The 72089-nt window shown below is 41.0% G+C and overlaps 2 protein-coding genes and 1 long non-coding RNA gene across 7 annotated transcripts; all 3 read left to right on the top strand.

The window, feature by feature from the left end:
* Window positions 1-10956: 10956 nt before the first annotated feature.
* On the top strand, window positions 10957-15102 carry LOC100473431 (cyclin-dependent kinase 4 inhibitor B). Its single transcript, XM_002916889.4, has 2 exons — window positions 10957-11450; window positions 13954-15102. Exons 1-2 carry the CDS (start codon window positions 11295-11297, stop codon window positions 14212-14214), a joined length of 417 nt encoding a protein of 138 aa, XP_002916935.1. The 5' UTR covers window positions 10957-11294; the 3' UTR covers window positions 14215-15102.
* Window positions 15103-24093: 8991 nt separating this feature from the next.
* Window positions 24094-51192, top strand: LOC100472171 (cyclin-dependent kinase inhibitor 2A). 5 transcript variants are annotated; one of them, XR_004626479.1, is made up of 3 exons: window positions 24094-24360; window positions 48432-48720; window positions 50991-51192. XR_004626479.1 is itself a non-coding variant. In XM_034663980.1 (3 exons), exons 2-3 carry the CDS (start codon window positions 48435-48437, stop codon window positions 51014-51016), a joined length of 330 nt encoding a protein of 109 aa, XP_034519871.1. In that variant the 5' UTR covers window positions 24130-24261; window positions 48432-48434; the 3' UTR covers window positions 51017-51192. The 5 variants fall into 5 exon arrangements, 4 of the variants coding, with proteins under 4 accessions (XP_034519871.1, XP_019652700.1, XP_034519870.1 ...); XM_034663980.1 differs by having other exon boundaries at window positions 24130-24261; window positions 48432-48738; XM_019797141.2 differs by having other exon boundaries at window positions 24227-24360; window positions 48432-48738.
* Window positions 51193-55458: 4266 nt separating this feature from the next.
* Window positions 55459-56984, top strand: LOC109489247. Its single transcript, XR_002142193.2, has 3 exons — window positions 55459-55707; window positions 56448-56544; window positions 56943-56984. It is a non-coding gene; the product is annotated as an uncharacterized LOC109489247 (long non-coding RNA).
* Window positions 56985-72089: the final 15105 nt, after the last annotated feature.

Genomic DNA, 72089 nt, shown 5'->3' with positions numbered 1-72089 from the left:
TATTATGTTAGTCACCATACAGTACATCCCTGGTTTCCAACACAAAGTTCGATGATTTCATTAGTTGCGTATAACACCCAGTGCACCATGCAATACGTGCCCTCCTTACTACCCATCACCAGTCTATCCCATTCCCCCACCCCCTCCCCTCTGAAGCCCTCAGTCTGTTTCTCAGAGTCCAGTCTCTCATGCTTCATCCCCCTTCTGATCACCCCCCCTTTCTTTATCCCCTTCCTCCCCTACCAATCTTCCTAGTTCTTATGTTCCATAGATGAGAGAAATCATATGATAATTGTCTTTCTCTGCTTGACTTATTTCACTTAGCATTCTCTCTATTTCTTGAAACTTTTATTTTAATTCTGCCAAGGTTTCTTGGAGATGAGCAATCACTTTGCAATCAGTTTATGATTACAGAGGAAATGGTTTCACTATTAATTCATTCATGTAAAAAATTATTTTAGAAGTCTTCTTGTAATGTGGGTATTGATTTCTCATAAGCCAGACCTTGTATGTATGATCATGTAATATAGAAATACGGAGCACTCTTTTAAGTGCTATGCCTGTAATGTGATGGACTTAGCAACAGACATTGCAGTCCCTGCTGAAATATAAGAGCCATGAAGAGAGGCATTGTTTATTGTTGTGTCACTGATGTATCTTAAGGGTCTAGAAGAGTGCCTGACACATAACAGATGCTCAACAAATATTTGTTGAATAGCTCCTAGATAAATGGAATAGTAACACAGCTTGTACATAGAAAAGAACAACCATGAAAAAATTCTTCATTCAGAAAGGGTGTTATTTTTAGGTGATTTTCTAATAAGACTGTTTTGCTCATTTTTCTCTCATTTGGTAAAAATGAATATAGTGAGAGAAATTTTAGAAGAAACTCTTATCAGGAACATTATGTAGTAAATGCTTTCTCGTCTTTTTTTTTTTCATTTAGTTCTCTGAATTTTTTTCAGCAGATTATTCCAAGTTTGAATTTGACTTATATTAATGTCTTGGGAACTGGTCCTCATATATGACTAATCAAAGAAAATGTCGAATGTGCAATTTTTAAAATAAAACAGGATTAACAATGTAAAGGATTATGAAAAATGTCTTCAGAATGAGCAAATTGAGAGACAGAAGCGGTGGTATCAACGTATAGTATCAAATTTTTTTTGTAGAATATGTTCAGAATTAATTGAAAAGTAAACTAATCTTTTATGCTAAAATTTGTGCCAGAAATTTTCATTTTTCATTTATTAGTATAAATTAGTCCATATCAGGAATATGCACTCCTCTCTGAAGTACAGACCCATCTTTCTAACATTAAGCATTTCCACCTGGATTTATTACCGTGTCTCAAGTTCAAGCTCCCCGGACCTGAACCCATGATCTTCACCTCACACTGCATTCTCATCCAGTGTTCCCTATTTTGGAGACCCTAATTACTAACCTCTCCAGTTGTACAAACCTACCTACACCTTCTTCCTCATCTGTTATCTCAAGTTTATTGCTAAACTCTCTTGAAATTATTTCTTAAATATATCTTAAAGGATTTTCTTTCTTTCCATCTTAGGTGCAAACACTTTAGTCCAAACTACCATAATCTCTCCTCTGAACGACTGGTCCACCAGTATCCATTCTAGCTTCTCCTCCAAACCATTCTCCAAAGTGCATGTAAAGTGATCTTTTTTTAATGTAACTGAAAATCTGATCATATCACTTCTCTGCTCAAACCCATCAATGGCTTCTCTTTTTTTTTTAAGGTCTATTTATTTATTTGCGTGAGAGAGAGAGAGCACACATGAGTGCACGCACACATGCGAGTGCGGGAAGGGCAAAGGGAGAGGAAGAGAGAGAATCCTCAAGCAGGCCCCCCACTGAGCATGGAGCCAGATGAGGGACTCGATCCCAGGACCCCAAGATCATGACCTGAACTGAAAACAAGAGTTGGCCGCCTAACTGACTTAGCCACCCTGGTGCCCCAGGCTTCTTTTTGTAAGATAAAGATAAAAATGCTTCAAATGGCCTATACAGCCCTGCAAGATTTTGCAGTGCTTATGTCTCCAACTATAGCCAGCCATATTCTCCTCCTCCATCCCTATGCTCCAACCATAATTCCTTCAGTATGCTCATGCTTTGTCCCACTTCAGGGGTTGCCACGTGCAGTTCCTTCAACCTGGAATGTTCCTCCTTGCAACTACTGCCCCAAACCTTTGATTAGTTAATACAAATATAATCCTGCAGATCTCAACACCCTGGATCTCTTTGAACCAGACCCTCATTACACATTCAAGTAGCATCGAGAACGTCTATTTCATGGCAGTTTCCATCTTTTGTAATTAATAGTTTCTGGCTTGCTCATAACTTGTACCTAGCAGATAGTATCTGATATTTAGTAAGGGTTCCGTATCCAATTTTTTAACGGATAAATTAATATTTTACTAGCTAATAATTCAAGACTTTATTTTAGCATTTTTACTGAAAACATGGATGAACAAATGTAGATAAGAATATATTTTTTAGGAGGATGTAAACATGTTGGTATTATTTACATCACATACATGGCATATGCAATCAGTAATATATGAGAGGATGGCTTCACCAGAAGCAAGAAAGTTAAGAAGAGCAAGAAAAAAAAGGTTGATCAGGATCCAAAGCTGCACAGAAGAAGCTGCAAGAGATGAAGGCTGAGATCACTGGATCTAGCAGCAAGAAAGCCATTGGTTACCTTGGCCATTAGTTACTCGATTTTGTGTGAAATTGGTTACCAATTCTGTGTGAAAGCCAGATTACAAAAGGTTGAGGAGTGAATGGAAATAGAGATAACATTCTTCTTCCAAGGAGCTTAACATCTGATTATGCAGTTTCTTGGGCCATGCAGAAGTTAATTATTTGATTCCGTCTGTGCTGTGTGATTGGATCTATACAAAAGCAACAATTTCAGATGAGAACAAAATTCAGGTTCCAATTCACAATGACTCATAAAGATGAAAACTTCAATGCGGGAGTGGACCCACAGCATATCAGATTACCATTCTTCAAGCCAATTGATTCTGCTGAGATATGTGTATAAGTGTTTATGCGTGTGGACATGCCTTTTTTTTTTAACATAGAAGCCTCCTAAAATTAATAAAAGTTCCCAAAAATCACTACATTTTATAGAATGGGTTTTATGCAAGAGCCCTGGAAAGAAGATATACTTTATCAGAAATGTATCAATTGGGGCTCCTAGGTGGCTCAGTCATTAAGCATCTGCCTTTGGCTCAGGGCGTGATCCCAGGGTCCTGGGATCGAGCCCTGCATCAGGCTCCCTGCTCTGCTGTGAGCCTGCTTATTCCTCTCCCACTCCCCCTGCTTGTGTTCCCTTTCTCACTGGCTGTCTCTCTCTTTGTCAAATAAATAAATAAAATCTTAAAAAAAAAAAAAAGAAATGTATCAATTATCTCTAATAAAAGAGTACTCAGCATAGGGGCACCTGAGTGGGTCAGTCAGTTGAGCAGCTGACTCTTGATTTTAGTTCAGGTCATGATCTCAGGGTCCTGGGATCGAGCTCCACGTCTGGCTCTGTTCTCAGCAGGGAGCCTGCTTGAGGATTCTCTTTCTCCCGCTCCCTCTGCCAGCCCCCACTCACGTGCACAGGTATACTCTCTCTCTCTGAAATAAATAAATTTTTAAAAAAAGATTACTCAACATAGTTCAGGAGTAACACATTTCTGACGGAAAAAAAAAAGCAAATAAAATGTGTGATTTATGCTAAATAACAATCTTCAAAAGAAAATTAAGATAGAGTAAAATTCTCAATTTGTTGATATTTTCAACATATTTTCTTTAAGATTTTATTTATTTATTTATTTATTTATTTGACAGAGAGAGAGCATGAGTGGAGGGGAGGGGCAAAGGGAGAGGGAGAAGCAGATGCCCTGCTGAGCAGAGAGCCCCACACAGGCTGGATCCCAGGACCCCAGATCATGACCTAAGCCAAAGGCAGACACTTAGCTGACTGAACCACCCAGGCTCCCCTCAGCATATTTTCAAGAAATTAAGTTCCCAGAGTCTCTCTCTACTTTGAGAAATGTTTTCCACTAACTCAATCACTCACTCCCCCTCTCAATATTCCATTTACAATAGTAACAGTTGTGAGATGCACTTGATTCTAATATTAATGCTAGACCTCCAAAATAAGAAAGAGAGAGTCTGGATACACAACTTAGTTTCACAAATAATTACTGGACTCCTATATCACTGTGTTATTCAACATGTCTAGCTTTAGCATGAAGTCACTTCCGTAATGGCTAATGTTTGGATACGCGATGCCATCCCTCTTGGCTTGTGATGGCCTATTGAGTTCTCTTCAACTTGAGAGGACTCTTTCAACATGAAATTTCTGGCAAACAAGAACTGTACATTACTGGTATCATAAGATACACAAGCCAAAATTGGCCTAATGTTTTTAAGTGGGTTCTCTGCCATGATTAAACAATAAAGGATAATGTTATTCAAGAACAAGCTTCGATGAGAAGAAAAAATTTGATAAAATGTGGAAATAAACTATTTAATGCCTGAACTGAGTTCAGTATACCTCCATGTGTACACAGGAAGAACTCTGAGCTTGCCTAGCACACACAAAGTCTGGATTCAGTTAGGGGTGTCTGGAAGGGAGGTAAACAAATCATAAAGCAGAAGATTTCTGATTTTATAATTAAATCATCCCTTTGATCTCATCTCCCTCTATCCATGTGTCATTTAAATCAGTGATTTTTCTAAGGGAACCACTGTATGGGGTATTTTGGATATTTTTCCGTGGCATTCTTGGTTGTAATAAGGACTTGGGGGCCCTCTGGGCTCAAAGATAGGCCCAAAGGCCCACACTACTGAATTTTCAACAAACCCTTGGACGTTCATGTAGGTGAAAATATGTGTAAATATTGTGAACTAAGAAGCTAAATTTATGTTTTAGATGTAAACATAAAGGCCTTGAAATATAATGGTCTGGCTAGGTAGCAATAAGGCCCCCAGCACTGACAATGTACTTTTTAAATACCATTCTCAACTAAAAAGAATCAATGCTCCTTGGAGAAATGGTTGATGCTATATATAGTACATGAAATGTACAAGATAAAACTGGAATACGTTATCTACCAAAAATCAGGGATTCTGTCAGAGACTACTGGAGTCACATTAAAAAGACTCAGGAACCAACTTGCAGAGGCTCTCACTGGCCAAAGATAGGCCTTGAGCATCAATAGGAATGATAATTATAGTGGATGAAAACACATCAATTATGTTCAAATTCTCAAGTTTACAATAATTCAAAAATCATTAGTCACCTTTGAAAGAAGCTGGAAGTTCAAATCATTAGTTTTAAAACCTATAAATAAATTTGAAAATAAAGTACTTACCCTGTCTTTCTTATATATACCTGAGGGCAAACAAGTAGATAGCAAAGAAAGCTTTCTCCTTATGGAAGTATTTCAGCTAGTAAATAAAGAAGGGATGGTAGAATTAGAACGCCACCATTTTGTGATCCCTAAGGAAATAATAGATTTAAGAAATAATTGTCAATGGCTGCTATAATCATGAGAAGCAAACAGATTATGTGCCTTTCGGTAGAAGTTTATACAACTTATAAAGTATTTTTGCCAAAATATCAAACGTGAATCACATCCAGACTCTAGATCTAAATAATAAATTACAAGAAATACAGGTGACAGAGAAAAATGTTAAATGCCATCATGAGGAAGCACTCTGCAAAGTTCAGACTTCAGAAGGTTCCAGAACTAACAATCCCATTCCTGCAACAAATAAATTGAAAAGAAAAGAAAAAAAGAAAGAAAGAAAGACGGGAATCTATACATTAAAAGAGACACAAATTGGGGTGCTTGGCTGGCTCAGTCGTCAGTAGAGCATGTGAGTCTGGATCTCGCGGTTGTGAGTTTGAGCCCTACTTTGGGTGTAGAGATTACTTAAAAATAAAACCTTTAAAAAATAAATAAATAAAATATAAAAGAGACACAAGAGACTGGAATCAATATCAACCAATGTCAATGTGTTGATATTATTTTCATCCTTATCCAAATAAATAAATTATCAACAAAAATGTTATGTGTAAAAATTGGGAAAGACTCCATTATAGACTGAATTGTGTCTCCCCGAAATTCGAATGTTAAATCTTTAACCTTCAGTATCCCAGAATGTGACTATATTTGAAGATAGGGCATGTAGAGAAGTGATTAAGTTAAAATGAGGCTGTTGGAGTGAGTCCTAATGCAATCTGACTGGTGTCCTTATAAGAGGGAATTTGGACACACAAGAGATTACCAGGGGCTTACATGCACACAGGATAACTGTGTGAAGAAGCAGCAGGAATGTGACCACCTGCAAACCAAGGAGAGAGACCTCAGCAGAAACCAAACTGTGAGAAAATAAATTTCTGTTATTTAAGCCAAATAGTCTGTGGAATTGTTTTATGGCAACCTTAGAAAACTAATACAGATGCTAAAATGTTCTCCATTCAATTAAATTTAAATAAATATGGGAGGGGTGCCTGGGTGGCTCAGTTGGATGAGCATCTGCCTTCGGCTCAGGTCGTGATCTTGGGGTTCTGGGATCGAGCCCTCCCCGAGGAACTGCCTCTCCCTTTCCCACTGTCCCTCCCCCCTGCTTGTGCACTCTCAAATAAATAAATAGCTCTCTTTTTCTTAAGGAAAAAAAGAAATAAATATGGGAATATAGAAAAAGATATACTATGAATCCTGAAGCATAAATCTCAATTGACAAAATGGAGAGAATCAAGCCTCCTGATGGGAGGTGGGTCATATATAGTTTGAAAAAGCCCCCAAAATGATTTCTTTTTTTTTTTTTAAGATTTTATTGTTTGACAGAGAGACAGCCAGCAAGAGAGGGAACACAAGCAGGAGGAATGGGAGAGGAAGAAGCAGGCTCCCAGCTGAGGAGCTTGATGTGGGGCTTGATCCCAGAACGCCGGGATCACGCCCTGAGCCCAAGGCAGACACTTAACAACTGAGCCACCCAGGTGCCCCCCAAAATGATTTCTAATTGTCTTCTCTCCCCACTTAGAAATCTTGGACCCAACCATATGCAAAGTTATGTCACTATTTCTTTTGGTCACTCAACTGATTTGTATTCACACTTTCATAGTGAGTTCATATATAATTTCACCAACTAGGATATGAACATTATCACTGGAAATTTGCATTATTTATAATATTGAAACTGATTCTACTCATTCCCTTCTTTTCAAAAAAAAGATTGATTGATTGATTGATTTGTCAGAGAGAGAGAGGGAGAGAGAGCACAAACAGAGGGAGCAGCAGGCAGAGGGAGAAGCAGACTCCCCACTGAGCAAGGAGCCCAATGTGAGACTCAACCCTGGACCCTGGAATCATGAGCTGAGCTGAAGGCAGACACTTAATGGACTGAGCCACCCAACTATTCCTCTACTCATTCCCTTCTACTTACCTCCAAAATCCCCTGCCAATTTACCATTTACTTTCTCTCTCCTCACTTATAAATTATCAACCCTATTAAATGGCATAGCTGTGACAATGCTAAGTTTCAGCTGCCCTCTATGTTCCCATCCACTTCATCTCTTAAATGTGTTTAAAGCATTAACAATAGGTTGTGTTTCATCCTAGAGACAGCTGGGTTTCAGGGAGAGGTAAAATGTTTCATTATCTCACCCTATTGTTCAAGACAAATGTGCTATTGTATTACATGGAAATGTCATCTTTGAAGTCTATTAAGAGTGTGCTGTGAGGTGAACCATCTGGAAAACACAATGTAGGCTGGGAAATAATTATAAGCCAGTTCATTGCACTTTTTTTTTCCAGTTAAGCCTACCATGACAGCTGCTAAAAACACTATGTAGTGTTAGGGGTAAAGGCTCTGACACCACACAGGTTAGACTCTACCTCCAACAATGTTTAACTAGTATGCGAGTTACTTAATTTCTTTGATCCTTTTGTCTTGTCTGTAAAATTGAGAAACTGATACATTTTGCATAGGAGTGTTATGAGAGTTAAACGAAATAATACTTGTAAATAACTTGGAACAGGGTAGACATTAAGTGTATTTCTCCTCTCTTCTTTTAAATATAGAGAATATTTCATGTTCTTTACATAGAGAACATTAGATAATCCAGTGATATTTGGAAATCAGATTGAGCGGTCCATTGCAAAGATGTTTTGTAAAGAAGTCCATCAAGTTTCTATATGGTTCTTTGAATTTCAGGGGAGAAAAAGGATTGGAAGATCAAGTGTGAAGCTTTCCCAGGAATTCTCAGTCTGGAGTGGGTTAGGACCACCCAGACACGCTTACTAGGAAGGCGCTGTCCGTGGTGCTAGTAATCGCACGTATCGCTGGCAACATTTCCCCCGCTCAAAATTCTTTTCCACTCAACTTACTTAGTGAAGCTCACATATCTGCCTCGTGGAGGAGTCTCAATCATTCGGCTAATTGTTTTTTTCCTATCATTCCATTCTTTGTCTACGTCCCCTTCAACTAAAAACAATTTTCTTCCATTTCTGTCTACGTCCCCTTCAACTAAAAACAATTTTCTTCCATCCCCTTATCAACTCCAAATAGTTTTCATTTTTCAGACACTTTGGCCATGCTTACCATTTAAGAAGGTGGCTCAAAAACTGGCTCAAGCTATCTTTTTCTGACTTTTTGTTAAGTTTCAGAGAAATCCAAAGCTCAAATCTAGAACACAGGAAAAAATTTCTGATGCATTCTTTAGAGACCTTAATCTGGTAACTCCTCTAAGAAAGCCCCTGCATCTCCATCTCGATTTAAGTTCCCCTCTTCTTACTCCCAAAATATCCCATAGATACATCCTCAGTAAAGTTACAGCATTAAATTGAAACTCTCTATTTATTAATTTTGGGTGCTATCAGGGAGACTTTCTTAAAAGCTAGCGCCCATATCTTCTTCAATTGTGGACTCCTGGAACATATGACATACTGAGCTAAATTTTGTTGAACTAATTTAATTACTGGATCCATTAGAAGAAGGACCCCCAACAACACTCCTTTAAAAGGCAACCTGCCTTGTTACATTTGGCTGTGCACTAAATTTCAGGGTAGATAGGATGTTCTGATGAAATACTCTGGACTGAGTCCATTTACTACCACATCCACCAATATCAGTCTGATGATTCAGCCCCTCAGAGTGACTACCAAAGAAACAATGCCACCCATTTCAAAACTCTGGCTTCCCACTGTCCATATTTCCTCTTCCTTCTACCATTCTACCTACACATCTGTAATCCCCAATACACCGTGAGTGGGGACGGGCCCCAAAGACTGGTCAAAAACAGCTCATCTATGCTTTTCAACCAGAAATAGACTTCTATTCCTCTAGCCAGACCAAGGAATGGAGTCACTATCAACAAATAAAATGACTTTTCTTTTTCAGATAAGAATGGAGTTTCAAATTAGAGAGAAAAATAGAGAAATTAAGAAACTGAAAACTAAGAAATGAGGGTGGGGTAAGAGAGAGGGAAAAATGGTTATTAATGCTGCCTCCTTCCCTTCCCTCTCCAGGTGGATTTCAACTCTGTCTCAGTCAGTATATCTTCATCCCTAAGCACCACTTCCATGGGCTCCCCTGTCTTTGAAGAGCTCTTCCTTATTCTTCAATGGATTGGGGAGGGGGAGTCCAAGCTAAGGTATGCTAGAAGAAACATGTGAAACAAACTCTCCTTTGTGAGTAAGCAAGCAATTGCCCTTCCTTAGGCACTCTTTCACTGCACTCTGAACCAAAGTTAATCTTGTAAATAAGAACTGGTCCATGTTAGAAGAAGCTCAGTCTAATGTAGTTCCTCACCAAAGCTTTCAGGCAACAGATACATAACTTGTGGTTCTCTATTTTAACTGAACATCAGCTGTAATTTTTTAAATCTTTAATGCAATGCATATGTTAACTGACCTAGGAAGATTGGGAAGAAAAGCAATTGGCCTTTAAACTTCAGAAGAGGATTTAATGACAGGTTCAGCCTGTTTAATGACAGGCCCAGCACCACACCCCTATTTTATTATGCTTCATTATTACTGCATAAATTTCCTTTATTACTCATGATAAATAAAAATCAAGTACTTCGAAGTGGGTTTAAATAGGTAAGAGTGCAAACAAAAATACTATTCAAATATCATGAAACTGGAATCTCAGATTCTTAAAATATATATTAATATTTTTTAAATGTCTCACGTGTACCAGGTTGCCATTATCATTCTGAAACCAGGTTTGTTTTTTGGAGGTGTGTGTGTGTGTGTTGTATCCATTATTCAAAGATAAAAAGAATAAAAAGCACATTCAAAACAGGATTCTCAGGATTTTTCACCGTGACTGATTTTTGACTAATTCAACTAAGAAGACACACCCAAAAGAGAATTGCTAAGGTTGATGCAAGATGTGAAGCTAGCGAAGTTCAAGTACTCCCTGGGGATGAATTTAACCTGCATGACAGGTGCAAAGCTGTCACTTTCAGATATCTTAAGGGAGACAAAATTATTTTAAATGCTTTTCTCTTAGCCAGTCGTTCAATTGCACAAGGAAGGACTAACATCTCCAGAGTGAAACCAGCTGGCACAGGGCTGAAGGAATAGAAATCCTCTGCTCCGCCTGCTGGAGGGAGGAGATTAGGAGCTGAGTGCATTGATTCAACTTTTCCAAAACCTTAGCTAAGGCCTTGCAGGACACTGGGCAAGCAAGACAGCAGGCTCCGCGCCCGCTGTCTGGCGCATGCGTCCCAGCACCGTCCGGGCTGGCTCCCCCCCAATCACACACCCCCGCCCCTACCTCGTCGGCTGTAACGTCATCTGCGGGCCAGGCCTCCCCTCCAGCACAGTGGGAAGTGCCAGCACAGTGGGAAGTGCCAGCGCTGGCCGGCCGGACAGGGGGGCGGAGCCTAAGGGGGTGGGGAATGCCCTGCCCGGCCGCCCAGCTGGAAACGGATTCATTCCCTGCCGGCTCTCCACCTAGCCGGAGCAAGGCTTGGCAGTGAGAACGCTGCGACGCGCCCGCACTTGGCGGCCGGAGGCGCCCTGCGCTCGGCTGCGGCCGCGCGAGGCGCTTTTTCCCAGGAGCGAGCCGGGAAAAGCCCAGTTTAACCACGAGTGGCTCAGCCATTGCACGGGCCTCCAAGCAACAGAAGGACGACGAAAGAGGGCTGAAGCTGACCTGAACTTTCCCACGGAGGGGAGAGGGCGCCAGGGCGAGTGTGGCGAAGCTCACGGCCAGCGGTGGATTACCCCGGCCAGTCTGCGCCTGCGGGCTACGAAATGCGCGAGGAGGACAAGGGCATGCTCGGTGGTGGCGGCGACGACGCGGGCCTGGCCAACGCCTCGGCGCAGGGGCAAGTGGAGACCGTGCGGCAGCTCCTGGAAGCGGGTGCGGATCCCAACGGAGTCAACCGCTTCGGGAGGCGGCCGATCCAGGTAGCTGGGGCCCTGGGGCCTCGCCGGCAGGGGGCGCATGAACAAAGGGGAGCGGCCTCCTTGCGACGCGGCTGGGACCGAGATCTTCACCAACATACCTGTGTTTCTCTTTCTTGAGGTGTGGAGCCCAGGTGTAAAGCAGGTTCTCCCCACCAAGGACCCTAAAGAAAGGGATTGAAAAAAACCACTACTTCAGTTTGGTTTTCTTTTTGGTAGTGGAAAAAATGTCAATATCCTCTCTCCGGTCTCTTGATCACAGATGGCAAGGGATAGATTCAACTGGGTGAAAAGGAAAGGTTATTTGGAAGGAAAACTTTTGATTCGTCTTTCAATAAATATCGATCAACTTTCATTGATAGAGATAATTAAATGACAAATTACACAATCTGGATTAGATTTGAGGAATCATGCAGAATCATAGTGCCTGAAAAAAATTACCGTACACTTCTAGGCTGCTATATGAAATTCTTTGTATTCTTTTCTCATAGAGGCAAACTGAATACAAAGAGATAAGCCAGTATTCCTCCACCACAGTACTTAATTCCTTTTACATTAGCAGCGTCTCTTGAGTGTTACATAAGAAAAAATATGCTTCTATAGATTTTTGTTCAATTTTCATACAGAGAGATTAGATTACAAAAGCATGCTTGCAGCAACTGTTAGGTCCTTTTTAAATGGCAGACGGTCTACATAAGTAATTTGCCTCTTCATTGTTAAAATCCTTTATTCAATATGGTTATGCATCCCTTTAATTAGTACTAATATTTTTTAATTCCTTTAAAATCCAAGGTAATATATTGTGCTTTATTGTTGACTATAATGGTTAGTATTCATCTCAATGTCACATTCTAGAACCAAGCTGTTATTAAGGAATCTTATTAATTGTGTAGATTTTTAAAGAAAATATATGTGCATTCCTTTTACATTCTTAGAAAAGTGTTATAAGAAATGAGGGATAGCTTGGGGTGCCTGGGTGGTTCAGTCGGGTTAAGCATCTGCCTTCCCCTGGGGTCATGATCTTAGGGTCCTGAGGTCCAGCTCTGCTTCTGGCTCCCTGCTCAGCAGGGAGTCTGCTTCTCCCTCTCCTTCTGCCTCTCCGTCCTCCCCCGCTTGTGCATGTGAGCCCACGCGCACATGCTCGCTCTCCAATAAGTGGATAAAATCTTTAAAAAAAAAAATGAGGGATAGTTTAAAGCAGCAAAAAATATTATAAAGTAGTTCTTAAAGACTTCAAATGATATTAATAATTTTAAAAAGAGATTTTAATTATAGTTTTAATTCATCATTTTTTGAGATACTAAGAACCACTTTTTTTCCCTCTATATATGAAATATCTTACATACATCACTAGTGGAAATGATAACATATCATGGTTTTTAAGGGAGGAAATGGATGTTTCTAATATTCATGAAACAAAAAATACAATCTTTCAATTACATGGTACATTTTAAAATACATAAACTCACAAGAACAAATAACTCCATTTTGGATATTTGGTTATCAAAAACTGTTTTATTGTTAAAATAGGAAAGTAAATGCTTGTATAAAGTACATATACACAAGTGGATGCTACAGGCTTATGGCTCCAAAACATCTTTTTTCTAAATTATGCATTGCTCTGATTTGACTAACATCCGAGCTCTTTTTTACAGAGCAAATTATTTACTATCTAACATTATAAAATCCTATTACATTATAAAATCCTGTACAATGTAAATATAGTGTTTATGTTACATGTTTGTTACATTAAATATATTACCCTTTGAACTTTGTCCCTTACCTATAATGTAAACTTAAAATATTAAAAATGGTAAATCACCTGTTAAAAAAATAACTTGTTTTCATCATCTCATAAGACTAGACCTGACATTATTTACTTTTTCCCCTCTTGCTCCAAATTTGGCTCAAACTCATATTCAGTTTATAAGCACAGGCATATATGACAGTGAAATGTAAAAGCCTCCCACAGGGGATTTACGAGGCAAACTTAACAACTTAAAACATTATTTCTCCTCTAAAGCTTAATCTCTTAAAAATATCAGCTGACTGCCTAGTAAATAGTTTTAGATTCTGGCTGAGGCGGGGAGAGACATCAAGGGAAATAATCTAAGACTTTAAAAGCTTTTAAATTTAGCTCCGCCCATAAACCGTTTAACAAAATAGATTCCTACGTTTCAACGGAAATCAAAATTTTCTTTTTTGCACAACGACTATTAGCGCTTTATTATCAGCTCTTTCTTGTCTCCGCATGTTTGGAGAATAAAATGAAACTCAATTAGGGCTGAGTAGAGTTGTAACGGGTCGGGGGGAGCGGGGAGGGGGCTGTTGGGATTGCATCAGCAAACGAAGCTTAACCAGACTCCCGAGACTTGTAAGCGCCCCTGCCTTAGGTGGCTACTTCGTGAATAGGTATTTCTTCGAAATCGTTCTGCCTGTCCAGGCCCAGGCCTGCATCTCGCTGTCCTGACCACTGCCGCCCTGACCACTCTGCTCTCTCCGGCAGGTCATGATGATGGGCAGCACCCGTGTGGCCGAGCTGCTGCTGCTCCACGGCGCAGACCCCAACTGCGCCGACCCCACCACCCTCACCCGACCTGCGCACGACGCGGCCCGGGAGGGCTTCCTGGACACGCTCGTGGTGCTGCACCGCGCCGGGGCGCGTCTGGACGTGCGCGATGCCTGGGGCCGCCTGCCCGTGGACCTGGCTGAGGAGCGGGGCCACCGCGCTGTCGCCCGGTACCTGCGCGCAGCTGCAGGAGACTGATGGAGGGTACCCCCAGCCGCCCACAAGGACATTTCTTTTCTCCCCTGATCCCCACCCCCAACTTAGTACAAGGGAGGCTACAAATGTGGAGCGGCGGAAAGCCTGAAAGCCTTCCAGCCTTGACTCACCGTGGGGGAGGAGAAGCAGACCGTGAATACATTTTTTTCTTTCTTCTTTTCCCCTGGATCCCGCCCTCACACTCGCGGCGCAGCCAAACACAGAGGTGGTGCAAATGGATTTCCAGAGAGATTTAGGAGCTGAACGTGAAGCTCCCAGGTGTCCTTTACTTTTCAGGGTTTTCTGGCAAAAAGCGGCCTGTAAAATCCATAAGGACCCCCAGGTGTCTGCCGAACTTCACAGGAAAAACACTGGCAGCAAAGTGCGAGGCGGCGATGATTGGCATTTGAGGGGGAGGCAGATGACACGTTTGCCCCACTGACCTTGAAGGAGCCTCCTGGAAGCCCCTACTTTAGGTTTGAGGCTCTGGGGACTAGAAGGAAAACACTGAAGACTGAGGAGACGACAACGACGATGCCGAAGACGAGTTCGACAGCAGACATGGGCATCAGGAGCTGCCCAAGGCTTTACACGCTGTGTTGCCACGCAAGTCACCTGCGAAGCCCTGGGGACTTGCGCCGAGCTCCACCGGACAGTGACGGGAAAGGAGGATGCGAGAATCTGCCCACAAGTTCTAAGATCCCAGGGTCAAGAAGACGCAGAACAGCTCTCGGAGAGGGGCGGGTGCTTGCTGTTTGTTATTCAGTCCAGGGGAGATTCTTGGGGAGTTGCAGAAGTCAGAGTGCAGGACTACGTGGCGGATTGTAGGGAGAGCAAGAGTCCGATTAACTGTAACAATTTGCTTCATCTATATACAATAGGATAAAGAAGGTCCCCCCCCGTGAGATGAAAAGATTTTGTGATATTTTGTACTTTTGAGTCGTTCTTCAGTAACACTCTTACTGGGGAGGCTTTAAATGACAAAGTAACTTGATAAAGAGGTGAGGAAGAACTACAGCCTTTAAATGAAGCTCTGGTACAGTGCCAAAGCTTAGCCCATTCATCCTTAACCTATTTATTTCTTCGTTAAATTTTCTGACCCTTCCCTTTACTAGAGTGTCTCAGGGGGTCAAACTATGAAATATCCCAAATATCTTTTAGGAAACCGATGCACTTACCCAATAAATTATCTTGGGGTATTTCCCAAAGGGTTACTGAAAGAGAAAATTGAGTATAAAACTGTTGAAAATATACAATGGTGGCTCCCAGAATGTCTTCGTATCTGCTGAACAAACTAAAGGTGCAGCGCTTTGGGATTTAATGTCCAGTGTTGCTTGCTTCCTTACAGCACTGGAACAACTGACACTTCGGTGGTTTAATAAAGAAAAAACAATAGATTGGACTCCAAGATGTGGATATTTTGGTTTAAAAATGTATGATCACGGATTTACCACTAACTCCTGAGAAATGTTAAAGACTCAAAGAGGTTCACTTCTCTCACTCTTTGTAATAATTATTGATAAATGATGCCTACAACAATTTATAAAAACTGCTACACATACTAGAAAAAGATTTATGGAGTGGGTGTGTGTGTGTGAGACAGAGAGAGAGAGAAACAGAAAAAAAATAATTTGAGAGACCAAAAGAAGGGGTTTCTATAAATTGAATTTAAAAAATCTTTATTTCCCATCAATTCTTTATACCCAAATGAATACATTCCTGGGGAAAGTTAGCTGAGAATCAGAGCATCTCTTATTGGGAAAAACAGGTAAACAATTATTGACACATAACTTGCGCCAGGCAGACATTAAAATACATCTGTTCATTTAATACTTAAACCTGAGAGATAGGTATCATTTCCCAGATGAGAACAAGATAGAGAAATATTAGTTGATTATTTTTTATAATAGGGTATAATTTTTCCAATGTTCAAGACATGGTTCAAGATTCTATCAAAAGAAGAGCAAGCAGAATTAGTGATCTGGGAAAGCAATAAAGGTCATCTGAAGAAGCACTTCTGTGGACTGTCTTATGTAGAAAATGCAAAAGTCAATGTCACTTAAAATACAAGAGGTCTGGGGCACCTGACTGGCTCAGTTGGTAGAGCATGTGACTCTTGATCTTGGGATCGTGAGTTCAAACCCCACACTGGGTGCAGAGATAAAGAAGGAAAGGAAGGAAGGAAGGAAGGAAGGAAGGAAGGAAGGAAGGAAGGAAGGAAGGAAGGAAGGAAGGAAGGAAGGAAAAAGAGAAAGAAGTAAATTTTCAAAAATAAAATAAAAGGTCTGCTTTCATGTATATGTCAGCAGCTATTTATAACCAAATTCTGACATCCTAAGTTTTCATTATTAACAATCTATTGAGTCATTCTTTGAAAACTTGAATAATTTGGGGGTTGGTAAAATTTCACAATGTTCAATTAACTAAGCTACAAATAGATATGAACATAGAGATGATAGATGACAACATATGTAAGAAAATACAATTTTAATTTTAAAAATTAGTTGAAGGAGCAACAGTTGTGTCACAGTACTTTCCATGATCTTCTCCTGTGCTATGTATAATGCCAGGGAAGAAAGAGGAAAGGAAGGAAAGAGAAGTTAGGACCTGATTGGAAAATGGAAGACCTGGGTCCCAGTACTGGTTCTCCAACTACATGACCTGAGTCCTGTGACTTCAATTAGCCTCAATTTCCCTCATCTATAAAAGGTGGGAATTAGACTAGATTACTCCAAAGTTCCCTACCACCACCAAAGCTTTACCCCTTTATGAATTTGTGGAATATATGACTGTAGTGGGGTCTTATATTTTATCAGTAATAATTGTGCCATACTATGAGTCAAGTAAAGATACATAGATGAATAGAGAGGAAAGACATATTTTAAAATTCTGGAGCCCTGGGAGGGAAAAAAGTCTTTATTAAGCACCACCTCCACCAGTTATTTGAAAAATTACAGACAAATTTGCAAGAGCTAGGAGCAGAAAGGATGCTTTGCAAATTAATAGTTTAAAATGTTAAGGTCCTTCTCACTTTGTTTTACCTCTCATTTTCCCTGTTGCTTTTTGCATTTCTCTGAGAACACTCGAAGCCACTAGAGGAATTAGTTTCTTTTTTTCTTTTTTTTTCCCCATAGGCTTAAAATTCTTTATTATGACAGTCTGAGTTAGCTGATAGTTGCTCAAATAATCCAAATGGAATTAGTTTCTTAAAGTGAGATAAGCAAGTAGAACAAATAGATTTATAAAGTAATGCTGAAGTAGGCATTGCAAACTAACATAAATGATAGCAAGAAAAAGTGGTTTTATTTATTTTTTATTTTTTTAAAAGATTATATTTATTTATTTGACAGAGAGACAGCCAGCGAGAGAGGGAACTCAAGCAGGGGGGTGGGAGAGGAAGAAGCAGGCTTCCAGCAGAGGAGCCTGATGTGGGGCTCCATGCGCCACCCAGGCGCCCCAAGAAGATTTTAATATCATTCCATGCATAAGGAAAAGAATTACTTTACTTTTAGAAATGGTAACTTTGGTCTGTCATTTATATCTATCATTTATATTTAATTATATAATTAATATGTAATATTAATTTTGCCAAAAATTTGCTTTGAAGCCAGAGCTGCTAATGAAATGATATGTAACTAGCATGGATTACATATTAAGCACACTAACATAAATCAACACGAACATCAAAACTGAACATCCAACTCTGATTTACTAATTTGAAGTTGGAAATAAATAGAAACCAAAGATTTTGCTGGGGAAAAACCCCTGAGAGATGTGTGACGATGACATGCTGACTATCTCACAGCCATCTACCTTATAGTGGAAGTTTACAAAGGCACCCCAAACACCTATTAATCCCTTTCCCACTCAGAACCCCTGGCATTAGAGTTCCAGTACCTGTGGGTATGAGTTGCTGGGTTCTACCACCTCTCCTAGGGCACCGAAGAACCCTCTGTAGTTCCCTGTATCTCCTCCCAACATGCCACCTAGAGTTATAAACACTACCCTTGCCTAAAATATTCTGTCATCTTCTACTCTCTAATCTCTGGACTGCCTTTGATAGAGTCAGCACATACAGATGTATTCCAGGATTGCAGGAGCCTTTGATCTGCTGAAAGCTCACCATAAACAAAAAAATGTAATGTCATCCTCTCTCTAGAGAAAAATTAAATGACATTTCATTTTACATTCTCCTCACATATTTATTATGTCTTTACGAAGATAGTGCTGTCCCTGCCAGTCACTGGAGACCAACATATAGGGACATGGTTCTCAGTCTTGGCTCCATATTAGAATAATCTACAATGATTCTAAAATTTAGATGTATTGACCATCGGGACTACAGAATTAGAATCTCTAGGTTTGAGATGTCTGTGGTGGTTACTTTAAAATTCTTGTCCACGGTAAACTTTCAAACGGTACAAAAAAATAAACAAAATTAAGAAAAAATCTCCTAAAACCTTACTACCCATCCCCAGTCTCACTACTCAGGGGAAACCACTATTTTTAATTATTTTAAATTAACCTTCCAGAAATATAGGTACATATAATTGTAACAGCTCTGCCCCAGTGCACACATTTAGAAAACATAAATGGGATCAGACTATTCCATAACTTGTTTTCTTTGATTAGTAATAGATCTTTGACAACTTCCATTATCAGGACAGATAGATGCACTTCATTGTCTTATGGCTGTATAATTTTGTATTTTATGGATTAAACCCAGTTTAAAAAAGAAATCTATTGACAAACACATAAATTATCTACTTTTCCCCTTCTTACTTTTTTTCTTTGCTACTATATATGATGCTATAAAGAATCTTTTTTGCATCCTGACATGAACTATCTGCAGAAATTTATAGGAGAGAAACTGCAAGCATTAAGAATACATCTCTCTCTCTCTCTTAAAAAAAAAAAAAGAACATCTGTCTCTCACACACCCATGCACACAAAGTGTGTGTGCATATGTGTGTCTCTGTGTAAAATCGTTCTGTACTTATATGTGCATGTGTATATATCTTCAATATTACATATGAGTGTTTATATATGCACATATATATATAGTTTTCATTCTGGTATGAGTTATTGAGTGGAAATGCTGAGTTAAAGGGACATGTAGGGGCGCCTGGGTGGCACAGCGGTTGGGCGTCTGCCTTCGGCTCGGGGCGTGATCCTGGCGTTACAGGATCGAGCCCCGCATCAGGCTCCTCCGCTATGAGCCTGCTTCTTCCTCTCCCACTCTCCCTGCTTGTGTTCCCTCTCTATCTGGCTGTCTCTATCTCTGTCAAATAAATAAATAAAATCTTTAAAAAAAATAAATAAATAAAGGGACATGTATCTTTATATACATGTATGAACGTATCTGTATATATAAAAGCACAAATATCATAAATACAAATATATGCATGCATAACATATATCTCTTTCCATCCATATATATACACAGTACATATATGGTATGTATATTTCCAAGCATATATTTATGTATGTGTATCTTTGCATACTTACATTGAGTTATAGGAGAGGAATTGCTAAGTTAAAGGGACAAATAAGTATGTTCAATTTTTATAAATACTCTAAAGTTGCCTTCCAAAACAATCACACCAAGTTACAATAGTGTGTGTGATTGTTTCCTGATGACTTTACCAACATTATCACTCCTTTTTTTATTTTTGCCACACCCATAGATATGTCATTGTTTCTGTTACTTTTCTTTACTAATGAGTAAACTGAGTATCTTTTCATATATTGTTCTGACCATTTGTATATGCTCTATTATAAGCTACCCATTGTAGTCTTTGCTCATTTTTCAACTGGTTTACCTTTTTGTTCATACATGTATTTATTTATATATTATAAAGTTAATCTTTTGTCATATGTTCAAATGATAGTTTTAAAATCTTGCTTATGGTGATTTTTGTCTTATACCTTGGGGCTTTCAGTTTGAACATGTGCAATACTACAGAAGTTTCTCATAGAATTCTGATTATCAAGAGTTACCTGAGAGAAGAAACTAATACCCTGGACATTATGGGAGGTGGGGGGGCAGGTGGCAAAAACAAGTTATATTAAGTAAAATATCTTCTTCTATCTCTGCCTGTGGGGTGAGTTTGCTGATCCAAAATAGAAAATAATTTTCCTCCATTAAAAAATTAAGAGACATCTATGCCCTAAACTTATGAGTAAGAAAAAAACTGATAGAGCTGAGAAATCAGTTTTTTAGACCAAAGGAAAAGAGCAAAGAAAAGAAATCACATTCGGTGATTCCCTATCTGCACAAAGGACCCACGGACAGCTCACTCCCTATTGACCCCAGCCTTTAGTACAACAGAAAGAGCACAAGGCTTGTAGTCCAAAAACCTTCTTCTTCCCCCCCCAAAACACCTTCTTGATGATTCCAGCCCTAGCACTTGCTAGCCATAGACTGTCCAATATTTGAGCCCCTCTGGGCCTCAGTTTTCTCACCTCTAAAACAGAAGTAGTAATCCCAAATTCAAAGGGCCACTGTGAGGATACAATAAGTAATACAAGTAAAAGTGTGTCCACATACTGATGCTCAGTCTTTGATCCTACTTGTTTTGAAGAGCACACAGCCAAAAGTCATTTGGAATTCCAAAGTCTTTGTAATGCCGCAAATTGGTTGTTTTGCTAAAGATTCATCTTCATAATTGTATTTTGCTTAGTTAAGATTGCATAGAATTCCCCTGCATGCCCCAACTTACAAAACACAGGTGTTGGGCAGCAGGGGAAAACCAAGATGGAATTTAAGTTTAACTTTTAAAATTTATATTCATTGAACACAGGGCTTACTGTATAATGAATGACCTTACTTAATGCTCTTACTCAAATGGCATTCCGCTGAAGTGGGCAACTTCCCTTATCCCCAGAACAAGTCTAGGTGGAGGTGAAAGGGCTACAGGTTAAGCTATACAGGCCCAATCAATACAGACAGATTCCTGAATTTAAACTTGTCTGGAAACCTGAGGCTCAGCAGACCCGGCAGGCATAATGGGATGATAGGCTATTTAATATTAGGTGTCACCTTGGCTAGGTGACAGCACGAGCTGTTTTGTCAAACACCAGTCAAGATGTTGCTAGGAAGGTACTTTTTAGGTATAACTAACATTTCAATCCATAGACTTTGAATAAAGCTGATTACCCCCCATAATGTGTGCGGAACTCACCAAGGCCTTAAGTGAAAAGTCAGGTTTTCCAAAGAAGCAGCAATTCTTTCTCCAGGCTGCTTGACTCAAAACTGCAGCATCAAATTCTCCCTGGGTCTCCAGCCTCACCTACCTGTCCTGGAGATTTCAGACTTGCCAGCCCCTAGGATCAGGTAAGCTAGTTCCTTAGAATAAATCACACACACAGGCACACACACACCCAACCTATTGGTTCTGCTTCTCCGGAGAACACTAATAATTTCAAGAGATGTGCAACACAAGTCTTCTTCCATGGTTTACTGCCACAGCTACTCCCCTGCCTGTAAACCTTCACTCTTCCACTTCTCCAAGTTCCTTCAATAATAGCATGCTGGCATCATTTTTCCTCCAGGATGCTTTCTCCGAACTACCCACCCTCTCAGATGCCCCTCCTCTGTACCATAAAATAAACTCTCCTCCTGATAATTGTATATTTTTACTAATCCATCTCCTCTACGAAGTTTTTTTGGGGGGAGGGGATCGTCAGTGTAGTGCAAAGAGAGCAGGACCTGGCTCCCATGGAGTTTACAGACTACAGTTTACAGACTACAGACTAAGAGACAAATCACAAACAAGTAAACAATTACATAGGATAATTTCTGTTCACTAAATGCTATACAGGAAAAAAAAAAAAACACACCACCACCACAACAAAAATCATGGTGATAAGATGGGGCCTGAAAGAGGGAGAGTCTCTGAGCAGGAAAACTTGAGATCTGAAGAGATCTGATCAGGAGAAAGATCTAGCCTTATGAAGACCAAGAAAGGGGATTCAATCTGGACCGAGGAGTGGCAACTAGCCCCGGCAGGGAACACGGCGTTCTGGAAATTCCCAGTAAATCCTATAGGAGAGGGGAGAGGCGCGTTTGTGAAGATCTAGATACTCAGAGTAGCTGTTTAAGACTGCTACCTAAGTCTCAGTTCATCCAACCCGCTGGGTGGGCGGCTAAGTCATGCGATGAGGGAGGGATGCGGAACCGGAGGAAGCCTGCCGCCAGACCTGGCCTCTCGGTGATGTACGGTGGCTTGGGCAACGCAAACCTCACTTTCTCCACGTACCGCGGGGGTTGGCACCTGATCTACAAGGCCCTGTTCGCTCTCACGCTGTGGGTCCTCTTCTGCCGCTAAACCACCAGGCCCGGGCACAAGTAGAAGAAGCCACCGCGCGGCGGGCCACCTTTAAGGTTCCGCGAAGGCTGGGCCTAGCTAGTCCCACATCCTCTGTTGCACGCCCGGCCGGCCAGGCCGCGCCTGCAGCCAGCGAGGCTCTAGATCGATCGCGACTGGCTGCAGGCCCCGGACGTTGGGGCACCGGGTCAGCGCCGCCCGCCTGCAAGCGGCGTCCTGGGCTCGACTTCCCGCCTTGGTGGAGCCAGCGAGCCCGCGTCCGAGCTCCATCCAGCCCGGCAGCCGGGGACCTGCCAGGCTGCGCTCTGGAACTCGGCTCCTTGTCCTCAGGCCGCCTCTGTATCCTGGACTCACCCCTCCTTTATGCTGCTGCTTCCTTTCCTTCCCCCGCTTTTCCTGTGCCGAGTGGACCACGGCGGGGAAAGGCGAGGAGGAGGGAGGGCGACCGGCAATAAAGAATCAGTGGTGTGGAAGAAAAGAGGGGGCAGGGGGAGGAAGGGAGGCGCGGGGAGAGCGACCACGCTGAGGAGTCCGGCAGCGAAAGCGGAGGGTGTCGGAGCGCCGGGAGGGTGGAGAAGGAGGAGGGCTGCAGGCCGGGAATCAGTGACAGCGGGGAAACCGGGAAAAGCGGGGAGCAGCCGATGGGGGAGGGGACTGCCCGGGGCAGAGGAAAGAGGAAGAAGCGTTCAGATGTTGCGCTGCTTCTCGAAGGTTAAAACCGAAAATAAAAACTGCCTGGCTTCTCCGCCCAGCCCCGCGCCCTCGGCGACGCGGGCAGCAGAGAATGGAAGAGGTGCCCCCGACCCCGCAGGGACCCCGGGGTTGGGGTTCGGCTCCACCTACCTGGTGGGGCGCCCGGCCCGCCGCTCCCGCGGCTCCAGCGCCACTCAGTGTCCAGATGTCGCGTCGGCGGCAAGCAGCGGTTTCCTTTAATTTCGCTCGTTTCCCAAATCTAGAAGTGGAGCTTAGCGCCATTTCTTTCAAAACCGACATCCAGCCTCCTGAATGGCTGATACGGCGCTGAGATGACCTTGCTTTTCCTTTCTTTTTCTCTTTTAAATAATTCGGTTTGCAGAGATGGACTACCCGTAGCGAGTGGCGCGAGGAATAAAAGAAGGCGGGTAGGGGAACGGGGGCGCGAGCAGGACTGGAAGCCGCCGCAACGCGGTGGTTCCTGCTTACGGCCGTGTCAGGTGACAAATGTTGCGAGGGGGCGGAGGCCTGGAGATGCGTTCTGGCGACAGGCCCTTGAGCTGTCACCGCGTGGGGCGCCGGCGCGGAGGGTGGGAAGGTGGGGGAGAGCGCGGATCGGGCGGGAAAGAGGACGTGGGGGGGAAGGGAGGGGAACCTTGGGTGCTTGCGGCCCGCGCGCGCGCAGCCCTCGGGCTTCACCGCCGGCCTTTCCCGCGCGCGCCGGGCGCAGAACGGTTCTGAGATCGGGGGAGGTCGGGGGGCGCGCGAGCGCGCGCAGGGAACGCGGGGGCGCGCCTCCGGGGCGGGGATGGGCGGGGGGCGGTGCGTGGGTCCCAGTCGGCGATCGGGGGGCGGGCGCGGCGCTGCCTACCTCTGATGCCAAAAGGCGGCGCAGCGGTCGCGGAGCACAGCGGAGGTGGCGGCGGCGAGAGTATGGTGCGCGCGTTTTTGATCACAGTGCGGATTCGGCGCGCTGGTGGCCCGCCGCGAGTGAGGGCTTTTGTGGTGCGGATCACGCGGCCAGCGGGTGAGTGGGCAGAGCCGGGTGTGCGGGCCGCTGCGGCCCTGGTGTTAAAGCTAGTGAGGAGCCGTCGCAGAGCGCAGCAGCCGCATCCTCGAAGAGCAGGTAAGAAAGGCCTCGAAAAGTCCCGGGCGCAGGCGGCCCTTGGAAGATTTTGTTTGGTAAGATTTAATATAGATAAACCATCTTCCGGACCAGGATAGGAGGAGGAGGTTTCTAGGGGTATCTCTCCCCTCTTTCCCCATTCGGGTTACAGTTACTTAGAGGTGCGGTGGTGCTCCCAATTTATTGAGCCCAGAGCCCCCTTCGCACACCTCCTCGTTGCCGTGAAACTCCGGGGCGCACCGGGAGATTCGAAACTCACCCTAGAAGTCGGTCAGTCGTGAATTTCCTGGGTGGGAGTCAGTAAACACACACACACCCTCCACATAACACACACACACACACACACACACAGAGTGAAGGTGTGTTTCTAGGGCACTTTATTTCGCCCTGGAGGAAAGTATTACTAACGGTCTTAGTTTTATGGGGGTCACCTGTTTTCGCTCCTGCCAGGTCGACCCTCTCTCCTTACAGTAGGTGGAGGATGTTCCAGGGTGGGGGCTCGCACATGGTGTGAGTTCCCGAAATAGTAAACACCCATCAAAGGAGCAAGCACTTGCTTTTGTGGTCAGTAGAGAGTTGGGCTTTGGTGGTAAGGTGGAGATCTCATATTTGGAGCCCTAACTGATTCAAACTGCTCGGGATGATGCTTAGCAAAATGTTTAGCAAAAAATAGACCTACAGTGGTGAGTCTGAGAAATCACAACCGATCATATTTTAATCATCTCAGGCCACAATTAACACTTTTTTAAAAAAATGAGGCCTACTTACTGAAAAACAAAATCCTAGGTAGTTTTGTCCTCAGATCAGACAAATCTTTACTCGGTGTAATTTCCTATAACCAGAATAATTGAAAATACATATTGCTACAATATGCAGAATCCTAGTGTAGAATTTGGATATAAATCTAAAAGCAATTTAACGAGGCTTCATTTTTGTGACCTTACTTGGGGCATCCATTTTCCCCGGGAATAGATGTTTTGAAAAAGCAAAGGCCAGGGAAAGAGGAATTATTTTTTTATTGTAACGTTTATAGGCCTTTGTCATGTAAATGTAAAACTGTTAAAACTACGGGTGTTTAGTTCGGTGCCTCAATTTACAAAAATTTACAAGCAGGGGTGCCTGGCTGGTTCAGTCGGTAGAGCGGGCAACTCTTGATCTCAGGGTTGTAAGTTGGAGCCCCACGTTTGTGTCGAGATTACTTAAAAATAAAATCTTTTTTAAAATTTACAATTTATAGGGTAAATACACATTTTCTTTTTCATATTATTATGAAAGTTCAGTTTTTTAAAACAATTAGTAAGAGCTTGTAAAAGATTTCATGTTATGTTGCTGTACTTCAGTTCATTTTAAAACATTAATAAGACTCTGTTTATTTGTTTGTTTGTTTTATGGTGCTTTATTCTGACCAGCAAACGTTTAGCCACCATATGTTTTTGAATATCAGAGTTATTACTATTACTCTCTACTTTAAGCTATTTTACTTAAACTATTAGGTTGCTTCTTGGATCTATAATAACAAAGTAGAGAATTTTAATCTATGTAAATCTCATAATTATGTGTTTTATATTTTAGGAATACACAATGTAATAGTGTATTAAATACAGTATTCATTTTATATTTTTATGAAATGTTAAAAATATAAAAATAATAGATTCATTGAAAGTAGCCATTTATTTCTTGTTACTTAAGTATAAAAAATTTTCAGGAATAATATATAAAGTTATTTTAAAATGTATTGACTATTTGAAAAGCCCAATTTTTAGTAAATATCTGGTCCAATTTTTATCTTATTTAATTGTTTTTTTAAAAGATGTTATTTATTTATAAGGCAGAGAGAGAGACAGCGAGGGAGGGAACACAAGCAGGGGGAGTGGGAGAGGGAGAAGCAGGCTTCCCACTGAGCAGAGAGCCCTATGCGGGCTGGATCCCAGGACCCTAGGATCATGACCTGAGCCCAAGGCAGATGCTTAATGACTGAGCCACCCAGGTGCCCCTGGTCCAATTTTTAGTAAATATCTGAAGACAGGACACATAACTTAGGTAGAATAGAATGTGTCTTAAAAAGTTGTGCAATTATCCAACTTTATTTGTGAAATTATACAGATACATGTGACATTTGGAAGTATTAATTATAAATGATGTTCGATTATATCTTTCACATAAATATATATTATGCCTATGGTTATAGTGACTTAAGAATATATATGGATGGTAATTATGTTGGGATTCACTCAATTTCTTAAGAACCACAATGCTAAAAAATTATTTGTATGAATTACTTAATACTAATACAAACATATAAGGTGTAATAATTTTTTATTTTTAAGGTTTCTGCAACTATGTTCATTATGACTTTTTATTTTATATGACTGGAAAATGTATATAATAAAATTCCATATTACTAGTTTTTTATTCACACATGCCTGATGAGTTACATTAATTGATTTGTTACTTCTACCTTGGTGTGTTTACAAAACAGTTGTATTTTTATGAGATGAAGTATTCATTTGTTTACTCCTCTTTGGGAACCCTTAGGGTTTTTTATCACCTTTAACAACATAGCGTTCTCTCAAGGTCAGCACCGTACAGTCAGCATAAACCATTATTCCCAATGTGTACCTGATCCCCAGCTTGTATTCTGTCCTAAAGAAACAATGACACTTTCAGTAACCAAAACTTAATATTCATTTACTTCTTTGGGGACTCTTGAATTTTAAAAAGTCCATTGTCATCCTAAGGTAGGGAGGACATAACCTTGTCTATGTCCATAATATTTTATAGTTCTCTTTAATTACATGTTAGTTCATCACTAGTAACTACCATGGTAGAGTTAAGCGAAACCATTTTTCCAACATGTGAATGACTCCTATGTAAAGTGATCCAAATCATCTCAAAAATACTTTCTTAAAGGAAGGCTGAATATTTGACCCAGTATTTTTATTCTTTTTAATTTTTTATCCTTTTTGAGAAGCATAACAATCTCACTTGCCCCTCCATACTAAAACACCTTAGGCCAGAAAATCCTTCTGTCTGCTGCAAAATCTAACTTGAGAAAAAAATTTGTGGTGCTTTATTTCTGCAGTTTAAATTATGTAAACAACGGATATTCTTTCACTTTCTAAATAAACAGTTATAGTCTTGAATAGCTTTTTTAAAAAGCTACAGATCTCAAAATTTTCCTTCTCACATAATGATCACTAATATGGTATCTGTTTAGTGACTAATGAGGCTAATGCACTTTTTAAACACCCCACTGGCAAGGACATTTTTATTGTAGGTATGAAGAACTTTTAAAATATCCATACATTTTTGGAGGCACCGGGCTGGCTCAGTCCCTAGAGCACATGAGTCTTGATCTTGGGGTCGTGAGTTCAAGCCCCACATAGGGCATAGAGTTTACTTTAAAAATATTTTTTTAATCAGAAAAAAATATTCATACATCTTATGCAATTATTCTCTGGGTAGGCATCATCCAGCAAAAGAGAGGTTATGACAAAGATCGATAGACAGATAAATAGTAACCAGAAATTGAAAATTGCCTTGAATTCTAGCAATAAGATGTTAAATTGTGGCACAAAAGTATACTCTGCTATAATGGTCTGGAATATTCTGGACTCTGGAATATTATAGATAATCATTTTTGAAGAATATTTAATAGAATGTGAAATGATTACATTATAAAGTTAGGTGATTTTTTTCAAAATTCAAAGCAGAGAACAATTCTTATTTTTGCTTTCCCTCTTTTCCTCTCTCTGGACACACACACACACACACACACACACACACCCTATTTATAAATATCTATAGTGCTTTCCTTAGGATGGGGGGACTGGGATTGGTCATCTTTAATTTCTTCCTTATACTTTCGAGTTTTCCAAAGTGTCACGACCATCGCCAGTAAAAAATACAGCTCATTTTCGAAGCCTGAAATGACCATACGTTAGGGATGAACTAAAGCCTGCTTAGCGTTAGACTGGGGGAGGCAGTGAGGAAACTGAGTTGTGCAAGTATCATATATAAGAAGGTTCTTGTAAAGTCTGGAGGAAGCACGAGAGAGAGTTGTGATTTCAGACCAACGCACGCCAGTGCCTATTCACAACCTACTTCGTTTTTACCTAGACGATAAATGCACAGCTGTCCCTGGGTGTTAGGCCTCCTGTCACATAACTTGCCCCCTTCTAGGAATCCTCTCACGAGCCCTCTCCGGACCACTTCAAGCTGGAGCTCACCACCTCCCAGAGCCGGGCGGGGGATGCAACGGGCCTCCCCAGCACCCCAGAAAGAGCCCGCCAACAGGAAGCGAGACTCAAAGGGGCTCGGACCTCGCCTCCCCCACTTCCCGGCTGCAACCAGCCTCCTGGACCCTAGCTCCCCACCGTCTCAATTCCTAGAGACGATGCGGATCCCGGAAATTTAATTAGCAGCTGGGGTAGAATCCTCTAGCAAGAGTTGAGAGGCATGGCCTCCTGATCGCCACACTCCACGAATGCACCCGTTTTGCTTTTTAGCCGCGCCTGGGCCTCGCCCCACACCCCAACTATTTCCTCAAGTAAGATTTAATCAGAGTAACAGACTAGGGGTCACACGTAGAGCGAGAATGGTGCTTCACTAGATGGAGGAGGAAGTGGGGACAGGCGGAGTCCGAGGGGGCCTCATGGATTCAGGAGAGGTGCAAGGTAGGACAGAGGACGTCTCTTGGTCACCTCCCCAGCCTGGAACTGGCTAACCCCTTCCTCTGGAGGAGAGGATCAGGGAATAGATGAGGTTCACTCCCAGACACCATGGGGGAAGTGTCCCAGAAGTCGGCAACCAATCCCTTCCGCGCCAGGTGGCGACCAGAGAGTATGGAAAAGGCCTCCTCCTCTTTGTTCCTCTGTCCGCGGTACAAGATGGTAAAGAAAATGACCCATAGTATTTTTCCAGTGATGAAGAATTTGCCTCAAATTCTTCTCTCAACTGTTTTCTTCTCATACTGCAGCTTTCCTTGTGTTTGAGAACTTGCCCTCCGTTTAAAAAAAAAAAAAAAGTAAGTATTAAAAAAGACCAACTTCTATGACAGTAAGCCAACCAACGGAGAAAACCTGGGGAATAAATAAAGGATTTGTTCAGTAGGGGAAAGAAGGCCTCTCTTTAAGGCTCTCCTCCATCTTAGAAAATGCCCTCCAACTTGGGACCCGCAGAGATTCACCATATCCTAATACACGCTATTTTTCAATGGGTAGTCAGCAAAAACACGTACATTGACAATTGTTGAACTTACTAAGTGTCAGTAGCATTTATTTTTTAGAGAAAGGAAAATTGAAGAAAATCTCTGCTTGTCAGTGCAGTTATTTATTTCATAAGCCCTAGAATGATTGCTGCAATTGGGCAGACCTACATAATCAGAAAGAAGTAATAAAAGAGGAAAAAACTAAAACCAACCACAAGACTTAAAATTCCAATGCCTTAGAGGTCCTTCAAAAAATAAGTTGACTTTTATTTTTTATGTTGTAAGTCACATAATGACTCTGTTCATGAAAATATAAAAATTTTATCACAAATGACTTTAATTCTTCTTCAACAAGATCTCAGTTTTTCCCTTCACCTAAAAAAAAAAGTCAGAATTTATTTGAATGGTTTCAAAGCCAGTAGGAAGAAAGGTTTTGTAGAGATTCAGAACTATATGAACAAAGATATGTAATCTCTTAAACAAATTGAAACTAATAAAATTGTGCAATCAGAGTGGTGTAAATAAATATGCCTTTACTTTCTTAATTTAAGCATGAGATTAGTGAGAAGTCTAACTAAGGCAAGGGCTATCGGCAGCATCATTACCTGAACTGCTGTTAAAAATACACATTTCTGGGGCTCACTCCCAGAACATCTAATTCAGCATATTTGCTCTGAGTCCCAAGAATCAACATTTTAAAAAGCACTTGAGGGGGATTCTGTTACAGGTGGCCTTTCTGCAACATCCTTTGGCAAATATGGACAGTGTGGCTCTTGAAGCCTTATTTTTGCTTATTTATTTTTAAATCAAGGGCCCAGCTTTTGGGTAAGATTTAAATTTAGAATCAGCCAGTCACACTTTGGGTCCCAGGAAGAACTGAGAGTCTCAGTAATCAATGAAGGAGCTGTTTTACTAAATAAAGGAGACTCTTTATTATTATGTGATCCTTCATCTGAATTGGAAGATTATCTCTAAGATGCCAGGTTTTTACCACCAGAACGCATTTTGAGGGGAAGGATGTAACAGGATATACTTGCATGTTAAAGCTTGTAGCACCAGACAGAAAATTTCCACATAAGACATTTATGATATTTTATCTTTTTGAAACACTATACATACTTACCCCTGCTTACAAAGAAAAAATAGTTCTAGATAGATGGATAGATAGACAAATAGATAGATAATAAGGGATTTCTTGCAGTTCATTTTATTATCCAAACAGAAACCAGCCTGGTAAACACGACAATCTAAAATTATGTAAGAGAGGGAAAACAAAACAAAGAAATGTTCCACAGGTTTAAATTAAATTTATTGATCAAGGCAAAATTGCAATAAAATGTAGCCATCACAGAATAAAGCACTTGTGGACAAAAATTGTGGGTCTCTGTATCTCTGTAAAAGCACAATGACCAGATAGGAAATATATACAACTAATGTAAGCTAAAAAATAATTAGCCATTATAAGAAAAACTAAAATATTTTGCCTTCTAAATTATAATTTTTCTGCCTTTAAAGTACAATTTGTCTAATGTTATATCTGCTTTGCTGGTATATTAGGGAAGCTTATGCTTTGTTTTCTTTTCTTTTTTTTTGAGTGCCACCATTTTCTTGCTCTGACTCTCCGAGGCTGCCAGATCATCTGACTCAGCAACTGTACAACTCTTTCACCCAATTTAAAGAAACAGCAGCCATCCAAAGAACAATGACTCCCCCCCCAGTTGCAAATCTGTCTCACCTGTAGAACAAATAGTACATTTTAACTTTGAAATAATTGTTAAATGTCCATAGGACATGGGACACTTTCAATTTTACTCCATTCAGTTTACATGCTGAATAATTGAAATTGAATATATTTTATGGGACATGATTTTTAAAAGAAGCTTATTGAAACTTTCTTCCAAAAGCCTATGGTCAAGTTTGCTTTCTCTATTCCTTCAAAATAATTATAAGGAGCTTAACAGTAATAGAGCACATCAACTCACACCATCTCATTCAGTTGTCACATTATTCTTCTGTTTTAGAGATTTTATTTTCTCATTTTATAAACTGGAGACTGGGGTTCAGATAAGTTGTTGTATGGTCTGCCAAAAGTCATTTACCAGTAACTCATGTACAATTGAACTGGGTGTGCTTCTTGCCCCAAATGCCTGCACTTAACCACTTACCGCTTTATAATTTCCATATGTATATATATGTATATATGTATTTATATATATATATATTTATATGCATATATATGAAGTATAAGTTATTTATTCCCACTCTGACTTAAGAGCAATAAATGGGAAATCTATGCACAAGCATAGGAATCACTTAAATCATGAAGCAGAAAAGTCACTTTCTTGAAATACATGATCTGGGATTAGATTGTTTCCTTTACTTACTAGTTGTGTAGCATTAGGACTAAGTACTTAAAATACTCAGTGTTTGCATTTTCTCTTCTGTAAACCTGAGACAGTAGCCTATAGTATTCATCTAATAAAACTAGATATAATAGTATATGTAAAGATACATTAGGAACTTTCAGTTGGCATACATTTGTCAGTTGTTGTTAAAGTGCCAAATGAAGCTATGCCCTTGAAAGCACATTAGTTTACTTTTACAGTAAGTGCCTACTTAATTTTACTTTAATTATTCAGATTAGCGGAAATTCCTGAAATCCACTTTAAAGAATATACATATCATAATAAAAATATATTTATCAGTTCAAATCCCTGCCACAGTCCAAGGTGTCATGTGAAATCAGTGTAAATTTGCCTACTTTTTAAAACCCATACCTGTTCAGGAGCCCTATATCATGGCCTTTACAGTATGACTCTGAACTATAGTATTCATAATCATTAAATAGATATTAAACAATATTCATGAACCTCTGTTTTCTAAGATGAGAAATCAAATTAGTTTTAGAAAGCTGAAAAAAGTTATTGACCTGCCTTCAGTTATCAAAAACTCAATATAATAATAATTTCTGGAGGGGTCACTGAGGTAGTAGACTTTTAATTCCTCAGAAGGTTGTCACCAGTCTGAACATCTGAATCAATAGTTTTGGCACAGAATTTTGTAAAAAAAAAATTTTTTTTTAATATAAAGAACTCTGCCTGTGTGTGTGTGAGAGAGAGAGAGAGAGAGAGAATGCAAGGAAAGAGGAGTAGAAACATTAAAGTCATCCTCAAAACCTTCAGAATCTCTGTCTTGGAAGGTGGCATGAAATTATTTACATTTAGGAGGATATCAAAAAGATGAAACATATTATGTAAACTTCCTTAAGGTAAAATTGACTTAGGTGTATAAAATTGGTGCAGAGTAAATGTAAAATGTGTCCTGTAATCATTGCCTTTTTAAAAATGAAGTATGGAAGTTATCATCTTAACCATGAGAGAGAAAAATATAAAGCTGTACTTTCAACCCAGAAACTCAAAGGAAAACATGAGTGGAGATGTTACATCTATAAGTAAAAGGTGCTAACATGAATAGGAAGCATTTCCTGATTTATTCAGAGTTGTTACATATCATTATGAAGTTGATTCCTTCCAGAGGAGTTTAATCACATATTAGGTGAAGAATGTCACTTGAAGAAGAGCCATCCAAAACAAGAATTATTTCTTATAATCTTTTATAATATCAGGTAACATTGTGGCTTCAGAAGTCCAGGAAGAGCAAAAAAAAAAAAAAGTTTTGAACATAACAGTAGGATATAGAGCCCCAAGAAGGCAGGCTACTCTTAAGAGGGCAACCAGTTCTCCATTTGAAGAAGAAAGCTTCAACTTAAGTGATTCACCCTGAAATTAGAATATCCTAAGTCACTGCTATATCCAGTCAACCATGAACAGTCAACTCCCACCCCCAAGAGTGAAAACTTAATACAATAGTATTTCTCTGTGAGTTTCAATAGTTTCTTTGCATTCTAATAGCACATACATACATCAGCAGCATAAGCAAAAATAGGATAGTATATGGGGGCGCCTGGGTGGCTCAGTGGGTAAAGCATCTGCCTTTGGCTCAGGTCATAATCCCAGGGTCCTGGGATCGAGCCCCACATTGGGTTCCTTTCTCAGCAGGGAGCCTGCTTTTCCCTCTCCCTCTGCTGTTCCCCCTGCTTGTGCTCTCTCTCTCTCCCTCTCTCTGTCAAATAAATAAATAAATAAAATCTTAAAAAAAAAAAAAAGAATAGTATATGTGTTCATGCTTAGCAATTAAGAGGGCAACATGTGTTTGAAAAGAGAAAATCTATCCCACCAGTAGGAAAAAGAGGGAGGTTGGGAATAGAGGTTTAGAAAAGATAAACTTTATAATCCCTCAATTTTGCCTATACTTTCCCCATTGTACCTGGTATTTGAACTGCACACCAAGGAATGGCAGTGGGTGACAATGAATGTGGGCAAACACTGAACATTCACTTGCTTCATTGTTAGTTTCCATGATTTAATGAAGGTTTTTGTGCAAGCTCTTTTGTTTTAACACAGCCAACTTTATTATGAAGAAGCTCTGTTTTCAGGGGATTAGAATTCAAAGAAGACAAAATTAATCACACCTTTTGGAAAGGAGTTGGCTTGTTCAAACCACAGGTACCCACCAGAATGTATAGTAACAACAACACAAATACCCCAGAGGAAATTGACTTTGATGGCCTAAATGAGTAACAGGATAGTAAATGTCTTATCTATTCTCCAAAAAAAAGTTCTATTTATTAAGAGCCTACTGCAGGCTTAGATTTTTATATATCTGACATTCTTTAATTCTTTATAATAACCCTATGAGGTAAGCTTTATCTTCCTCACTTTTGAGAGGTGGGAAGATGGAGGCTCATGATATAATGAGTAGTGGGTGTTATATACAACTGATGAATCACTGAACTCTACCTCTGAAATTACTATTACACCATATGTTTATGGATTGAATTGGAATTTTAAAAAAAAGGTCCCATAACTATTCAAGCCCATAGAGCTAGTAAAGGAGGGATTGGGTCTATGAGAGTATCAAGACTGGGATTGTTTCATTACCATGCTTCATTTGTGTCTCCAAGACTATTAAGGATATGGTTGACATTCTCACCAACCACGTCTGTCCAAGTCAGAGTAAATAGCTGTAGCCACAGAAAAATTATGGAGAGAGGATTGATTTCAAGACCTGCCACAAATATTTATTAACTGTGCACCCATGGCAATGTACCACCCCTCCATTTTCTTATCTATAAATCAAGGGGGTAGCTTTTTGAAAAACAAATTTGTAATATGTGGCAAGAGCCTTATATTGAAAGAGCCTTTTTGAAAAACTGCAATACGGGGGCGCCTGGGTGGCACAGCGGTTGAGCGTCTGCCTTCGGCTCAGGGCGTGATCCCGGCGTTATGGGTTCGAGCCCCACATCAGGCTCCTCTGCTATGAGCCTGCTTCTTCCTCTCCCATTCCCCCTGCTTGTGTTCCCTCTCTCGCTAGCTGTCTCTATCTCTGTCAAATAAATAAATAAAATATTAAAAAAAAAACTGCAATACGATTTATTGTAGCAATTAGAAACCCCTAAAATATCTGACAACAGGGGCATCACTAAGTAAACTATAACATTGTCTCAGTGGAATGTATTGTAGCTGTTAAAAGTAGTGGTTGTAAACTGATTTTTTAGGGAATTTAGGGAAATGTTTTAATGATAAGTGAGAGGAAAAGCTTACTTCAGAATTATACCATATATACAAGAACTAAGCAAGGAAAAAGAAAGAAAACATTTCAAAATGTCAACAGTCATTGCTTCTGTGCAGTGTAATTTTTCACTTTCTTTATAATCTCATTCCTTAAAAATGTTTTACATGTGTGAACTATAATCAGGAAAAAATTATTCAAAAATGATAGAGTTAAGTGACTTTGAAAGGACATCAAGATCCACATTTCTGTCATTATGTGTATTATTAACCATCAATACCTCACTCAGAAACACAGTAGTTCCTGAAAGTAGAGATCCTGTCACCCTGGTCCAGGATTTGCCACCTGCTTGCGGGCACAATTCTCAAAGAAAAGAAAGCATTGCTGAGTTGTCCGCTATATACTGTACAAATCAGTCAACAGGGAGACATACCAAGGAAAGTGTGGACCTCTCAGTCAAAACTGCTAACCTTGAGTTTGAATTCTATCTCCTTGTGCATTGTTCCTTAAGCACTCTGGGCTGCTTCTTTTCTGATCTGTGAAGGAAGGATAATACTCTCTATCCCATGGGACAGTTGTGGGATTAGAAATGATATATGCAAAGCTGTTTAATGCTTGCCACATAGTTGGAGTTCAATAAATGGTAGCCATTATGATTTTCTTGGCAATTTCGAATGAATTTCCTATTGTCTCTATTTCTGTCTGTGACTCTCCTCTAATTATATACCTTATTACTTATTTTGTTCCTCAGGATGAGGCTAATTCTCAATATCTGTGCAGGTAAACAAATTATACACATACACACAAATACATACTGCAGATAGATATATAGACAGACATACATATACACATAAACTATGCTAATAGTTTAGTTTTCTCAACTGGCCAAATAGCGACAGATAGATATAAGTAATTCACCTCAGAAACTTCTCAATATGCAAAGCAGACATTTACAAAACAGCTGAATTCTGGTATGATTGTTTTCATGAGCTGTAAAGATTCCTCATTTCATAAGAACCCACTCTATAGATACTTCTTTTTTTTAAAGATTTTATTTATTTATTTGACAGAGAGAGAGAGAGCCAGCGAGAGAAGGAACACAAGCAGGGGAGTGGGAGAGGAAGAAGCAGGCTTCCAGCGGAGGAGCCTGATGTGGGGCTCGATTCCAGGACTCCGGGATCACGCCCTGAGCCAAAGGCAGCCGCTTAACGACTGCGCCACCCAGGCACCTCTCTATAGATACTTCTAATAGTAAACAACTTACATAGATTTAAAATCACATTTGCTTTACACACAATTTAGAAAAGACATCTGCTATATAATATGTAATACACTTCTAAGTTGTCCTTAAAATGATCTGGGGAAGATGATAGGTACTGCAGATTCTATACCCAGTTTATACTTTGGAAACTAAGATTGAAAAATTGTGACTTACCTATAATTACGCATCAAGTTTATAATAAGTGAAGTCATTTAGAGTTTTGTGTTCCTTGCCAAAGTCCTGTCTGAGCAGGAAGAAAAAAAAATTATGGTTATTCTGAGCAGGAAGAAAAAAATTATGGTCATTCTAAGTGAACAGAGATGTCATGGAGTCCCTAAAAGAGTGCCTTACTTATAGAAAACACTCAATAATTGTGCTACACTGGATTTAATTAGAGAATATTACAAGGGAGAAGGAAACATCCTCCATCTTGAATTTTCCATAGAGCTAATCCTGGATTCCCTGTTCTCAGCAAATTTGTCTGGAGGTCTGCTCTGTTTTCTCAGGGGTCTCCCTTTCGTGTTAAAGGTACCTTTTTTTCTTGTGGAAGATAAATAATTAAAGGAAAGCCTAGTATTTAATTCTTTGCCATTTTTCATGTAAGGAAGTCCTTGTTTCCCATTTAAAATACCCAGAGTGGACACTGAACCCTCAGAATTCTTACCAAGGACAGTTCAAGGGGGGAGCATGTTTCTTGGCTGAACAATAATCTTTTGAGGCACAGTCATTAATATACTTGCTTTGTAAATGGGGATATTGAAGCCAGAATAAAGTATGACCTGCTCAAGGTGAGAGGTGGTGGAACTAGGCCTGGGGCTCTCTTTTCCTTACATTATTAACTTCTTCTAAATTAAAGGGGATGCGTGAAATTATTCTGCCATTGCCTTAGTCTTCAAATAATCCTGTTGTACCCAGCATTCAATCCTTGAGCCCATCTCTTCAGACTTAACCCAGCTGTGTCCAGAAGCTCTTTTACGCAGCATACCTTGCTCTAATAAGCTATTTCCTAAGAAACTTTCCTTAATTATGGGATCCTCTCCTGAACCTGAAATACATCTTTTCCCTAGTTACACAGGTCTGAGGTGTCAGTTATCAGAATGCATTTTCCTTCTCCTACACTGTTAATGTAGACTCCCCCCAAGGGCTCTTCTCATTTCAAAACCACCTTCCCCCTCCAGAGAAGCAAACATATTGATGGTTGTTACCAATACACCCTCATGACAAAGGACCCTTCTTTTTTTGCACCCACAGCTTAAAGCCAAGTGCCTGACATACAGTATATGTCTTCAGTTACTCTTTGTCAAAGTTATGAATGATGGTTTTCAGAAAGGCAACTCTTACTTGTCTAATAAATGTATTTTGTTCATTTAATTAATCAGAATGGTTAATGTATGCACATAGTACGAAATTCAAACATTACGAGTTGCAGAATGTGAAAAAGAAAGTCTCACGTCCATCCCAGTTCCTCATTTCTTTCCCCCACAGTTAACAGACTTTTCTGTATCTTTCCAGAGATATTCTATGTATATTTTATTTTTAACCTCAAGCTATATTTTGGGCAACTGTTTAAACACTAATGCTGGATATGGTAAACAGATATATGCTTTTAAACACAGCTTTTGTGTGTGTTTCACTTGATATAATGACCTCATGAAGTATAAAGAATAGGGCAAAATAGATCTCATTTTAAAGATATGGACATTGAAAATACATCAGGACTGTCACTTGGTCCCAATTCAGAGCTACTTCTCCAACACCTTTTATTTTCCCAATAAAGTAATGTTATCATATGATATGTTTGCACACAGTGCTTCTCAGACCTTGCCAATCCCACAATGCCTTGTCAGAACCAGAACCTAATTTCAAGATACCATCTTCTCAAATAGCTTTTTATCTCTTTCTGGTGATGTGTTAAATTAATGGTCACATCTAAAATGACAATATGAGCAGCCCTTCCCAGGCTCCTCTGATGGCTTTTTTTTTCCAGTTTATTTTCCAACTTCTCATTGTACATGCTAGTGAATTATTTTCTGTGGTCCCAAACTTCCCCACCCTTTCCACCAAATTCTTTGATTTGTAGGGTTACTGGGGTGGCATCACTGCAAGACCTTCTTTAAGTAAAATAGTCAGGTTCTCCTGCAGCATCATGGTCTCAACCTCAACTGTGTTCTCCAGGCTGATGAAATATTTCTCTAAGTCCTACTCAGCCCATCCCTCTCTCCTCATAACAGAGATTCTAAATCTTCACCACTCTCACTTCCTTTTTTTTAACATAATTTTTATTCAAATTCCAGTTAGTGAACATACAGTGTAATATTAGTTGTGGATGTACAATTTATTGATTCACTAATATTAGTTTTGGGTGTACATTTAGTGATTGTATGATTGCTTACATACAACATCTGGTGCCCATCACAGCAAGTGCCCTCCTTAATCCCCGTCACCCATTTCACCCATCCCCCCACCCACCTCCCCCTGGTAACCATCGGTTCGTTCTCTATAGTTAAGAGTCTGTTTCTTGGTTTGACTCTCTTTTATTTCCCCTATGATCATTTGTTTCATTTCTTACATTGCACATATGAGTGAAATCATATGGTATTAGTCTTTCTCTGACCAACTTATTTCCCTTAGCATAATACTCTTAAATTCCATCTGCATCATTACAAATGGAAAGATTTCGTTCTTTTTGATGGCTGAGTAATATTCCTCTGTGTGTGTGTGTGTGTGTGTGTGTGTGTGTGTGTGTGTGTGTGTGTGTGTTTGTGTGTATACTACATCTTTATCCACTCATCAGTTGCTGGACACATGGGCTCTTTCCATAATTGCCTATTGTAGATAATACTGCTATAAACATCAGGGTGCATATATCCCTTCAAATTAGTATTTTTGTATTCTTTGGGTGAAATACCTAGTAGTATGATTGCTGGATCATAGGGTAATTTTTTTTCTTTTCTTTTCTTTTCTTTTTTTCTTTTCTTTTCTTTCTTTTCTCTTCTTTTTCTCTTTCTTTCTTTCTTTCTTTCTTTTTTTAGAGAGGTGGGGAGGGGTAGAGGCAGAGGGAGAGAGAGAATCTCAAAGCAGACTCTGGAGGCCCATGCAGGGCTCAATCTCACAACCCTGGACTCATGACCTGAGCAGGAATCAAGAGTCCAATATTTAACCAACTGAGCCACCCAGGCGCCCCAGGGTAGTTCTATTTTTAACTTTTTGAGGAACCTCCATACTGTTTTCCAGAGTGGCTGCACCAGTTTGCATTCCCACCAAGTGTAAGAGGGTTCCCCTTTCTCCACATCCTCACCAACACATGTTGTTTCTTGTGTTAATTTTAGCCATTCTGGGGCACCTGGGTGGCTCAGTCAGTTAAATGTCTGCCTTTGGTTCAGGTCACAATTCTGGGGTCCTGGGATTGAGCCCCACATCGGGCTCCCTGCTGGTTCTCTCTCTCCCTCTGCTGCACTCTCTCTGTCAAATAAATAAAATCTTTTAAAAATTTTTAGCCATTCTGAATGGTGTGAGGTGACATCTCATTGTGGTTTTGATTTGCATTTCCCTGATGCTGAATGATGTTGAGCATCTTTTCGTGTGTCTGTTGGCCATCTGGATGTCTTCTTTGAAGAAATGTCTGTTCGTGTCTTCTGTCCATTTTTTAAGTGGATTATTTGTTTTTTGGGTATTGAGTTTGATAAGTTCTTTATATATTTTGGATACGAGCCCTTTATCAGATATGCCATTCACTCTCACTTCCTAACCCACCATCTATCCTCACTGCAAACAAGCCAGCCTCTTCGTTCATGAAAGGAAGTGCTTCAACTTCCTCCCTGCGCTGACCTTTTCTCCTTTCTCACATCTAGTTATATCTCCTGCGTCTGAATTCATGACTGCTCTCTGTGCCTTGTATTCCATCTCTCCCTGACTTTTTAGGGACCTCGGGTCCTCAGAAATACCTTATCTTGCTTGGGTCCTCAACTTCCCTTTTTTCTCTTCTAGCTGTCCTTCTCTTCACCTGGCACCTTTCCTTGTGTGTGCTCAGACCCCCTCCCTCCTTTCGCCTACCTCCCATCACCCTACATTGCTGTGAACTATCACAGCTAAGCTGGGAAAAAATAGTCCACATAGTGTCCCCACTTCCTTGCCATCCCATCCACCCCTTGTTTTCCTTCTGACAATCCGAGCAGTCCTCCCCAGGCTTCTCTGAAGGCTCTTTTTCCAGGAGTTTATTTCTCCAGCTTCTTACCATACATCCCAGTGAATTATTTTCAGTGGTCCCAAACGTCTATGTCTTTTCACAGATTCTCACCTCTGCTTGGAACGTCTTTCTCCTCCTTTCACGTCTTTATATTCCTACTCCTCTCTCCAAGGCTCGGGTCAGCCTTCAGCATCTGTGCAGCCTCTGCCGAAGCCACCAGAAGTTTGGTTCCCTTTTCATTTTCTTGTGTCACCTTCTGCTTCCCTTTGCTCTTCAAAACACATTACATGTGATGCCAATTTAACAACTACAACAACTCTGAGGCAAGTACTGTTATTATCTCATGTATACAGATGGCAAAACAAACCTAGATGCAGTAAGTAACTTTGTTCAAAGTTATAGAGCATTAAATGAAAAGGACAGCTTTGGACTCAGGCGGTCCTACTCTAGAACCCATATGTTTAACACCCCACACCACCATGCTCCACCCTTAGCCTCTGAGTTTGTTGAATGAATGAACGGGTGTTAGTCTTTTTTTTTTCCTTGAAAAATGGATTAAAATTGAAACCAGTTTAAATTTCATAGCATAGATTTTCAAAACTGCCAAGGCAGCACAAACCTAAATAAGGCCGTGACATTCTCAAGGAGGAAGACAAGTAAGTTAGGGAATGATAATAACAATATGTAACAAAGTATAGGATTCAGAAAGCTCTTCGGCTTCATCAACTCGTTTAATCAACCTGTGACATATATGATGATTCCATTTTACACATGGGCAATCTGAGGCTGGAAGAACCAGCACCAGGATCCTGGACTTCATATTTTGTTTCTTCTGAGACACTGGCCCTCAGGTCTGAGCTGATATGGAAGAGTAAATTAGGAGTATGTTAGGTTCTTTAAAAGAAAAGCTGGGAAAGTTTTACACTATTATTAACTACTTATTTACTCAAGATTTCTAATGGAGCATGGGATCCATTTCTAGAACTGAGAAGCCACACCAAGGATGCCATCATCTTTTGGGAGTTCTATTGCAAGTGCCAGAGATAGGATATACCTGTCTAAAACCTGTTCTTGGAAAAAATAAACTTCCATGTCTGTACATAATTCATCCAAGGGCTGTTTTATATGGTTCCCTCATGCATTTCCTTCATCAGCAGCAGTCCAATATATTGCATAAGAGTTTAATGAGTTCTCAAGTAAGAATCCGTAGTTGAGTTTTAGAAGAGTTTCTGAATTCCCTGAAAGTTATATTCAGAAATACATGTGCAAATAGGGGTGCCTGGGTGGCTCAGTCAGTTAAGCATCTGACTCTTTATTTCAGCTCAAATCATGGTCTCAGGGTCATAAGATCAACCCCCACCCCCAGATCAGCAAGGAATCTGCTTGAGACTCTCTCTCCCTCTCCCTGTGCTCTTCCCCATCCCTCGCTTGCCTGTGCAGAGTGAGCTCTTTCTCTCGAAAATAAATACATAAATCTTTTTTAAAATATGTATGCAAATTAACACACTAGTTTAAAAAATTATCACATACTTTATTTTTTGAGGAGAGGGTCTATAGCTTTCAACAGATTATCAAAGACCTACTCCCCCTGCTCCAAGATTAAGAGCCATTATTTTAGTGATGGAAACTAATTTTGATACTGGTCTAAAAGTCAGACACAGTAAGAGAAATCTGTTCCCTCCTTCCCAATACCACAACCACAATTCTCCCCTTCCCTATCATACCATACCTTAAGCTACATTAAAGAATTTTATGTTCTCAACCACAGTTTGAATTTCCCACACCATTGTTGCCCAGATAACTGAGAGGTACCTGAAGGAAAATAGAGAAAGCACAGAAATTTATTTTTTAGAACAGATTTTACATCCCATAAGTGTTTTAACTGGCATCTTTTTTTTTTATTTTAAGTAATCTCTAAGCCTAATGTGGGGCTCAAACTCATGACCCAGAGATCAACACTCACATGCTCTACAGATGGAGCCAGCCAGATGCCCCTTAACTGGCATCATTTTATTTTTTAAAAAATTTTATTTATTATTTATTTATTTAAGAGAGAGAGAGAGAGCATGAGTGAGGTGAAGGGTAGAGGGAGAGGTGGAGGGAGAGGCTCCCACTGATCAGGGAGCCCCTGACTGGACTTGGGGCCAGATCCCAGGACCCTGGGATCATGACCTGAGCTGAAGGCAGACACTTAACCGGTTGAGCCACCCGGGGGCTTCCCAACTGGCATCATTTTAAAGCTCCATGTTTTGCCTGAACTAACAGCAACTGAAAGTATTTGGGGGGCTTGCGGAGAAGTCAACTAGGGATTGAAACATAGCTTTTGAGGGGCACCTGGGTGGCACAGCGGTTGAGCATCTGCCTTCGGCTCAGGGCGTGATCCCAGAGTTGTGGGATCAAGCCCCACATCAGGCTCTTCCACTATGGGCCTGCTTCTTCCTCTCCCACTCCCCCTGCTTGTGTTCCCTCTCTCGCTGGCTGTCTCTATCTCTGACAAATAAATAAATAAAATCTTTAAAAAAAAACATAGCTTTTGAGTAGAGCTGTGTTATCTAGTAGGCAGATTAAGCATGTGCTTTAAGGGATCGGCAAAGCCTGAACGATCCAATTTTTAAAAATAATATATATTTTAAAATATATTAGCCACAGGAAAAAAGTAATAACCACAGGAAAAAATAGAACCGTGCTGGATTTTCTTTTGCTTATTATACTCTTAGCTCTGTTTAACTTTTCATTAAACATGAGGGTGGCCAGTCTTCTTGGCCTTCCCTTTCATATAATATTCATAATTCTATCCAAAGCATTTTATTCTCTGTGCCTCACAGCAAGATTGTAAGAGAACCCTCAAAATGGAAAACTGAAGAGCTTAAGATGTGCCTCACTGTTCTAAATGCTTGTATGTTCATCAATTCATTTAAAACTCACAACAGCCCTATGAGGTAGGGACCACTCTTAGCCTCCCATTTTATAACTAAGATAATTGTGAGGTTTTTCCAGTAGGAAGAAGAGATTGGGGGGGAACGGGAGAGGAGCGGGAGTCCTTCCATCCAGGAGAGGGCCTTTGTTCTGTTTTCCCGAGGAGGCGCCCTTCGCTCTGAACTCCTCGCTGTGATCTTGATAGACTCTGATTCACTAAGCAACTCTGTTTCTAGAGCTCTGAGCGCTTTTTTCTGGTCTAGGAGTAATTATTTATTAAGAACAGAGTCATCAGCCCAAAGACTCTCTCGCCAGTTTCCTATCTGCTTGTTGGCAGAAATCTCCATCATGCCCGTTAAATAGACCTCATCTTCTCCGAGCCAGCCCTTACACAAGGCACTAGTATCAGGCATTGCACAAGGAGGGGAATCCTTCGTCTTCGTCATCCATTCTACAGGTGTGTGTGTGTGTGTGTGTGTGTGTGTGTGTGTGTGCGCGCGCGCGCAGTGAGGACAGGCTGCTGGCGGGTGGGCAGACTCTCCAAAATGAATGTTTGCGCAAGGATTTCTGGCATGGTGGACCCAGCACGCGAACCCAGGTGTTGAATGGTAGAAGGCGGAGAGTTATCTAAAAGTAGGGAAGCCTCGTAGTGGCACCGGTGATACCGATCCTCGGCAAGGCTCTCAGACTCTCCAAAATGAATGTTTGCGCAAGGATTTCTGGCATGGTGGACCCAGCATGCGAACCCAGGTGTTGAATGGTGGAAGGGGGAGAGTTATCTAAAAGTAGGGAAGCCTCGTAGTGGCACCGGTGATACCGATCCTCGGCAGGGCTCTGACTGCGAGGAAGGGTTAGCTGTTTCTTCCGATTAAAAGAGGAAGCAATACTTCGCCTGCGACATCAAACACCCTGGTTCGAAATTGGCGGTTAGGAATCCTGTGCGGCTTTCAAATGCGAGGGGTTGTACCGGGGAGGAAGGAAACAGGAGAGCGAAGTCGCTCTAACCGAGTGAACTCGCTCTGAGACCACGAGCGTCTCCGTTGGGGGCGGGGGAGCGCAGCGCCCGAGAGAGGGAGGGGGACGCGAGGTGGGGGCGGCTGCCGAGGGGCCCAGGGCTCCCCTCCCCCACGGCTTTGTCAGGCTTCCCGCGCCAGCCCCACCCCCCGGGCGAGCCGCGGAACCGTGACAGCAAAGGCCCCGCGTGGACTTCAGGGGGTGTCACGTTCACGGCGAGTTCAGCTCAAAGGGCGCCTCCTCGGGAAAACAGAAGAACGCGCTCTCCTTGATGGAAAGACTCCGGCAGGAGGAGTCGAGGGGCAGAGTCGGGGGGTGGCTTCCTCCGGCCCCGGAGGAGGGGAGAGGAGGAGCGGGCTGGTCACGAGAGGCTGGGGCGGGCCACTGGCGCCCGACAGCGGCGGAGGGAGGGAGGGAGCCAGGGGGCAAGCGCTGGGGAGCAGCATGGAGCCCTCCGCAGACCGGCTGGCCACGGCCGCGGCCCGGGGTCGGGCCGACGAGGTGCGGGCGCTGCTCGCGGCTGGGGTGCCGCCCAACGCGCGGAACCGCCAGGGCCGGAGCCCGATTCAGGTGGGTGAGCCGGCCTGCCGCGGGAGGAGGGGGTGGCGGCGACTCGGGAGCACAGGGTTTGTAAGGGAGTCGGAACCAGGCTAGCGTTTCGATTCTCGGTAAGGGGAGACTTCTTGATGAGTTCTCAGGTGGAGTTTGGAGCCGAGACCTTCCGGTGTCCACGTCCTGGGGGCTTAGGAAGCCACAGAGGAATGAGGAGGCACGTGGAGTGCAGATCCCTAGAGTGGTGTGGAGATCTGGGGCGGGAGGGGGGTGAACTTATTCGTGTTAATATAGTTCGAGGTGTGTTCTTTATCTGATACACGGTTGCGAAAGTTTGCGGTAAAAAGCAAGATTTTAAAGAAATTAAAGGTTTGTTGGGCCCACTAGCCCCCAGCTCACAGATTCCCCGAAGGGAGCTGATCATCTTCCTTTGGGGTGGGGGATTGCAGTGGAAACCTTCTGTTGTGTAAATTGAATAAATATCAATTGAAATTATTCAGAAGCAGCTATATATTGTGTTTATTTCTACTTAAACCACGTAAGGAAAATATATGCTTGTTCTAAGAATTTAGGTAATACAGACAGACATACATGAAGAAAAACATTAGTGTGATCGTGCCTGAAATGATTTCAATTTAGTTACCATTTTGAAGGTATCTCCTATTATTTTTGTTACTTTTAACTTGCTTACTATAGATTAACTTATTTGAGATAGAGTTTTCAATTCCTCACTGTTCAGAAAATGTCGTTTCTCCCCTCCTCCCTCCAGTTGTGGGTAAGGGTGGGGGTGGGGGGTGTTCGGTATTTGTCGTTGTTGTTTGCCTTCACTAACTTCCTAAATCCAGACTACAAAAACGATTTCTTCCTGGCAGTCACCACCCTAGTTGTATTCCCAGTGTTGATAGCAATTTCTGATTCTGAAAAATAAAATGTATGTGAAACAAAGGCTTACTGCACAAATTCCAGCAATAACAAACAAAGGAAAGTAACTGTACCTGCAATTTCACAGATTTCACAAGTCAATCTTCCTTTCCTGAAACTATGCTACATAGGATAAATTTCATACACTTTAAAATACAGATATAAAAATGAAACCAAAATGCCTTAAAACTTGAGATTATTTGGGATTTGAAGTGTGAAGAGATTTTGAAAGGAGAGAGGTTGTGTGATGGTAAAAGGAAAGCATGAGTCCTTTAAAAGGAATGCATGCATGATTCCTAATTTCTTTAAAATTTTGCTCCGAGACTGTGAGTTTGAACTTGAAGTTCTGGAATATGTTAGAAGAGACTTCGTTTAAATAAAAAAAGAAAAAAGAAAGTTGGATAATTAGTTTTAACAATTTTTTAAATAGGGAAGATAACATAGAGAAAAGGGGGCATGATTTTGGTTTAGAATCCTAACCAAACTTGTGTTTAATATAAAGCTAAGTAGTCTACAGAAAATTTTAATTACTTAATGTCTTATCAAATGGATTTAAGCACTACAAATATTCATTGTTTGATTTTTTTCTTTTTGCTTTGGATTGCTATTTAGATTTAAATATTTAGATGCTAGGTTTCCTTTCATACTTTAATACTGCAAAATATAATGAAAACCTTTAAAATCAGTTAAATGATGAAGTGCTTCATTGGATAAGCAGAATGTTTCATCTACTATATTTTCACCTGCATTATATATAGACATGGAAGTTGACTTCTTCTAAGAACAGGTTTTAGACATGTGTTTTCTAGCTCTGGCACTTGCAGTAAAGCCCCCAAAAGATTCTGGCATCCTTGGGCGTGGCCCCTTTGTTCTAGAAATTGACGCCATAATCTATTAAAAGTCTTGCATAAATAAGTAATGGTATGAGAGCTTTCCCAGTTTTTATTTTAAAACAGTGAATTGTCCTAATCCACTGCAATAGTTTTTATTTTTGTAGCTGTAATTTGGTTCACTCATATTTTCTCTCTCTCTTTTTAAAAATTAAATCAGTTTCACTTTCTCCAGGACAAGAATCAACCACTCTAGTATAACTTACTATGTTTCCTTGGTTTAGAGAAATTAAATAATTCATGTTTAATGCAGAATGTAATTAAAAACAAGGAATTTCTCTTTATACAGTCACTGTTGTCTAACTAATATAACCAAATAATGGTTACTTTAAAAAAGAATCGTCTGCTTTCACTGTCCACCACGCAACACTCAAATTTTAAGGTTGCTGTGACTGTGGATACTATTTAAAGATTCCTCTTTGGTGCAATGACTTTGTTTCAAAGATGATTTATGAACCAAATGAGGGGAGCACCTCCTGTTTAATGAACTCTCAGGGTGTAAATTTGGGAAGTTTCTTAGTTTCCTATTTCTGCTGTAACAAATTACCACAACTTTCATGTGTCAAACCTACATAAATTTATTATCTTGTAGTTCTGGAGGTCAGCAGTCTAAAGAGGATCCACAGGGCTGCATTTCTTTTGGGAGTTCTAGGGGAGAATCTGTTTCCCTGTCTTTTCCAACTTCTAATGACCATCAACATTCCTTGGCTCATGGCCGCCACATCTTCTCTCTGACCTCCATTCTTAGATCTTTCCTCTGTAACCTTCTTATAAGGAAACTTGTGATTACATTTGGGCCCATCCTGACAATTCACATTAATCTCCCTCAAAGTACTTAATTTAATCACATCTGCCAAGTCTCTTTTCCCATGTAGGTAATATATTCACAGCCTGCAAGTGTGAAGCAGTAGACATCTTTGGGAGCATTATTTAGCTTACCACAAGAAGGAAGATGGGGGGCTGGTTAGACAAAGCTCATTTCATACTTTAATAAGACGGTGAATTTTAACATTCTGGGAGGCTAAATGTAGATTAAAAGTTTTACAAGAATTAAAGGTTTGTTGTTGTTTTCATTTTCACTTTTTAACAGTTACCATGTCCTGGGCTTGGATATACAGCAGAAAACCATACAAAATCTCTGGGCCTTATATAACTTTGTATCAAAATGAGGGGGGAAATACAGGAGGTTAGGCTGTAGTTCAAGCCAGTTTGTCCCTCACCCTTTTGCTATTGTCTGTGCCCCTGGCAGTGTTCTGTCTGTGGCTGGAACTCTGCAAAAGTTTGGAGAATACAATGCAATTCATTGTGTACAGAAAAATGGAATGAGTAGGAGACCTGGCTAAGGGAGTTGGTAACTGAAGGCAAATAGAGAGTAACTAGACTCCTGTGGCTTGTACCGGCATGGGCACGGTGTGGGAGCTTCACAAATAGTTTCTTTAATCTTGCCCCTGCCCCCCGTCCCCACCCTGACCACTCTGCTCTCTCCGGCAGGTCATGATGATGGGCAGTACCCGCGTGGCCGAGCTGCTGCTGCTCCATGGCGCAGACCCCAACTGCGCCGACCCCACCACCCTCACCCGACCTGCGCACGACGCGGCCCGGGAGGGCTTCCTGGACACGCTCGTGGTGCTGCACCGCGCCGGGGCGCGTCTGGACGTGCGCGATGCCTGGGGCCGCCTGCCCGTGGACCTGGCTGAGGAGCGGGGCCACCGCGCTGTCGCCGGGTACCTGCGCGCAGCCGCGGGGGGCACTGAAGCTGGTAGCCACGCCAGCATGGAAGGTGCGGAAGGCCCGGCAGGTGAGGTGGCAGCTGTAAGAGTTGAAACTCAGAGAGTTTCTGCAGCCCAGTGCACTCCTTTTTCAGAAGAGAAAGCTGGCTCCAGGAGAGCAGGGTCTTGGGTCTCGCCTCAGCTATCACAATGCCACCCTTTAAGACAACCCCACTGTCCCAATCACAGCGCCTCGCTCTGGCTGCGGACAGAAAATAGCCTAGATGGATTTCCGCACAGTAAAAACCCATCCTACAAACTGTTCCCCTATTCCCGCAAACACTCACCCTTCCTGGAGCTCAAGCTCTACACTGTGGAACACTGATGACTGGGGAGGCAGGAAGTCTCCTGGCCCCTCTTCCTCCAAACTAGCAGGCAGCAGCATCCACTCCACTACCCTCAGTTTCCGCATTAGCATACCTAGGTAGCTGGACCAACCTATTTCCAAAAGCATCTGCGTATGGCATGGTCCGGCAGAAATCTGTCACCCCCAACTCTACTGCAAAATTTAACTAAATCCCACCCTCTGCTCAATGCGGTGTTGTTTGCCAGAGCTGCCCAAGGGAGAGCGACCTCTCCAACCCTGGCAGTCTGTACACGGGGATTTGCTGCACTCTCAGAGAAACAGAGACCCTCTCTTAAGCTGCTTCTTCTCTGCGAGAGAGATTGCTGTGTGAGGGAGATGACCCTGTGATCCTTCTTGCCTTCTCCTTCTCCAACCACAAAGCCTTCTTCTCTTGCGGACCCCGTTCTCCACCTCCAGTCCTGCCTGCCTGAAGTACCAACTTTACTGATTTTTTCTGAAGGGAGAACCATTATATATATGAGAATCATATGAGAACCATATAAAGGGAAACCATTATATGTATGGTCATATATATATATGTATATATGAATATTTAAGGTAAACCATGACTTTGAAGATACTAAGATCTATCCCGTTTTGGCTCAGAATTGGGGCATTAGACCCTCTGGGCTTTAGTGGGGCCTGAGAGGACAGAGGGGAGAGACTCACTCTGAGCCCAGGACCAGAGATGCAGCGAATTTTGTGCCTTGGGCGTGGGAAGCTCGAAGATCTCCTTTAGCCTGCCCACTCCCTCTCTCCACCAACTGAAGTTCGCATCCGGACACAGCGCGGGCGAGGGGCGAGGGGCCAAGGGCCAATCATAGGGCCGGTTGCGCGGAGCAAGAACGGCAGAGGAGCTGAAGAGGAGAGATTAGAAGACTGAAATGGGCCACAAGCAAATAAACAGAGCAACCCTTTATAAGCAAAACTAAGAGATTTGACCCAAGCACACAAGTCCGTCCACTCCTTTCCTCCTACCCTCCCTTTCTCCCTCCCTCCCTACTACATAATCAGCTCCATTTTGGATGGGACTTAAAGTGAATGAGACAAAACCGCAGTCCTGCCCTCATAGATCTTACGTTCTAGGAAACAGACTTTAAGCAATAAACGTATTTTCAGAGAGCTAGTTTGTAAAACCAATGTGATGGATAAGAGTGAAGTCTGAATGGGAAGAGGGGCTTAGAGCTGTCGGAGAGCCTGACTGATGAAAAGAGATTAGCGACTGGAGGCAGAGACACTCTCAAGTGCAAAGACGGTGGCGGTTTAGGAGGACAGAAAGGCGGGCTGAAGCGAGCACAGCGCGAGATCAGAGAGGAAGGATGTTAGGTTGAAACGTGGATTTTTTGTCTGAGAAATTTTAGAAAGCCATTCGCAGGTTTGGGAGAGGGAGCCTGGGGAGTAAGACGACAGGGCTGGAACCGAATGTCCCTATAGTGCCCAGCCGCTCTGGCCCCTCAGGTGCCCTGAGCTTACGCGTGTGGCTGAGTCGCTCCGCGTCAGATGCAAGAGACGCCGGCGGATACGCGAAGAAAGAGCAAGGCGGTATTTTCACGGCCAGCATCTGGCGCTGTGTGCCATGCCTCAGCACGAGTTATATACCGGGGTTCTCGTCTCGCCAGCCCGCCGGTGGCTTGGCCGCGTGCTCCCTGCCCTCGCCTGGCGGGCCCGGAGCTCGGCGAGCCCGAGCAGCCAGCCGCGCAGTGGACGCGATGCGGAATCAGCGAGGCCGGGGAGTCGGGCTGCTGGCAGGGTCCAGCTTTGATGGACAGACCCTGTGCTGAGGGGTGGTGGATATTGATAAGAGGCCAGCGAAGCTTTCTGAGAACCTTGCTCATTAGTGTCTGAATACCAGGTGGGAGACCATGGGAGGAAGGCGGCATGGGTCCACAACCTTGACTTCTAGTTTCTAATGTGTTTTCTTTCTGCCCTCTGCAGACAGCCCGGACTTAAAGAATGATTGAGATCTAAAGACACCTCAAAATGGTTTGATCTTCAATCAATGAAAGTGGATTACCCCCACCCCACCCAACTCTTCCCTGCCGCCTTAGTCATTTATCAAAAGGCTTCATATTACTATCCCTTCACCTTCCCCTAAATTTTCTTTTATACATTGTTATAAAAGGTAAAAAAAAAAAAACACTGTTTCTGCCTTTTTATTATTGGGTTGGAGTTTTCTGGAACAAGTCCTTTAGGCCTATGTGGGCACTTCCTCTTTCCAGCCTCGCACACTGCAGGGCACTATTGTTACTACAGACATTTAGTGAACTAAGGATATGAAACTTAAATGGGTTACATGGCCTTTCCTGTGTCAAATGGCCGTCAAGTGGTAGTGCCAAGGTTCACTTAAAAAAAAAAAAAGTGGGGGTGCCTGGATGGCTCAGCTGTTAAACATCTGCCTTTGGCTCAGGTCATGATCCCAGGGTCCTGGAATCGAGCCCCGCATCTGCCTTTGGCTCAGGTCATGATCCCAGGGTCCTGGAATCGAGCCCCGCATCGGGCTCCCTACTTGGCGGGAGGTCTGCTTCTCCCTCTCACACTCCCCTTGCTTGTGTTCCCTCTCTTGCTGTCTCTCTCTGTCAAATAAATAAATAAAATCTTTTTTAAAAAAGTATTCTTTTGTTTACTTATTTATTTAGTCAACATTTATTGAGTACCTATTATGGCACCTTGCCATGGGGAAGGAGGAGAAAGATATCAACTAATGAACACACAAACACATGACTAGAGATTTTAACCCCAATTTCATTGACTGGAAGGTAGTATTTTTTCCCCAAAAGATAAATGTGTGCTGCAGTAAGAGTACACAGCATGGATTGTAAGACTTCTGGATTTCAGATGATAAAATGTCAAGGGTCTTAAGATGGATGGGTCTTAAGATGGATGAAATGGGGTAAAAAGTGGTGAAGAGAAACTCCATGGAGACCTCAGACTGACAGACTCACGCTTGGCCTTCCATTACTTATCTGGCTGTAGAAGCTGAGCCTCCAAGGTTTGGGATATCTTGCCTTAAGCTCTGCAGCAAGCATGTGACAGAGCCAGCAGAGCGTGGTGCACAACCACAGAGCCAGCCTCTGCAGCCCGCTGGGGGGTCTGACTGAGCTGTCCCCAACCATGCCCCACCCAGCTTTCTGAAACTCCCCCACAGTGGCTCCAGAGGGCTGTGAAGTTGCTACTGACCACCACCCAAACCAAAAGCAGCTCTAGCTTCTCTCTACCACAGCAGGGGGAGGAATGTGGCTCCAACTTCAGCTGAGACCCAAAAGCCTGCTGCCTCCTTTGCAGTAGGGGTACCATAACTTCATGACTTATTTTTTGAGGTGCAATTCATATAACATAAAATTAACAATTTTAAACTGGACAATTTGGTGGCATTTAATAAACTCACAATGTTGCACACCCATCACCATTTATCTAGTTCCAAAACATTTCAATCACCTCCAAAGGAGACCCTACACCTATTAAGCATACTCATTAAATCCTCCCTGTCCCCAGGCCTTGGCCACCACTAATCTTCTTTTGTCTCTATGGATTTACCAATTCTGGATATTTCATATAAGTGGAAGCATACAACATGTTGCCTTTTGTGTCTGGCTTCTTTCATTTAGCATAATGTGCTTGCTGTTCCTCCATGTTGTAGCATGTACCAGTATTCCATTCCTTTTTATGCCTGAATAGTATTCTTTCACTTACTCCATCTCATAATGAATATTTGGGTCATTTCCACCTTTTAGCTATTGTGACCAGTGCTATATTCGTATACAAGTATTTGTTTGAATACTTGTTGTCAATTCTTTGGATTATATACCTAGGAGAGGAATTGCTGGGTCATACAATAGTTCTAAGTTTAACTTTTTGAGGAACTGTCAAACTGCTTTCCACAGTAGCTGCACCATTAAATATTCCCACAACAATATACAAGGGTTCCAATATCTCCATATGCTTGATAACACTTGTTATTTTCTGGGTTGTTTTTTTTTTTTTTTTTTTAGAAGTCATCCTAGTGGGTATAAAGTGGTATCTAATTGTGGGTTTCATCAGCATCTCCTTAATGACTACAGATGTTCAGCATCATTTCATGTGTTTATTGGTCATTCCCATATTTCCTTAGGAGAAATGCCTATTCAAGTCCTTTGCTCATTTTTAAATTGTTTTTCTTTTTGTTGTTAAGTTGTAAGAGTTCTTTGTATATTATGGATATTAGACCTTTATCAAACATATGATTTATAAATATTTTCTCTCATTCTATGTGCTGTCATTTCACTTTCTTGGAAGTGTCCTCTGACGCACTTTAATTTTGATTGAGTTTGTTTTTCCCTATGGTGTAAGTTAGGGCTCTAAATTCATTCTTTTTCATGTGGATATCGAATTGTCCTAACACCATTTGTTAAAGAATCTATTCTTTACCAATTGAATGATCTAGGATCCTTGTCAAAAATCAATTGACTATAGGTTTATTTCTAGATTCTCAGTTCTATTCCATGAAATATATGTCTGTCTTTACATCAGTTCTACACTATTTTTATTACTGTAGCTTTGTAGTGTGTTTTGAAAATGAGAACTATGAGTACTCCAACTTTGTTCTTCTTTTTCAAAATTATTTTAATCTGTTTTAAGCTTGTATCTGGGGTCCCTGGCAATTCCATACACATTTATGGATCAGCTTTCCTATTTCTACCAAAAAAAATAAAATAAAATAAAGGCCACTGGGATTTTCATGGGGACTGTATTGTATATGTAGATCATTTTGGGTCCTACTGTTACCTTGACAATATTAAGTCTTCTAATTCATGAACACAGGATGTCTTTCCATTCATTTAGTCTTTAATTCCAGCAATGTTTCATAATTTTCAGTGCACAATTATTGCACATATTTGGTTAAATTTATTCCTATTTTATCCTTTTTGATGCTACTGAAAACTGAATTGTTTTCTTAATTTTTTTTGGACTGTTCATTGCTAATGTATAGAAATACAACTGATTTTGGTGTGTTGGTCTTTTATCCTGCAGCTTCACTAAAATTGTTTTTCAATCCTAATTGTTTTTTAGTGGATTCTTTAGGATTTTCTGTGTATAAGATCATGATATCTGCAAAGAAGGATAGTTTTACTTATTTCTTTCTAATTTGGGTGTCTCATTTTTTTTTTCTTGTCTAATTTCTCAGGTTAAAACTTTCAGGACAATGTTGCTTGTAAAACTTTGAATAGAAGAAACAAAAGCAGGCATTCTTTTCTTGTGCCTGATATTAGCAGGAAATCTCTTTCACCATTGATTATGATGCTAGCCTATAGTTTTTTCAGAAGTGTCCTTAATCAGATTGAAGAAGTTCTGTTCATTCCTACTTTGTTGAATTTTTTTATCATGAAAGAGTGTTGGATTTTCCCAAATTCTTTTTCTGCATTGACATAATGGTATGTTTCTTCCTTCATTTTATTAATATATTACATTGATTGACTTTATATGTCAAACCCCTTGCATTCCTGGGATAAATTTCACTTGATCATGGTGTGTGATTATTTTAACATTCTGCTGGGTTTGGTTTGCAAAGACTTTGTTGAGGATTTTTTTTTCCATGTATATTCACAAGGGGTATTTGTCTGTAGTTTTCTTTTCTTGTAATGTCTTTGGCCAATTTTGGTATCAAGGTAATGTTGGCCCATTGAATGAGTTAGGAAGTGTTCAATATTCTATTTCTTAGGAAAGCTAGAGAAGGACTGGTGCTAATTGTTCTTTAAATATTTGATGAAAGTCACTAGTGAAGCCATCTGGTCCTGGACTTTTCTTTGTCAGGACGTTTTTGACGACTGATTCAATCTCTTTACTTGTTACAAGTCTGTTCACATTTCCTATTTTTTTTCCTTTGTGTGTTTCTAAGGAATTTATCTAGTTTTCTCTTATGATGCCTGTTATTCCTTTAAAGTTGCTAGTGATGTCTCATTATGCTGTGTTTAAGTCATCTTTCTCTTGATCAAGAGTTCGCTTGGCTGCTGTAAACCTGTGACTACTTTCTAGAGTTCCCACAAAGTCAATTCTGACGCTATAGCATCTTTCTGGTGTTTCTGTTTAGGGATGGGCTCTCGGAGTTTTCAACCCTGCTACGTGCACTGATGTCACTTCTATTTTTTTGTTTTCTATTAGAGTATAATGGCTAACTGCCTCTGATGCGCCAAGGTCCTTCCCCCGTACACCCCGCCTGACTGGGATTCAGTGCCCCACTACTGGCCTTCCCACCAACTGGGTATCTGTCCCCCACCATTTCTCTGAATATATCTAGCTCTGATACTAAACTATGCCCCTTCAAATGTTTTCCACCTCTGGATCGTAGGAGCTCACTCTTCTTTGCTCCACTCGCGCTCACACACAGACACACGCACACACACAGACAGATTCACTCTCCTACCCTTAGCCAGTAGGCTCCGCTGTGGCGTGGGCGCCTCAGGAACAGCCCTGGCGCCTACTCGGAAGCGCCGGGGCCTCTGGCCAGGCGGCGCTTCCCTCCGAGGCCCGATGCTGCCGGGAGCCCGCGGAGGCTCCACGTGCGCGTCTCCCCGCACGCCGAGCGCGCGCACGCCCGCGCGCCCACGCCCGCGAGCCCGCCCGCGCCTTCGCGGAGGGACCTGGGAGTGAAGCGCCGGACTGGGCCTGGGTCGCACAGGTGGGCCTGGGTCGCACAGGCGCGCCTGAGAAACGCGAGGTCGACTTTTCACGGTTAGAAAAGGAAGAGAGGGAGAAAGAGAGGAGGGTGCGAGAAAGGGAGAGGAAGAAGCTAGAGCGAGGCGCGACTGCAGTGGGCGGGCGGGTAGGGAATAACGATAAAACATAGAAAAGGCAGTGCCGGACTGCAGCATTTTTAAGCTTGGGTTGGAGCGCAGCGTGGCTCCGGCGAACGGGGAACCGGGAAACGGTCCTGGACGCGGCCACGCCTCTGAGACCTAAAGCGGCCGTGAGCCTCTCTGGTCCCCGCGCACCCCCAGGCGGCCGGGTGGGAAGGGCTGGCTCCCCACCTCGTGCACCTCCTTTCAGGTCTCACAGACCTGGTTTAAGCAATAACACTCAATAAGCAAATAAACATATTTTTAAATGAATACTTCATTATTATAAGCCACCTTTTTTCCTACTCGTGTTTTTCTTTGAATTGTCTTGCGACAGTTTTCTGAATTCTCAGTTGTCTTTTCATCAAATAGCGGACACGATACTTTGGTGTTGCCACAGCCCTATCTGTAGATAATTTGGTCTCAGAAAACTGTTTCTCCAGTTTTGCAGCCAAGGAACAAATCTGAGAAAATCGCTCTTAAACGTTTTCTGTCTATGGACTACTCTTCGAGATTAAGTTATCTTTAAAGTTTTTCTGAACATATTGCGAATAAGCAATCCTTAACCTCTGCCTCCATTTAGATGGATTATGTAGCTGCCCCAGATCGTACCTGCACTCCTATTTACTAGAAAAATGCATGTGAGATCTGAAGGAGAGATAGAGTGAGGAGTTCTAACTGTAAGTAAATTTCCCATTTACTAATTCATTCCAGAAATAATCATTGAGCACCCCTTGTATGCCAGACATTGTGTTAGGCAATAGGGGTAAAGGGCTCATCATCTCAAAGGAAAGATTAAAAACAGAACAGGAGGTACCTGTGGTGGTCATAAATCTTCCCATATTCTGTTCTAGTTCTCTCCTGAGAGTCTTTCCTCCCCATAGCAGTGGAAAAAAATTATTAACAGACTAAAACTATACCTGTTCCCCAACCAAGCCGAGCCTTCTTGATTTAAAGATTGCCAAAAATAATTCTTAATGAGTAAGGGAACAAATCCGCATATTCTACCCAGAAAAAGCTAATGATAGTATTTTTTCTTTTTCTTTCTTTTTTAATATTTTATTTATTTATTTGTCAGAGAGAGCGAGAAAGAAAGGGGACAAGTAGGAGCGGCAGGCAGAGGGAGAAGAGCCCAAGCGGGACTTGATCCCAGTCCCCTGGGATCATGACTTGAGCCCAAAGCCGACACATAACCAACTGAGTCAACCAGGCGCCCAGTATTTTTTCTTTATTGGACATGAGGAGAAATAAAGACAGAAATCGTGTTCCTCTCATTATAAATCATTTAATGGACTGATTTTTGTTGTTGTCACTGACTTAGGTGTGAAAACTGTTGTTACAGATGATATATGAAGTTAGTAACCCAGGAAGTAAATCTCAGAATCATTCTAACTACTAACTTCTAAGTAACCAAGTCTGAGAAATTGCTATACGATTTTAAAGCTATTTTAACATGTAAAAAGTTTTTATTAGTTGCCATACTCTCAAGCTTTAGGTAGGAACAGTAAGGGAAAATAAAATTTGGCCTTAACATCAAGTAATCTATATAGAAGGGAAACTGAGAAAACTACTTTGCAGAAAAGCTAAACAATAATCAAATAAAATGTTTTCTTAAGGACCCTTGAGATGAGATTGATGAAAGGAGGGAAGAGAGAAATGGGGAGACAGTGTATCTCTTTTTGCCAGGGAAAGTACCTCAAAATAAATAGTTCTGAGAAAGGGGCAGTTGTCCACTGGGTCCACCATTGAACCAAAGGTGGATACTTCCAGAAATTACAATCAGAAAGTGACCCAGGGTTGTGAGGGGCCAGTCAGCCCGAAAGCAGAGTTTTCTGCTATAAGAAAGAGCAGAATTAATAATTTCCATGCCCATCCTAAGTGAAATAGATCAATCATGTATAAAGTAAAAGAAAGAGAAGGAAATTGATTTCACAGTTTCCACTGGAACGTCGCACTGTTCCAGGAAATGGGTCCTGTGTTACCAACCCCTGGGCAAGGCTAAAAATAACTAAGTTTGCCTATATGCAAGTTAGATCAATTTTCCTTTTCCTTTTCATTCTTTTCCTCCTGTGCAAAGTGTTTTCATAATGTCGGAAAGAGTGTGCATAATATTGCTGAGGGGGGTAAATTTATATAACATCCACAGAGAAAAATTCACACTATTGATGAAAAATTTTAAGGGTCATCTCTTTGACTCAGTGATTCAACCTCTAGAAATTAGTCTGCAGACACATTTGCATATGTGCAAAATGGCCCATGTGTAAGAACAGTAACTGTAGCTTTGTAATAACAAAAGATACAAACAATTTTAATGGCCATAAATGGAGAGGAATTAATGAAATTATGAGCCTTCCCTAAAATTAATAATATATAGCTACTAAACAATGCAGCAGATCAAGGAAAAATGTAGTGATTTTCAAGACACGTGGTTGAGTAAAAAAAGTGGTACAGGATAATGTATGTAAAATAGTTTAAATTAAATTTTAGAAATATTTGTATATGTGCTTGTACATACATAGAATATTTCTGGAAAGACATGCAAAATGTTGTTCACTGTTGCCACAGGGGAAGGACATGGATGGCTGGGGGCTGTGTGGAGGGAGATTTATTTTGTACAGAATACAATCTGCTACCAGTTTTAAAAGCAAGTGTTTGAACTACCTAATACAAATAAATAACTAATAAAGTAAGCCAAGCACTGGTAGCAGGAAGTTTTTCTAGAACTGACCACATTCTATTTCGTAAGAATTCTGCAACTGTCAACGTTGCATTAACAGGAAGATAAAAAAAGAAGAGACATCAGGGTATTTCAGTTAGTTAGGCCTTATCTAAGCCTTAGTTTCCTCATTTGTAAAATGGGTACAAGGGTGACTATTTTGCAGAGTTGTTGCCTGGATTAGACGTAAAGGGTATAAATTATTATACATACTAGTACACACACACACACACACACACACTCACACTCCTCTGGCTTGGGCCTTCAGTTTACTCAAAATAATTCCCAGAGAAAGACCAAGCTGGATTTGAAGCAGGAAGAATTTAGGCATACCACTACATCTTCTCAACAGCACAGAACTTGGCATTAGCAGTTAAGTCCCACCCCCTTGGACTTCTGTTACTAAACAAACATTACCTTTACAGTACTGAGCTGGGTGCTTGGATACAGTGATGAGCAAGACAAAACTCTGTGCTTCAAACTATATTACTCAGTTTATACATGAGTGAATTTGCATTCAAATCACATAGAACAAAACTAATGTTTCCCTTTGCTGCTACCCTTCTGCACAGAGGTAACTGCTGATATCCTCATAAAGGTGGGGGAGATCCTTTATGACTTGTGGTTTTGTTCGGTGCATGTTGTTTCCCCCCTTATATAATATGCATCATAAAGTTTGCACTGTTCTGTAACTGGCTAAAATATCAATAAGTCTTGGAGATTTTTGCAGGTCATAAAGATTCTCCCCTGTTCTTTTAAACTGCTGCAGGTAGCCTTTTATATGGATAAATGTACCATTTATTTAATCATCCCCCCTACTGATGGACATTTAAGTTGTTTTCAATTTTTACTAGTATAGAATGACCTAAAGAACATAGTTATACATACATCTGTGTCATATATTCACTTATTTTTTTCTTTCTTCCTTTTCCTCTGAGGCTATTAGTCCTTGGTTATATACATTACAAATGTTGTCTGCCTATTTGTTGCTTGTATTATTACTTTGTATATGGTATTATTCAACCTACGGAATTTAAATTTTTTGATGGAAACAAATGTATCAACCAATCTTTTAAAAAGATGTCTTACAACTTTGTTGTCATCTTTAAGGTCTTTTATGCACCCAGGATTATATACACACATTCTCCTATATATTCTGTTATTATTTGACATTTACATATTTTATCAACCTAGAATTTATTTTCAGTGTATGTCAAGTTGTGGTAGGCAGTGTAATGCTCCTCCCCATAAGATGTGTATGTCTTAATCTCTAGAACCTGTGAATATGTTCGGTTACAAGTCAAAATGAAATTAAAGTTGGAGATGGAATTAAGGTTGGTAATCAGCAGACTTTAAGATGATGTATTAGTTTCCAGTTTCCTATAACTGCTATGACAAATCACCACAAATTTAATAGCTTAAAACAGCACAATTTTATCCACCTACAGTTCTGGAGGTCAGAAGGCCGAATGAAATAAGTTTCACTGGGCTAAATTAAAACTGTAGGGCTGGTTCTTTCTGGAGGCTCTGAGGGAAAGTCCCATACCTTGCTTTTTTCAACTGGTAGGGGCTACTTGTATTGCTTGACTTCCTTTGCCTTCAAAGCACGTCTCTCTAATCTCTGCTTCTGTCATCATATCTCCTTCACCTTCCTATTGTCAAATCTCCTTGGTCTCTCTCTTCCAAGGATGCTTGCGATTATATTTAGAGCTCACCCAGATAATCCAGGATAATTTCCTCATTTCAGGATCCTTAACTTAATTACATACATACCTTTTTTCTATTAAAGTAACAATCATAGGTTCCAGGAATTCAGGTCCAGGTATGTGGGGGGACATTATTCAGTCTGCTACATATAGAGAGATTATTCTGGATTATCCAGATGGGCCCAACATATCACAATTCTTATAAAGAGAAGAGGGAGGCAGAAAAAGGGAACCAGAGAGATGGCTGTGTGAAAAAGATGCAGCTTGATGTTGCTGGCTTTCAAGGTAGAAGGAGGATGCAATAAATTAAGGAATGTGGGTGACCTCTAGAGAGTAACTGACAAAGGCAAGAGACAAATTATCCCCTAGAGCCTCAAAAAGGAACACAACCATGTTAACACATCAATTCTAATCTGGTGAGACCCATCTTAGAATTCTTTTTAAAAACTTTAATTTTAGAGGGTAGCTGGGTGGCTCAGTCAGTTGAGCATCCAGCTCTTGCATTTGGCTCAGGTCCTGATCTCAGGGTCTCATCTTAACCCACATCAGACTCCTTTCTCAGCAGGGAGTCTGCTTGGGATTCTCTCTCTCTCTCCCTCTCCCTCTGCCCCCCCACCCCCTGCTCCCTTGTGCACGTGTGCGCACGCTTTCTCTCTCTCTCTCATAAATAAATAAATAAGTAAATCTTTTTTTTTTAAAGCTTTAATTTTTGTAAGAACACTTAACATGAGATTTACCCTCTTACCAATGTTTTTAAAGGTTTATTTATGGGGTGCCTTGGATGGCTCAGTTGGGTAAGCAGTCTGACTTTGGCTCAGGTCATGATCTCAGGGTCCTGGGATCAAACCCGATGTCAGGCTCCCTGCTCAATGGGGAGTCTGTTTGTCCCTCTGCCCCTTCCCCCACTTGTGCTCATGCTCTCTCTCTCAAATAAAATCTTTTTAAAAATTAATTTATTTACTTTACGAAGAGAGAGCTTGCTCATGCAGCAGGTGGGGTGAGAGGGACAGAGGCAGAAGGTGAGAGAGAATACCAAACAGACTCCCTGCTGATGTAGAACCTCAGGTGGGGCTCTTTCCCATGACCTTGAGCTCATGACCTAAGCCAAAATCAAGAGTCAGATGCTTAACTGACTGAGCCACCCAGGCACCCCTCTTGACAATTTTTTAATGTATAATATGGTATTACTGACTGTAGGTATTACTGTTTGTTGTAGAGCAAATCTCTAGAACTTACTCATCTTGCGATTACTGAAACTTTATGGCTGTTGATTAATAATGCACATTTCCCCTTTCTCCAGTCCCTGACAACCACAGTTACACATTTTGATTTTATGAATTTGACTATTTTAGATACATCATGTATGTAAAATCATATAGCATTTGTCTTTCTGTGATTGGTTTATTCCACTTAGCATAATGTCTTCAAGGTTCATCCATGTTGTTGCATATGGCAGAACTGCCTTCTTTTTAAAGGCTTCCTTTCCATTGTATGTGTATAGCACAATTTCTTTATTCATTTGTCTGTTGATGAGCATTTATGTTGTTTCCACATCTTGGCTGTTGTGCATGGTGTTGCAATGAATATGGGAATGCTAATGTTTTTTTAAGATCCTCCTTCAATTCTTTTTTTTTAATTTTTTAAATTTTTTTTTAAAGATTTTGTTTATTTATTTGACAGAGATAGAGACAGCCAGTGAGAGAGGGAACACAAGCAGGGGGAGTGGGAGAGGAAGAAGCAGGCTCATAGAGGAGGAACCTGATGTGGGGCTCGATCCCGGAACGCCGGGATCACGCCCTGAGCCGAAGGCAGATGCTTAACCGCTGTGCCACCCAGGCGCCCCTAATTTTTTAATTTTTTTAAAAAATTTTATTTATTTATTTGACAGAGAGAGACAGCCAGCAAGAGAGGGAACACAAGCAGGGGGAGTGGGAGAGGAAGAGGCAGGCTTCCAGTGGAGCAGGGAGCCCGATGCGGGGCTCAATCCCAGGACCCTGGGATCACGCCCTGAGCCGAAGGCGACGCTTAATGACTGAGCCACCCAGGAACCCCCCTCTTTCAATTCTTTTGGAAATATCCAGAAGTGGGATTGCTAGATCATTTAGTAGTTTTATTTTTTAATTTTAATCTCCATTCTATTTATCATAGTGGCTACACCATTTTGCATTCCCACCTATAGTGCACAAGGGTTCCAAATTCCCTATATCCTCACCCACACTTGTGGATTTTTTGTTTTTGTTTTGTTTAGTTTAGTTTAGTTTTTTTTTTATAATAGCCGTCCTGACAAACATGAAGTGATATTTTGTTGTGGTTTTGATTTGCATTCTGTAGTCATTAGTGATATTGGAGCATTTTTTCATATACCTGATAGCCATTTACATGTCTTCTTTAGAGAAATGTCTATGCAACTCCTTAGCTCATTTTTAAATCAAGTTTTTTTTAAATCAAGTTTGGGCTTTTTGGGTTTTATGTCTGTTTATTTTTTTGCAATTGAGTTTAGGATTTCCTTACATATTTCGGATTTTAACCCCTTACCAGATATATGATTGACCCATGTTTTCTCTCATTCCATAAGTTGTCTTTTCATTCTGATAATTCTTTTCATTGCTGTATGGAAGCTTTTTAGTTTGATGTAGTCCCACTTGATTGTGATGCCTTTAGCTTTGTTCTTCTTTCTCAAGATTGTTTGGCTGTGCCCTTTGTGGTTCTCTTTGAATTTTAGGATTTTTTTTCTTCATCTGAAAAACAGCCAGTAGGACTTTGATAGGGAATTCTTTGAATTGGTAGAACACTTTGGGTAGCATGGACATTTTAACAATATCCGTTATTCCAACCCATGAATACAGGATGTCTTTCCATTGATTTATGTCTTCTTTAATGTCATTTATCAATTTTTTTTAAGTAAGCCCTGTGCCCAATGTGGGGCTTGAACTCACGACCCTGAGAGCAAGAGTCACATGCTCTATTGGCTGAGCCAGCCAGGCACCCCTCATTTATCAATGTTTTGAAGTATGCAGTATACAAGTCTTTCACCTCATTAGTTAAGTTTATTTCAAAGCATTTTCTTCTTTTTGATGCTACTGCAAATGGGACTTTTTCTTTCTACGTAGTTCACTGTTAGTATGTAGAAACACAACTGATTTTTCTATATTGACTTTGTATCATACTACATTATGGAATTAATAATTCTAATAGTTGGGGTTTTTGTTTTTTGTTTGTTTGTTTTTTTTAGTCTTCAGAGTTTTCTGCGTGTAAGATTATGCCATCTGCAGAGGTCATTTTACTTCTTCCTTTCCAATTTGGATGCCTTTTATTTTATTTTCTTGTCTAATTGCAGTGGCTAAGACTTCCAATAATATGTTGAATTGAAGTGGAAAAATGACATCCTTGCCTTGTTGCTGATTTTTCAGTTTTAGGAACAGCTTTCCATTTTTCATTGCTCAGTATGATGTTAATAGTGGGCTTTTCATATACGACATTTATTATGTTAAGGTAATTTTCTCTAAATTCCTAGTTTATTGACAGTTTTATCATGAAAGGGTGTTGAATTTTTTCAGATGTTTTTCCTTATCTATTATTATTCTCTTGTTGTAGGTCTATTCAGATTGTCTTTTTATTCTCAAGTCAGTTTGGAAATTTGTGTTTCCAGGACTTTGCCTATTTTATTTGGGATATCTAATTTGTTGGCATACAATTGCTCATAGTATTCTTTCACAATCCTCTCTATTTCTTTGAGAACAGTGGGAGCATCTCATCTTTCATTTCTAATTCCAGCTACTTGAGTGCCGTCTCTTTTGTCTCGGTTAATCAAGCTAAAGTTTTGCCAATTTTGTTGCTCTTTTCAGAGAATCAGATTTTTAATTGATTTTCTATATTTTTTCTATCTCTTTTATTAATTTCCATTCTAATCTATTTCCTTTCTTCTTCTTGCTTTAGGTTTATTTTCCTCTGAAGCTCTGTTCATTTTTCTTCATTCTTTTATCTCTGCTCTTTAGGTTGTATAATCTCTATTGAACTTTATTCAAATTTGTTAATTATTTCTTATAAATCAAATCTGCTGCTGAGCCTCTTTAGTGAATTTTTCACTTTAGTCGTTGTGCTTTTCTGCTCTAGAATTTCCATTTATTTTTTTAAATGATTCCTATCTCTCTATTGATATCCTCTATTTGCTACAACATGTTCATCATACAGTTTTAACTCTTTAATTGTGGTTCCCTTTAGTTCTTTGAACGTGTTTATAATGGCTACTTGGAAAACTTTGTTAAGCTTGACATCTGGTTGCTCTACAGGCAGTTTCTGTTGTCGGCTTTTTTCTAGCTTATGGGTCATACTTTCCTGTTTCCTTGCATGACTAATCATTTTTATTGGAATCTGGACGCTTCAGATAATATATTATAGCAAATCTGGGTACTGGTGCCTCCCCTCTGGTGCTCCTTATTGTTATTTGCTTGTTTGTTTAGTAACAAGTTATTTTACTAGAGTCTGTTTGTCTCTTGCACCAGTAAGCTTCTGATATTGTTCTTCAGAGAGCATATCCTTGGGTTATGCACACAGTCACTCTGGGTTAATAGTGGTTTTTTTCAAGGTTCTCTTTGGTTGTCCCTTTCCCTGATCATACCCAGCTGTTAAACTGCTGGGTGATTTCTTTATTGCTTACAACAATATGCTGGGACATAAATGCTCATAAACTAAATCAATGAAATTCAGATTCCTTTGAAGGGATAGTTCTGGAAGTCGGTTATTGATATTTGTTCTGATCCAAGACAGTATTCTGTCAGCTATGTTTTTCCAGGTTCTCTCATGCACACTAGCTGGCCCGGTTTAGCTTATATGTCAGATGATTCTACCAATATCATCCCAATTGCCCTTCACTACTACCTTCACTGTTTTGGGGAACACCCTTGGGGTTGAACTTCTCCACACTCTGTTGCAAATGAAGTCAGTTCCTTTAGGAAAAGAATTGGAGTTCTCTGGTTTATTGCCTATTCCCCCTCCAGGCAAAATGTCTGAGTTATGGTTATGGGGCTGGAAGTGAGGACAGTGGCAAGCTTCTGTCTGAATGACATTCCCAGTTTAGGAGCTGAGTGCCCAGTGGTGATGGTTGGTCATGGGGGGCACTACCTTTAGCTTCTTTTTGTTTGACTCTCTTGATGTTACAGGCTAGGGGAAGGATGATTGGGCTCCCAGTATTCTCAGCAACATCACATGCAGGGTAGAGTTCCTTAGGGGCTGGGTCGAGGAAGAAAGACTCCACCTCTCACTGATGCTTGGCTATAACTTAGCCTCAGTAGCAGATAGGTGGGGGGAAGGATGAGAAATACTGACATCCTGCCCCTCCTGGGATGATAGCTCTCCAACTGGAAAGTAGGGGAGATGAAACTCTGTGTCCTTGGCTGCACTGGTCTAGAGTAAAGTTTCCATCTTGCTCGATTGGGAGGGAGGGAAGGAGGAAGCAGATTTTTCAGTTCAAATACCACAGACTACTTATAATACGTTTTAGTAAATTCTCTTGAATGTGTTTTTGTTTTATTGCTAAGTGTTCTTCAACCATACCCAGAGACTTTTAGGTTGTTTTAAAATAATTTTCACTGGTTTTGTTGGTGATCTTGTCCACAGAGTTCCTTATGCTGTTATGCTGAAAATCAGAGGAATGCCATCCATCTTCTTCATTTCCTTTCTCTGGAACATGTATTCTCTCCATTAAGATTTATGTTGGGACTTCTGCTGTGTTTTACATTTCAAGCTGTCTGCCATGTTTTCTGTCTCGATTTCTCTGTACATTCTGAGTTTATTTTTAGTTCATAATCCAGCTAACCAGTTTTCTCTCTGTCTAATGTTCTGAATTACTCTTTTGAGTTTTAATTATTCTTTTGAGTTGACTATATTTTAAGTTTCCTTCAGTACTATTTATTTATTTTTTAATCTGCCTGGTATTTTAAGATAGTCTCATTGTTTTCTTATATTTTCTCTTCCAATGGTTCTGTTTTTAACCATCTATCCAATATGTATTTCATAGTATATATCTGACCTGTTCTTAAATTCTAAGGAATTTCTATTTCTTATTTACTAAACTTGTTTGCCATGAATGACTGCTAAATTTTATGAAATACTCTTTCTGTGTATATATTAAGACATGCATTTTTAAAATTTATTTATTTATTTGAGGGGGATGGGGCAGAGGGAGAGGGAGAGAGAGAGAATCTCAAGCAGGCTCCACACTCCATGCAGAGCCTGTTGAGGTCTCAGTCTCATGACCCTGACTGAGATCATGACCTGAGCTGAAATCAAGAGTTGGATGCTTAACTGACTGAGCCATCCAGGTGCCCCAAGATATTTGAGCTTTTGAATATTCACTGCATATTTGATGCCATGAAGGAATTTTAATTTATTTTCAAATGTGTACTAATGGTATTGTGGCTTCCTTAAAAATACTTATCCTTTAGAAGTAACATGCAAATACTCATGGATGAAATTATATGATGTATATGAAATGCTTCAAAATAACATGGGAGGAGTGTAGGGGGTGGGAATATACAAGAAACACATTGGCTATGAGATGATACCTCTTGAAGCTGGGTTCATTACTATTCTTTGTATTTTTGTATACATTTGGAATCGACTTTCCTATTCCTTATTGCTTTAACCTTGTAATCTTGATTCTTACAGGGAGAGGATTTGTAAACTAAAGTGAGATCAAAAAGAGCAGTTAATGACTGCATCATCACATTCCGATGTGTAGACTTTTTAAACCTGAATCATCTATAAAGCTGAGGGCATCGTTTGAAAACACTGACAATTTCCTGTTAATTTTCCCTAAATGAAATCATCAAATGCTTTTGTTTTTATTCTGAAAAAAAATGCGCTCTGCAACAAAATACCTATGAAATCAAGCACACGTCTTTTTCAATTATATGCTGAATTCTAAAACACTTAGGTATTTTGGTGTTTGTACTTTTTCAAAAATCATTTCCTCAAGATCCTATTGATATGACCAGCTGTTCAGTTTCTGTGTGTATTCAGTTTATTGAGTGAGGTAAAACCAACAACTTTTTATTGATTTTTCATCCTTTTTAAAGATTTTATTTATTCATTTGAGAGAAAGAGAGAGAGAGAGGCAGAGAGGGCACAAGGAGGGGGAGAGGGAGAGGGAGAAGCAGACTCCCCGCTGAGCTGGGAGCCAGATGTGGGACTTGACATGGGGCTCGACATGGGGCTGGATCCCAGGACCTGGAGATCATGACCTGAGCCAAAGCCTGACGCTTAACCATCTGAGCTACCCAGGTGCCCCTATTGGTTGCTCATTAAATGTAAGGCATGGGCCAGGCCCTTGGGAATCAGTTCACCATTTATAGAAACCTATAGTCTCCTTGGGAAGACAAATTACATGACAAGATGAACAAGAGAAACATGTAAATAATTGTCAAGGCAAAGAATAAATTTTATATTTTTTGTTAACTCAAAATTCAATACCCAGAATTCCTGATTTCGTCCATCTTAGTAATTTTTCAACTGTATTAAACCCCTGATTAATCCCCACCTCTAAGATAACAAGGGGACATAAATTGGGAAATTAGAAGAGAATGGGTAGAGGGTTCTAGTAACATTTATTAAGGCACCAACATAATATCTGTAAATATATTCATTCCCTTCTTGGTAGACATGGACTTTTGGTTTCTGCCATGCCAGGACACTTATGATCTTTATCATGAATTGAACTGTTAAAAGGAGCCAAATCTAGGCCTAGGGAGAAGTGATTTGGAAATGGAAGCATGACTAAAATTTCCGTAGGCAGAAGTGTCATGGATTTATACATTTAACCAATATATATAGTAACTCTTATGTGTCAGTCACTATGCTAATTAGACAGTGAATCAGGCAATTATAATATAGTGTGACAAGTACTATAATAGAACTTTAATAGACAAGTACTACAATAGAACAGGGTGTTTGGGTAACACAGAGAAAGGACAGCCAGCGAGCCAGATAAAGGAGGGTGGTGGTGGAGCAGTCTTTCAGGCAGAGAGACAACAAAGGGCAGAAGCAAGAGGGAGACCAGCCTGCTTGGACCTGAAGTCTAAGAGCTGCTCTGTCCCCTACCGTGGCCATTAGACACATGTGGCTGTCAAACACTTGAAATGTAGCTAATTGAGAAACTGAATTTATAATTTTATTTTTAAAGATTTTATTTATTTATTTATTTGAGAGAGAGAGAGAGACAGGGAGTGAGCAGGGGGTGGGAGAAGGACAAGCAGACTCCGTACTGAGCATGGAGCCCAACACGGGCTCCCATCCCACAATCCTGAGATCATGACCAGAGCCAAAATGAAGAGTTGGATGCTTGACCGACTAAGCCACCCAGGCACCCCTGAATTTATAATTTTAGCACATAATTTTAATTCAACTGAAATTTAAAAACTGATATGTTTCAATATACTTGCAATGACTTGGGTATGTGGATTGACCTTTTCTTTTTTTAATAGATTTTATTAGTTCCAGAGCAGAAACAACCTTTTTTTTTTTTTTTGACAGAGAGAGAGAGCAAGCGAGAGCGCACAAGCAGGGGGAGCAGGAGAGGGAGAAGCAGATTCCCCACTAAGCAGGGAGCCCGATGTGGGGCTGAGATCATGACCTGAGCCGAAGGCAGATGCTTAACCAACTGAGCCACACAGGCACCCCTCGATCTACCTTTCATAGTAAAATTTATAAAATTTAATGCAGATCAGATTACTTCTGACGAAACTTTAGCATCTGATTTGAGATGTGCTGTTAGTGTAAAATACACACTGATTCCAAAGATTTAGTATTTGAAAAAGGAATGCGTAAAATTTTTTGACTTTTTAATATTGATTATATGTTGATATAATATTTTGGGTCGATTAGGTTAAGTAAATATATTATTACTATTAGTTGCATTTTTAAAAATGTGGCTCCTAGATTCAAAATTACATCTTGGCTCACATCATACTTCTACGGACAGCACTGGTCTGGGGTGCCATCAGATGTGGGAGGTAGAGAGAAGAGACTGGAGTAAGCCAGAACATGTCAGAACATGCGGGGCTTTGCAAATTGTGATAATCAGTAGAAAGCTGTACATTAAAAATAGTATTGGCTGAAAGCCTACTAAGGCCACTTTCTGGCCACTTGGGATATATATCACTGAACAAGATTTCTGCCCTCATAGAGTTTACATTTTCTAGGGAATGGGGGTGGAAGATACCAACAAACCATAAACAAACAAGCAAGCAAACACAAATGTTAAAGAGTATGTTGGGAGGAGTTAAGAGCTTATGGAAAAACAAAAGTTGAGTCAGGTGAGAATGGGCAGGAGTGCTGGGGGTGTGGAGTGAGAATCATCGCTGTCCATTAAAATAGGAAGGTTGGGGTTGATCCACCGAGGTGATTTTTTTTTTTAAGATTTTATTTATTTATTTGACAGAGAGATAGCACAAGTAGGCAGAGCAGCAGGCAGAGGGAGAAGCAGGCTCTCTGCTGAGCAGGGAGCCCGATATGGGGCTCGATCCCAGGACCCTGGGAACATGACCTGAGCCAAAGGCAGCTGCTTAACTGACGGAGCCACCCAGGCACCTCACTGAGGTGATTTTTGAGCAGAGATTTGAAGGAGGTGGTAAGAGTGAACCACATGGTTATCTGGGGGAAAAGTTTTCTGGGTAGAAGGAACATAAAGCAAGCACTCTAGTATTAAAGGCAGGAAAGGGCCAGATGTGTTCTAGGAAAAGCAAGGTCAGTGGTAGAAAGAGAGGACGGTAGTCTTGAAGTGCGAGATAAGGGAGACGTGCAGATCCCCTGTGGATTCATGGACTACTTTGAGGATTTGGGCTCTTGTTCTGAGTGAAATGAGCAGAGGAAGGACTCATGTTTTACAAGGATCATTCTAGCTCCTGGGTTGCTGTACTGGAGAAGGGTAGAAGCAGGACAAGATAGATGATTGCAGCACTTAGGTGAGAGCTGAGTGGCTCAGACCAGGGTAGACATACTAGCTGTTGTGAGGAAGTCAGTTTCTGGAAGTCAGTTTCTATTTTAAAGATTTCACTTATTTGAGAGAGAGAGGAGAGTGGAGGGAGTGAGGAGCAGAGGGAGAGGGAGAAGCAGGCTCCCCGATGAGCAGGGAGCCCGATGTAGGGCTGGATCCCAGGACCATGAGATCATGACCTGAGCCGAAGGCAGACGCTTAACCCACTGAGCCACCCAGGCACCCCAGTTTCTGGTTATATTGTGGATGGTAGAGTAAATATCTTCCTGGTATGAATGTGGATTTTGAAGAGTCAAGGATAACTCCATGTTTTTGGTCTGAGGGACTGGAAGGATGAAACTGCCAACGACAGAGATGAGAGAGTGCTGGGAGAGATTTGGGGGCGGGGTGGGGACAGGAACCAGTCACTGAGGAATGAGTGAAGGGAAGTCCAAGAGTTGAGCCCTGGAGCAGGTAACATTAAAAGATCTGAGAGAACAGCAGGAATCAGAAAAGATTGAGTAGCAACCATTGAGGTAGAAAGAAAACCGAGTGTGGTGTTCTTGGAAGCCATGTGAAGAATATTTATCAAGGAGGAGGGAGGGATTAAATGTATCAGACGCTGTTGAAAGGAAAAGAAAGATGAAGTATCAGAACTGACCAGTAGATATAGTAAGGGGGTGACCTTGAGAATGGTGGTGGTGGTATTGAAAATGGGGTGCTGGCAAAATCTGTATTGGACTGAGCTGAAGAAACATGGAAGAAGAGGAACTGGAGACAGAATAGATCTTCAGGGGCTATATCCCAATAAAAGGCAAAGCAGTAAGACAAACAGCACACTGAATTGTGGCCAAGAATTTTTTTTAATGGGAGAAGCACCGGCATATTTGTGCGCTGGGAGAAATGATCCAATGAGGGAAAATTTGAGCATGGAGAGATGGGCAACCACTAGAGTGAGGTCTTTGACCAGGTGAGAGTCACACAGGAAAGATAGGATTAGATTTTCACTGACACACATATTCACTGAACTTGTGCTAAGTACAAGGAACTGAGGATCCCAAGTGAAAAAGACAAAGTTCCTGCTTTTATGGAGGTTTATCAAATAGTGAGGGAGATGGGGAAGTCCTTAACTGAATAACAGCCTTAAATATTTGAAATTCTCAAAGTTGTTCCTTCAATGGTTAGAGATATTCAATTTCTTTAACCATTATTTATGTGGCATGGGCTTCTCAGTGCTCACACCCTTCTAAACTGATGCTTTTTAGATGGTCAGTGTTCTCCTGAAGTGTTGTGCCCAGTACAGGATACAGTGTTCCACACACGATTTAATGAATTCGGTATCAAGTTAAGAGAGACTATTTTATTTTACATAAACTGCTACAAAGCCAGGTCTTTTCTAGTGTCCACTCCTTAAAAGGTATCAATTAAGAGAGTAGATGCTTATGGTAAAAACCTCAAACAGTGCAGAAGTAGACAGTAGGTCTCTTGATTCATAACTCCGAGATTACCGCTAAGCTTTTTTTTTTTTTTAAAGATTTATTTATTTTGAAAGAGAGAGAGAAAACAAGTTGGGGGGGGACAGAGGAAGAGGGAGCAGCAGACTCCCAGCTGAGCAGGGAGCCCAACACTGGGCTCGATCCCAGGACCCTGGGATCATGACCTAAGCCAAAGGCATATGCTTAACCAACTGAGCCACCCAGGCGCCCCTATTACTAAGCTTCTTACCAGAAACTTTCTGTGGACATAAAGTACAAATATGCTATCCACACACCTGAACTGCATTACTTTACTTCATATATTTGTCTGTTTCCACTTTAACCAGACATGGTTCCA

This window comes from Ailuropoda melanoleuca, chromosome 7 (genome assembly GCF_002007445.2).
Source record: "Ailuropoda melanoleuca isolate Jingjing chromosome 7, ASM200744v2, whole genome shotgun sequence".
Classification (NCBI taxonomy): domain Eukaryota; kingdom Metazoa; phylum Chordata; class Mammalia; order Carnivora; family Ursidae; genus Ailuropoda; species Ailuropoda melanoleuca.
The sequence above is the reverse complement of the archived record's forward strand: the minus strand, read 5'-3'. Positions and strand labels throughout refer to the sequence as shown.

What these genes read in the sequence shown, in the direction of transcription:
- LOC100473431 (XM_002916889.4), top strand. Translation starts at nt 11,295, where the DNA reads ATGCGCGAGGAGGACAAGGGCATGCTCGGTGGTGGCGGCGACGACGCG. An exon ending in TCGGGAGGCGGCCGATCCAG is followed by an intron (nt 11,451 to 13,953) that starts GTAGCTGGGGCC and finishes TCTCTCCGGCAG; the next exon opens with GTCATGATGATGGGCAGCAC.
- LOC100472171 (XM_034663978.1), top strand. Translation starts at nt 45,022, where the DNA reads ATGGAGCCCTCCGCAGACCGGCTGGCCACGGCCGCGGCCCGGGGTCGG. An exon ending in AGGGCCGGAGCCCGATTCAG is followed by an intron (nt 45,148 to 48,431) that starts GTGGGTGAGCCG and finishes TCTCTCCGGCAG; the next exon opens with GTCATGATGATGGGCAGTAC. An exon ending in AGGTGCGGAAGGCCCGGCAG is followed by an intron (nt 48,739 to 50,990) that starts GTGAGGTGGCAG and finishes TGCCCTCTGCAG; the next exon opens with ACAGCCCGGACTTAAAGAAT.